The sequence below is a fragment of the Squalius cephalus genome (assembly GCF_949319135.1).
Source record: "Squalius cephalus genome assembly, chromosome: 20".
Lineage (NCBI taxonomy): Eukaryota > Metazoa > Chordata > Actinopteri > Cypriniformes > Leuciscidae > Squalius > Squalius cephalus.
In genome coordinates, this window is record NC_137141.1 from 34,240,270 (window position 1) to 34,304,858 (window position 64,589).

A 64,589-nucleotide genomic window follows, 5' to 3' on the forward strand; every position below is an offset into this window, starting at 1 on the left:
ACATATTTATTATATTTTTACTTATATCATTAAATAAAGTTGTTATTATAATAAAAAACGCATTATATTTAATTTGAGTTATTTTTAACCTTAAATAATACTACCAGCTGACACGGCTCTCTGTATGTTTACAGCATTAGGTGAATTGTGTTTTTTTTTCTTGAGAAAAATTAATGCCTATCTTGAGTACCTAATATTTATCCAAATGAGTCAATATTAAATCAAATCACAATAATTGAATTGAATTGAAATAATAAAAAAGCGTAGCTTACCAGAAATTGTACCATGCACCATAACATTTACATATAATTTTACACTTATGCTATACTAAAGCCTGAAATGGGCACTTTTTGTGACAGCAACCCTATCATTTTTGATCAAAGATGTGGCTTAACTTCAGAATTTGAACTAAAATCAGTATTCTTATGATTGCTCTGAGCATTTCTGACTAAGGTCAACGAACATTAAATTACTTATTCATAAACTTGAAAAAATAATTAATAAAAATGTAGGTGTGACGGGGTTGAGATAGGGTAACAGGGTTGAAGAGACAAATACAGCTAAAAATATACATAGTTTTTTACTCAAATTGACTGTAAGATTTTCTATAAATGCAAGTTACAAATACCCTGGGGGCTAAGCCCCCCCTGTCTTCCAATCCTAGTGACGTCCCTGGTATCCGCGCCACTGATCGCAGCGGCAACGAGCACTTTGATCACTTGATTTCAAAAACAACACATTTCAGCGCTAGATCGCCTCTTACAAACGAACTAAATGAATGCTCTGCTAGTTAACTGGAGATGTTTTATTTATTTGTATTGGTACATTCGTGCCGCGAGATGTTTCAAAAATGGTGGGGACATGTCCCACCCGCAAATTACGCCTATGTATGTCATTCATCTCCATCTAATCATGGTTTTCAGCTTTCTCTTTCTGATAATTGTAGTTGTATCGTATCATGGTGTATAGCGATATGACCCAGCACCCAAAATACTATCAGAACACTCCAACGCAGCCTCCATTCTTCACGAAAGATGGATAAAAAAGCGCACAGGAAACAAAAACCTTGAAAAAATTATATACACCCTGTTAAATCACAGAGATGCTGATTCGCACGGGACTAATATTATCACAGGACCTCGGTGTTCGCCGAAATATGGTAGGTCATTTGCGGGGTAATTTTTACTTTACAAATTACAGACATGGCCGATTCGCACGGGATTAAGATCACAGACAACCTCCGCAATTATTACAAATTACTAGAGGTCGCCAGGTAATACTAATCCCGTGCGAATAGGGCTTTAGATGTGTTTTGTGTGTTTTACGCAGCATTCATGCTGAAAACCAATGCTGCCACTCAGTGTTTCTGCCACTCAGTGTGAGTTCTGCCACTCAGTGATCGACGGTGACGTCACGCGCATACACACTATTTATTTATATTCCATTCCCTCTCTTAGAAGTGATTAACAGCTTAGAGCTTAAAAAATATAGCATTCCTGTGAAATGAATGATAAAAATAAAAACAACAGTCTTTACCAACAGAAATTAATAGGGGTGTAACAATATATCGTGTCACAATATATCCCAGAACAAAAATGCAACAATATGTATCGTGGATTAGGGGTGTGACGGTTAGTATATAACCGTGAGACCGACGGTTATAGTTGAACACCGTCATTAGAACTCTATAACCGCCAAAACCGTGTTATTAAAATATTTTTACAAACATTTTTTATCATAGAGAATGTTTAAATACTAATTAAAAACAAATGTTAACAGTCTGTGTCATTAATGGTCTACGTCGTTTCCAACTGTATTTGATTCTTTGCCAAGCGACCCCTGACCGACCGCCAATCATTTGAGATAGAAATAAAAGCTATGATATAGTGATGTGTCATCATTATGAGATTTATTAAACATAAACATTAGCAATCGGGAGACATGGTTTTTACCACTTAATGAAGTTTTGTTTTGTAAATAGTCAGACATGATTTTTACCACTTCATTAAGTTTTGCTTTGTAGAAAGCCTTTCTTTAAAGCGAATTTCGTTTTGTACAAATTGTATCTTAATTTTAATAAATGTTTCATCAACCAATTGCATGTATTTAATAAATAAAAAGCATATAGGAGACAATATAATAACCGTGACATTGAGGCTCCGATGCGCCGCGCTCACTTGCATTGCATTGTGAAGTTGAACTAGAGACCGTCTCATGGTAAATGAATCATGGTAACAACATCTCATGGTAAATGAATGAAACTCAGCGTAGGCCTATGCCTCATACATTAGCATTAAATATCTTTGCTGCATCCTTTCTAGAACAGACAAGGGCTTTCTTGCGGCTCGCATCAGCAGAGCATTGCATCGTCCATAGACCGCACAACACTCAGCGGATGGCGGGCGGGTGCGGCTTTGAAATCTGGTCAAAAAACGTTGGTGCGGATGATGAGTTTTGTGATGCGGTTGCGGATGAAATAATACCCCATCCGCGTATCTCTATCGATAACAACATTGAACACTACACAAATATGAATTTTATTCAAAATAAGTTGTCCTATAACATACGAACGTCGCAAGTTTTCGTGTCAGTACTACATTAAACTATTATATATAATGTTGAATATAATGTATAATAATGCAATGGGGGAATGATAATGCCAGATGTCTGATGTTACCAGTAAAAAGTGGCCAATATTATTTTAATTATATCTAGTCAGTGAAAGAGTTCAAGCATATTCGTCTAAAATAATTCAGTATTTCAGCTTCAGAATCATGAATATTGTTATTCTGGTGTCTCTATTGTCCTGTGCTTTGGGTTTCAGCACCAAGTCCAATAATATTCATTTACACACACAGTGTAAAATCAAATCTAGCATTTTAATCAACAGTAAATGTTTAGTTAATATTTTACCATATGTCTCGCAATAATATCGTATCGTGAGTTCAGTATCGTCACATGAAGGTATCATTACACCCCTAGAAAGTAATCAAATGTAAAACAACACTGCATAATCTTCACTGTATAAATTAAATATAGATTAATCTAATACATCTACTAAACAGCAGTGAGTGATTTTCTCTTTGTCTTTTGTTGTTTGATTATCATTAAAGGGATATTTCACCGCTGGAAAGATGAATGTGTCTTTAAATTGGGTCATTTATGTAGTAGAAATGTGAAATTATTTTAGAAGTTGGTGCCTTCTAGACTGAGAAAAGCCAGAAAATGTATTTTTGGCTCATGTGGATGAAAGACAACAACTCCCAGAATGCACTTGCTTCGCTGCCCTACGAGGACACGCCCAAGCCACGCCTCCCGGTTACAGAGGGCAGTGTCGGGAGAAATGATACAGCTAGGCTACTAGTCGACTCGAAACTGAAGAGACGGTGTTTTATGGTGAGATCCCCCTATGGGCGGGTTGAGCACATGCGGGACGAGCTCCTCCTACTGGCTGTAGTCTCTCGCCTCCGGACAAAAGAGCCTCAGATGAGCTAAATTATGATTTTTGCGTCATCAGAGGGTTTTTTCCAGACACACAATACAGAAATCTCTCGTCTCAGGGGGACATGAGGGAGGGAAGCACATCACTCAAAAATACCACCGGGTTTCTACTGATACAAAGCTTAATGCTAATCGGTGAAGTATCCCTTTAATGACGGCCGCAGGTTTATTAGGCTGCTGTCACTTTAAGACCGAATGCACGGATCTAATATACTGATACACACGCAACTTATCTCCCAATTGCTTATGTTTACTTAAGACATAACCAATGTTGTTTAAGCAAATACTTCCCAAGCCGTGCATTTTGACATATCGTGAGCCCGAAGCTCAAAGCTCACGTTGCTATTCCCCACGGACAAAATCAAGCCCCGCCCCACATTTGTTAACTATAATAACAAGTTTCCAGTTTCAGTCCGACTCTTACATTGAGTTGTTCTGTGGGAAAGGCTCCTATCCCGACTCTAGTGGTGTAGGCCTTTGATACTCCATACACATCTCCGATGTTTGCGGGGGGAATGCCGAGGCCGGTGCACACGCCACCCACGGTGCAGTTGGACGATGTCACGAATGGGTACGTTCCTGGAAGGAAGGCAAACAACCGTTTAAAGAGGAACTATTTTGCTTTTCTCTCCATGTTCATCTCTCTTTAGTGTGCAATGTTGCAGTCTGATCATGAAAAAGCTCCAGTTCTTCTCTATATCAGTGTCAGTGTTTCTGAACTCCTGAAACGCCTCCATTGTAGGGAACGAACACGTCACAATATTCCTCATTATAATAATTCATGCGCAGAATAAAGGGGCGGGGCCTGGTTGAGTTAGTTAGCAGTAGGGCTGCACGATTATGACAAAAATTATAATTGCTGATTATTCCCTTGAAATTGCAATTGCGATTATTAATTACAATTATCACAATTTACACTGAATATATACAGTACTGTGCAAAAGAGACGCTTGAAGAAACCTTCCTGCAAAGCTCCCTGAGAAACTATGTGCAAGTGTACCTGGACAAAAGCCGTTTTAAACGCAAAGGGTCGTTACACCATATATTGATTTGAATTAGTTAATAGAAGTTAAATCATAAATAAATTCAATTTGTGATTTTATTTTTGAAAGCATTCTCACTTTACAGCATTTTAACACAAGTGCCAGTGCTTTTCCCAGTAGCTTTGCAGGAAGGTTTCTTCAAGCGTCTCGGAGACGTTCCCGCAGTTCTTCTGGATTTAGTCTATCTCCGTTTCTTCTGTTTCTTCATGTAATCACAGACGGACTCGATGATGGTGAGATCAGATCACACCGGCTGGTGTCAGACTCCTTGTGCATACACAAATCTCACTGGATTATTACAATTAATGGCAAAAAGAATGTTTGGAAATGTAAACTGATATTTCCTACAGACACACTACAGCAAAAGATATAAATAACTGACTTACAATCATTTTTTTTGGGGGGGGGGGGGGGGGGGGGGAATTAACATGCCTAAGACTTTTGCACAGTACTGTATATATAGCTAAAGCTATTAAATAGCAGTCCCAAACTTTGTGTTAATACAATGTGGTATGAGCCACCCCAGTCATTTAAAAATATAAAAAAATGACACAAAATGAAAATAAAGTGGCATTTTGGGGTTAATATGGAAACGACACATGGTGAATACACAATACTAACAAGAACTGTTAATGAAACATGGAAACTTCTCCTGGTGAATAGAAGGAAAATCATCCCTGCATGCAAATACTTCTCAGCTAACACACGACATACCAGTAACGTGATTTATTGGTATTTTACTTTTATTTCGTGACAGGAAAGTCCGTTTTTCTGAGGTGAAAGACTTTTTATTTCAGCGTACACTTACGTCACTGCCTGGTAGTTCCTATTGTGCTGGGTTTTCTTAAGTAGTCGTGATTCGCCTCTCATAACATAACATGCTCTAAACACACGCACGCATAGTGGATTTTCTTTTGTAATCGCGGTTTTGAACGATTACGTAATCGTGGCATCCGTAATCGTAATTGCGATTAGAAATTCGATTAATTGTGCAGCCCTAGTTAGTAGTATGGGTTGCAGAGACTAGTCGACTTTAATGCTCTGCTATGACACTTTAAGCTTGACGGCGACTAGTTGCTGATCATGGCCTATAGAGGGCGTAACAGGATAAGAAATCTTTGAAGTCCACTTTTGATTATACCATCTGGATGCTCAAAATATATCGTGAAAATGCACGTTTTACACAGCTTATCGTACAGGTGATTGAATCGCCGTCCTAAACGCACACACATTGTAACGCACATCACACGCAGATCGCGCGCACACAGAAACTGAAAAGTTATATCATATATTTCTAAGTAACTAAAACCCACAGCTTTAATATAATTAGAGAGTCTCAGCTCGAAGATCAGGCTTATTTGTTATTTGTTGACCCATTAATGACGTCATCAGCGACTCGACTTAAATCGCATAAATGTCGACTTTAAAAAATCTGAAGTCGTTCGACCCCTAGTTAGTAGTGTGTTAAACTGGCGGTTATGGAAAGGGGCGGGACATTTCCCAAACACACTCGAAGCGCTCGACCAATCACAACACACTGATCCAGCCGACCAATCAGAGCACAGTGTGCTTTTCAGAAGGAGGGGCTTCATAGAGACAGGAAGTAAACAGAGCGTTACTGACAGACTGGGAAGAGAGGAGCCGCAACAATGGAGAATATGAGGAAAATAATCAACATTCAAGCAGGAAAACATGTTCTGGTAGAGAATAAAATCACAATTAAAGGAGAACTCCGGTCAATTTTAACATTGAGCTCATTTTTTTGTAAATTTGGAGTGCTGTCAATACAGAGAACAACGACAAAAATCGTTGTTGCCTACACCGTGTTATCCTCTTTTTAAAATTTGCACCCTGTTGACTTCAATGGGGCAAGTTTTAAACCTGCTTTTAGCCTCTTAACATCCTTGATGTGTCATTACAAGTGCACAGGTTTAGTTACCTATGATCACGCGCGTGAACTCGGCAATCGGCTACTTTGTACTTCAACCGAAAACTGGAAGTAAATACAGGTATGTGCGCTGGCTTAAATAACATCATTTTTATACATATCTTTCACATCTACTGCAGTCAGATTCACTTGCGTTCACTCTGAAGGAATCACTCACATGACCTGTGCACTTGTAATGACACATCAAGGATGTTAAGAGGCTAAAAGCAGGTTTAAAACTTGCCCCATTGAAGTCAACAGGGTGCAAATTTTAAAAAGAGGATAACACGGTGTAGGCAACACCGATTTTTGTCGTTGTTCTCTGTATTGACAGCACTCCAAATTGACAAAAAAATGAGCTCAATGTTAAAATTGACCGGAGTTCTCCTTTAAGACTCTGTAAATGGGGGTAATAGGTCCTCTTTATATCTGTCATCTTCTCAAGTCCCAAACACAAAGCGGCGCATGTTCTTACCAAAGTCAATGTCAAGGAGAGCAGCGTTCGCCCCCTCCACCAGGATTTTCTTCGGGGGTCCGTGAATTGCATCATACATGAAATAGACCCCGTCTCTGACCAGAGGTCGGATCCTCTCGGCGTAGTCCTGCAAGAGAGAGAGCGGATCAGAGACGCCGGCGTAACACACACCGCGAGCGTCTCCGGTTTAACTGACCTTTAGCTTCTTCAGCTCGCTCTCCACGTCCACTTTAAGGGTGGGATACATGGACTGGTACTGCAGCACGAGGTTCTTCACCCTTCAGGAGAACAGAGCAGTTCAGATGATCGCTGATCACTGATATCACCTGCATTAGGAAGATCATCTACCTCGTGGAGAACTCGCTGAAGTCTGCCATCAGGTCACAGATGCGAAGCCCGGTGCGAGAGGCTTTACAGGCGTACGTGGGTCCGATGCCTTTCTTAGTCGTTCCTATGCTGTGAACAAACATGAACTCGGTTACAATCAGCAGAAACACTATAGAACAACAACAACTATTCAAAACTATGTTTTTAGAGGTCAGAATGTTGATCAACCTCAAACCAAATTTTTTTTTGCATTTATTTATTGATGTTTGTTGCACTTAGTATAAGAAAGCTTCACTATAAATACAATGTATTATCATTACTATTATTAATTCAATACATTTGCAATATTTGCAACCCTGTATACCAAACCACAGTACTGAATACGCTGTGAATTTGTGCGATTTCGTTTTCTTCAAAAAATTAACAATAACTAAAGAAATTAAGTTAATCTAGAAAGTAAAGTTCGCTTGACAAAGACCAAAAAGTTAAAAGTTTTATAAACTTCCCTTCTATGTTTTATCATGTCGTTAGCATATCTTAGTATGTGTCTAGCATTTGTTAGCATATTTGTAGCATTTCATGTTGGCTTGACATAGACTTGAAAGTTTTATAAACTTCCCTAGCATGTTTTATCATGTCGTTAGCATGTGTCTAACATAATTTTACATTTGTTAGCATATTTGTAGCATGTTGCTAGTACGTTCAACACATTGTAAACATTAACTAGCATGCTGCTAGCTTGTTTTAGTACATAGCTAGCATTAATTAACATGCTAATTTGCATGCTAAATAATGCTAGCAATGTGATAAAACATGTTAGTAATGTTCTAATTCATGCAAGCATGTGTTAAAACATCTTAGCAAAATGTTAAATCATGCTATCTATGTACTAAAACATGCTAGCAGCATGCTAATTCATGCAAGCAATGTTAAAAATGCAATCAAAATGCTTAATCATGCTAATAACATGTTAAAACATGCTAGCAACATGATAAAATATGCTAACAACATGCTAATTCATGCTAGTGATAGATACTTGGTGGATGAAGCTTTACTCTATTAGAGTTATTGTATAAATGTTTTGAAGCCCTCGATGAAAGTCTATGGGATTTAACGTAGTTTTGATTTTCCAGCCTAGCCAACATAATAATAAAATGTGCATGAAGTTATTAAAGCATATGTTTGATCAAGAAGCTGAGGTGAGACGGGCCAAATTCACCATTTTTAAAGGGCACCTATTATGCAAAATTCACTTTTACATGGTGTTTGAACATAAATGTGTGTTGGCAGTGTGTGAGCAAAACCACCCTAGAATGATAAAAATCCACCCAGTGTTTTTTTTACAATCCCCATAAATCATAAGCACTGTCTCAGAATGAGCTGTTCTCAGATTCGGCGCAAGAGACGTAGAATTGCGCAGGCCCCGCCCACGACTGTTGAGTGACACTTCAGTTTGAGCCTAGACCCGCCCTGAGTGAGCTGGACACAGAGTCCGCCATTGTTCGACGCTTGAGCAGCTGTAGACAAGAATGTCTCCTAAGCGATTGAGGTGTGTTGTTGATGGATGTAAGAATGAACATAGCAGTCTTCATTTACTCCCGTTGTTACTAAAGGATGGATCTGTACTGTTTGTGATCAAGCTTACACTCTCCGGAGAAACAGGCCTAACGTGACTGGACACGGAAGAAATGACAGTGCGATCGCGCTCTTTATGACAGCTCTTCGAGTCATTTTACGGATATAAGGTTTACCAGTTTATTTAGCACCCACTGAAAAGGTGTGTATATATTTGTTTACTGTTAGTTGTAACGAGTGTTTTGTGTACTTCGCTGTGTATGTTGTTGATAATGAAAGGGAGAGAGAGAGAGAGTTTATGGATAAGACTTTAATGCGCACTTCTTATACTATGTTTATTCAGCTCTTACAGAGAATCTCTGGAGTAAAACTAACGCTCATCTTTTGTGTGATGTACAATAAACTTCACTGAACTCGTCAGTATATTTTGGTCATCATTCGGACGGGTTTTGCTACAGCAGGCTTGTATTAGTGGATAAAAGCAGATGACAAATAAGTTATAACCATAATTAAACTAAACTATACCTGTTCTATGTCCATACAGCATATATTCTCTGGCTCTGTGGGCATTATTGTCCGACTCCGAGTCGAAATGAACACTGCAACTGAGAGTTTCTGTTCTGATATTATCAGATTGTCCTGACTCTGAGCGCGAGCTCGTGAGGCTCCGCCCCCTGGGCCGTGCAGCAGCAGCTCATTTGCATTTAAAGGGCACACACTAAAACAGCGCGTTTTTCTGAGCCCCAAAAAATTACAATTTAAACATGCTGTAAAAAATGATCTGTGGGGTATTTTGAGCTAAAACTTCACATACACACTCTGGGGACATCAGGGCCCGTATCCCTAAAGATTCTGAGAATCCTCTCAGAGAGCTCCTAACTTAACCTAAAAATTCCTTGCCAGGAGTTTTAGCTTAGAAGTGATTCCAGAACATTTTCAGTGAACTCTGAGCAAGGAATGGATGGAAAATCCTATCTTAGTGAGGAGGTGTGGTTGACCCCGTTGCTAGGTATGAGTCATCATTTCAAAAGCCGTGATTGGTTGATCCTACAAGTTTGATGAAAATGAACTTTTGGTGATAATGAGCAAAGGATGTACCCTTAAATCAATAAACATAATTATTCACTCTAATCTTATGCAGACTGTAATTGTAAATAATATTTCACATTCAAGAAAATATCTGGAAAATGAATAGTAAGCTGTAGGGGTTATAGCCTAACATTAGAATCTAAAATATGTGAAAACTTAAGCTCATTACACCCTGTTCAAATAATGATTCGTGTCTTATTTGCTCATATTAATATCCTAGCTGGCATATTTTGTACTTTCACTCCGATATGGACCCCATTGAAAACAAGATGGCCTATCTCAAGGGGCTGTCCTTAATGAAGTAGAAATTGCAACGTTACAACTCAGTGTGGCCTTAACGAGGGTAACACGGCTCAGCTTTTATCAATGTCTGTGATTGCTGGCTGGTCTATTTATGAAGGCTTGTTAACAAATATCCTACAAACACAGAAAATGGAGAAAAATCCTCTGTTGGCCATTTTGTGCAGCTGCTTAGGGGAACTCCTAAGCCACTAAAAGTCCTCTTCCCTGCTCTTAGCAGATCTCGCCTTAGGAGCCCTTTTTAGCGCTAGGAATCTTGAGGAATAGCTTTTATATTAACTGGGATTTTCGTGTCACTTTTAGGGGAAATTCTAAGAAAACGTCATGACTCTGAGAATTTTCTTAGAATTTGGCCGCTAGGAGCCACTTTTTGCACAAAAATTCTTTAGGGATACGGGCCCAGAGACTTATTTTACATCTTGTGAAAAGAGTCATAATAGGTGCCCTTTAAGGGAGGATTCAGACATTTGATTGATCTAAAATGACTTAATTTTGATACTAGGTTAATTTTATGATGGATAATAGTTTATTTTATATCACTACAAAAAAGTCTATTTATGGAAAGTGCCTTGAACAGAATGGTTGTTGGTCCACCAGCGAGTTCAGCACAAAACCATCAGCACAACTTACTTTTTTCCTTCCTGAGCTTGTCTCTGAACCTCCTGAAGTCCGTCCACGGCCTGATGAAAGTCAAATACTGACAGAAATACATGGAATCAGAAGATCCTTTTCCATTATATGTATTTTCCACCATCACAGTATTCAATATATCTAAAAAAACATTATTATTTATAGTAATAAATGATATTACCAATGTGAGCCCGATCTGAGATGACCAGTCTTTTTTCCCATCCTTTCAGCCCTTATCATGTAAGAAAAAAACAAATTATTCCTGTGTGTGAATAGAATAAAGCCATGAATAATGAATGGAACTGATCTAGTAAACAGGCTTTGTGTAAGTCTGGTCTGTTAACATGTTAACTGTCATTGTCTTGTAGCGGGACACGTTGCTAACATGAATTAGCACACATTACTAGCATGTTTTTACACAGTGCTAGTATGATTTAACATGTTGCTAGCATTTTTTATAATGTTGCTAGCATGAATTAGCACATTACTAGCATGAATTAGCATACTATTAGCATGTCTTAGCATATTAGTAGCATGAATTAGCATGTTGCTAACATGAATTAGCACATTGCTAGCATTATGAAGCACTTTTTGCCATTTTTCCCGGATCATATTTTTAATAACAACATAATAACCATCATAATAACAGTCAAAATTCACCCTATGAAAACCGCTTTAAAATGTAATATTGTGTTTAAATATTCTTTCTTTAAAATTACTTTTAAAATTTGTTACTTTAAAGCTTTCTCTTTTGGTCGTCTTCAAATTGGGAACATAACTTGGTTAGACAAATGGTTTTGATTTTCTAGCAATTTTAGAGTCTATTTTATATAAAATATTTTTTTTAATTTAGTACATTGCTAGAATGAATTAGCATGATTAAGCATATTGCTGGCATGTTTTAGCATTTTGTTAGCATTAATTAACCTGTTGCTTGCATGAATTAACACATTGATATCATGAATTAGCATGCTGCTAACATGTTTTAGCAGGTTGCAAGCATGAATTAGCAAATATTGTTAGCATGTTTTTACACATTGCAAGTATAATTTAACATGTTGCTAGCATGAATTAGCAAATATCGTTAGCATGTTTTTACACATTGCAAGTATGATTTAACATGTTTAGCATTGCTAGCATGATTTAACATTTTGCTACCATGTCTCATCACATTGCTAGCATGAATTAGCATGTTGTTAACATGAATTAGCATACATCGCTAGCATGTTTTTACACATTGCTAGTATTATTTAACATTTTGCTAGCATGAATTAGCATGCTGCTAACATGTTTTTACACATTGCTAGTATGATTTAACATTTTTGCTTGCATGTCTTAGCACATTGCTAGCATGAATTAGCATGTTGCTAGCATGTTTTAGTAGCGGGACACTTTTTTATTGCCATTTTTCCCCGATCACATTTTTTAGCAATCATAATAAATTAGGTAAATCGAAAGCTTAAACACTCAAAATTCACCCTGTTAAAACAGCTTTGAAATCGGACATTGCGTTTCCATGGAAACGGTACTTTAAATTTTTTTTTGTGATATCGACTTCAAATTTGGAACATAACTTGGTCAGACAAATAGCTTTGATTTTTTAGCAATTTTAGAGTATTTTTTTATCAAATAAAAAATGTAGTACTGTCAAAACGATTAATCGCAATTAATCGTATCTAACATAAAGTACTATATATATATATGTGTGTGTGTGTGTGTGTGTGTATACAGTAGTCAACATTTGAAGTGGATCAAAAAAGTTCAAGAACGGCAATTGTTCAAAATTCATGTATAACTTTGATGAAAGGTTTTGATCCACTTCAAATGTTCACTATTGTATATATATACACACACACACACACACACACAAACACGCACAAGTATATTTACAAACTTTTATGTTCGATGCGATTAATCGCTATGACAAAAAATGTTTAGTTCAGAATATTTTCTTTAAAGTATAAAACGTCTATAACTTGAAGCTGCTTTCACTTCCGCAATAATCCGTGTCTCTCTCTCCTTTACCTTTCTTCTCATTCTTGTCAATCTCTTCGAATAATCCCGGAAGATGAATGACCACGCCGTTCCCTGCAGATGAACACACACGCGTCAGCTTTACAGAAACTACACAGCTTACACTTCATCATCTCGGAAAATATCATCTTATATGAGACCCTGGACCACAAAACCAGTCACAAAGGTCAGTTTTTTTTAAATTGAGAGTTATACATAATATGAAAGCTGAATAAATAATCTTTCCATTGATGTGTGGTTTGTTAGGATAGGACAATATTTGGCTGAGACTTCACGATTGTGCTGCATTCACTCACAAAAATACATGTTTTATATATTTACGGTAGGAAATTTACTAAATATCTTCATGGAACATGATCTTCACTTAAAATATCCGAATGATTTTTGGCATAAAAGAAAAATCGATAATTTTGACTCATACAATGTATTGTTGGATATTGCCACAAATAAACCCGTGCGACTCGTGACTGGTTTTATGATCCAGGGTCACACATGGTTCAAGAGCAACACGATATTCTCGTTCTCACCGATGAATGATATGCATTTGGTGCTGATTATTCCACTGGGGAGAAGATGGAAATCATATTCTTTCTCATCCACGACCACCGTGTGCCCAGCGTTATTCCCTCCCTGCGGAGCGACAGGAAAACAGGAAAACCGCACTGGGATTAAAGTCTGCTGTGATCTTTTAACACATAAACATCATCACACAGAGCGAGAGAAGAGATCAAAGTTATTTAGCTTTTACACAAGCTGAGAGAAATATATAGAAGGTGCACGGAAAAAAATTCACAATTCTCGATTTCAATGTCGATACAACAGCTAAAGCTACTAGCCTAACTACGGTAACATTACTAAAGACGAGTACACAGTCAGTAATAAAATAAGTACAAATAATCCAATTGCAAGCAAAAGCACAAATAAATACAATATAACAAAAATACAAATTAAATAAACTTATTTACAAAAATAAATACATTTTATTTATTTGATTAAATAAAGTGCTTTTCAGGTCTAATAGTAGTTTTCAGTAGGGGTGTGATGGTTAGTATATAACCGTGAGACCGACGGTTATAGCTGAACACCGTCATTAGAACTCTATAACCGCCAAAACCGTGTTATTAAAATATTTTTACAAATATTTTTTATCATAGAGAATGTTTAAATACTAATTAAAAACAAATGTTAACAGTCTGTGTTATTAATGGTCTACGTCGTTTCCAACTGTATTTGATTCTTTGCCAAGTACCCCCTGACCGACCGCCAATCATTTGAGATAGAAATAAAAGCTATGATATAGTGATGTGCCATCATTATGAGATTTATTAAACAAATGAAAAACATTTGCAATAATAAACATTAGCAATGAACATTGCAATCGGGAGACATGGTTTTTACCACTTAATGAAGTTTTGTTTTGTAAATCGTCAGACATGATTTTTACCACTTCATTAAGTTTTGCTTTGTAGAAAGCCTTTCTTTAAAGCGAATTTCGTTTTGTACAAATTGTATCTTAATTTTAATAAATGTTTCATCAACCAATTGCATGTATTTAATAAATAACAATATAATAACCGTGACATGGAGGCGCCGATGCGCCGCGCTCACTTGCATTGCATTGTGAAGTTGAACTAGCGCATCTCATCGTAAATGAATGAAACTCAGCGTAGGCCTATGCCTCATACATTAGCATTAAATATCTTTGCTGCATCCTTTCTAGAACAGACAAGGGCTTTCTTGCGGCTCGCATCAGCAGAGCATTGCATCGTCCATAGGCCGCAAAACAATCGGCGGATGGTGGGAGGGTGCGGCTTTGAAATCTGGTCAAAAAACGTTGGTGCGGATGATGATGAGTTTTGTGATGCGGTTGCAGATGAACTAATACCCCATCCGCGTATCTCTATCGATAACAACATTGAATACTACACAAATATTAATTTTATTTAAAATAAGTTGTCCTATAACAGACGAACGTCGCAACCCCCCCCCCCCCCCCCCCGGACGACGGTTATGTTACGAACCGTCACATTTGACTCACGTCATAACCGTCATCACCAATTCTGAAACCGGCACAACCCTAGTTTTCAGGTACAGAAATGTAATAAAGTAAGCAAATGTAAAATAACACTGCATAGTCTTCACTGTATAAATTAAACATCCTTATTAATTAATCCTTATTAAATTTTAAAAAGTGATTGTCTCTGTCGTTTGATTAACGTTAATCGCAGACAGCTGCAGGAATATTAGGCTGCTGTCCCTTTAAGAGCGAATGCACTGATCTAATATCCTGATACACACGTTTACTTTCTCAACCGTTTACGTTCACTTAAGACATAACCGACTGTGTTTATTAGGATACTCGTTATTTTTTACATAATATTGTGTGAATTTGTCCGCTCATGTGCAAGAAGACGTGAAAGAGAGCTCAGTTTAGTGTTCGCACGCTGTCTGAGACGCGGCGTTCATGCTAATTTAGCATTTTTATTCGCATTTATAAGCTATTACAGCTTTTCAGTGTATATACAGTAGTGGCAAAAGTGATGTCCAACTTAGGAAAACTGACATATTTACCATATCAAATGTTATTATAAATTTCATAAGGATTTTGTCAGCATATTGCGTAGTTGTCAATAGCTTTATTTGTGATAATAATGCCAAATTGCCAACATCATTTTGTCTGTCATAAAAAGAAATTATGATGAAAACAAGAGAGAAGCGACCAAATGTTAAGTTGGTTTGTTTTTCTGCATAAAGTCCAATAAATTTTGTCAGATAAATACCTTAACCAAGTTTAGAGTTTTTGTCTTCGCTCATATTTACAATATTTAAAAAAATATTAAATATTTCCTCATATTTCGATGGCTTAATCGAACTTGCATCGTCATTAAAAACAACACTTTTAGCCATATTGTATTAAAGGGACTTTTAATATAAAAATAAAAAACTCTAAACTTGGTTAAGGTATTTATCTGACAAAATGATTTGGTTAAAGGCAATCACAGGTTTTATTGGACTATATGCAGAAAAACAAACGCCATACATCGACTACAACTTAACATTTGGTCGCTTCTCTCTTGTCTTTGCATGAGTTCATCATAATGTCTTTGTATGACAGACAACATAATGTTGGCAGTTCGTCATGCACTGCATTATTATCTGTCGCAGTAAACAGAAACTTAACCTCATCAACAACTTAAAGGTTCTAGATCCAGATTTACAATCGCGAGACCTGGAAATGCGACTCCAGAGCTTCCAGACGGCCGGCTTGGCCTTTACTCAGACACACCGAGTCCAATGCAGGACACACGCCTCGGGTCTGATCCTCTATCCGGAGTCGTGCCCTTCTCACATGTCCAGGAACGCCGGGAATGTGACCAGAGAGGAATTCTGGGACTGACATTCAGTGACTACAGACTCACAGCGGCATGAAAGAAAGACTGGCCTGAACAGCCACGGATTGTGCACAATACTTCATACTATATAATGCAATGTAATGTGATTAATAATGATAATGAGTCTGAGATTCTGACACTTCCACTCATGTTCAGATCAGATTTAGATGATTAGGGTTTGTAATTCTCTCTGAATATGCAGAAAACATCCATGAACTCAAATGCATGATCCAAACTAAAGCCAAAACACTGTCAAAACATAAAGTCTTAACATTTTCAAAGTAAAGACACAAACACAAACAAGATATATGCATCACATCTCATGTTTATGAAAATATAACTGAACTGAGCATGTATAAAAATAAGAAATATATCTATTGGACAATATATATACATCATTTTGTCAGATAAATACCTTAACGAAGTATAAAGTTTTTTATTTTGTATTTTTAACTGTAAAAATCATACAGTAAAAAGTCCCTTGAATACAATATGGCTAAAAGTGATGTTGTTTTAACATTTATTTCTGTCCAATAAACATATTTCTTATTTGTATACATGCTCAGTTCAGTTGTAGGCTATTTATATGAACTTGAGATATGACATATTCAGCATATATTAAATTTAACTAAAAAGCACGACAGTTTGCTATAATTATATTCTATATGAATTCATAATATTCCTGATAACTATATTAATTAGTTAATTAGGCTACATATTAAAGTATTTTTAGCATCGTTATATGTAGTGGTACCTATTAAATTTGTTATTGTTAATAACGACTTAAAATATTATTCAAAACCATATTGATTATATGTAATACATTTAGTAAAACCAATTTTATGTATAATTACATTAATAAGCGTTATATATTTCATACAAAAAGTTACGATAAAGTTGCGTGTGATTGATGATTTAGTTTTTCTTGTATTACCTGACACCTGCACACGACGTCGGACTCGGTGGCCAGTAGATCCACCACTTTGCCTTTGCCTTCATCTCCCCATTGCGCGCCCAGAACCACCGAGACTTTGTTCCCAGACTCGTTTCTCGCCCGTTTCAAGGCGCCCGTCGGCGGGTTCGAGTAGCTCTTGTGGTCGTTCCCGGACCAGCCCTGAGACATGATGTCGAGTCCTGAGGAACCAGTGTAATGACAGCTGTCGTCCGCGCGCTCAGCCGCTCATAGACGAGGAGCTGTTCGAATCAGGGTTCGGTGGAGTCGACTCCGATTCACGACTCTTAATGTTGGAGTCGACTCCGATTCCCCGACTCCTAATGTTGGAGTCTCGACTCTGTTTACTTTTTCAGCTTTTTAGCGCAATTTTCCACCGGACAAATTGCGATTGTTAACTCATGATTTCTGTTCTGTGCGTCTGTGCGCACCAATCTTGCACTTCTATCTACTCCTCAACCAGAAGACCTAGAGGTTTTCGGCATTATGTTAAAGGAGAACTCCGGTCAATTTTAACATTGAGCTCATTTTTTTGTACATTTGGAGTGCTGTCAATACAGAGAACAACGACAAAAATCGGTTTTGCCTACACCGAGTTATTCTATTTTTAAAATTTGCACCCTGTTGACTTCAATGGGGCAAGTTTTAAACCTGCTTTTAGCCTCTTAACATCCTTGATGTGTCATTACAAGTGCACAGCCATGTGAGTGATTCCTTCAGAGTGAACACGAGTGAATCTGACTGCAGTAGATGTGAAAGATATGTATAAAAATGATGTTATTTAAGCCAGCGCAAATACCTGTATTTACGTCCTGTTTTTCGGTTGAAGTCCAAAGTAGCCGATTGCCGAGTTCACGCGCGTGATCATAGGCATAGATATATACATCTGTATATATCAGGTGTATATATCTATGGATCATAGGTAACTAAACCTATGCGCGTGAACTCGGCAATCGGCTACTTTGGACTTCAACCGAAAAATTGCACTTGTAATGACACATCAAGGATGTTAAGAGCCTAAAAGCAGGTTTAAAACTTGCCCCATTGAAGTCAACAGGGTGCAAATTTTAAAAATAGAATAACTCGGTGTAGGCAAAACCGATTTTTGTCGTTGTTCTCTGTATTGACAGCACTCCAAATGTACAAAAAAATGAGCTCAATGTTAAAATTGACCGGATCTCGGGAACGCACAAAAAAAATCCAGGAAAAGATTTACTATCTCTTAGTGTTGTGATCCCATGAGGTGAGAAAATTGCGCTAAAACACTCACTGAGTTTTTATTACTTGTTTTCTCAACTGCTTACACACATTTTCAAAACTTTTCCTCTTTTTTTCCCCCAAAAGTTTACACACAAATCCAAGAATTGCACACATAAAATGCAAAACGCCTCACATCTCTTGCTAAATGAAGCACTGCATTCAAAATATCACAAGCATCTCAAAAGCAAACATTTGTCTTACGTTGTAAACACCTTTGCCATAATATTATATTTTGGATATATCATATACACAGCTGTTCAAAACCTAAAGCTCTTCTTTCTTGAGCTTCTATACATTTCTGTACAAGATTGAAAGTAAAGTGATTGAAAAATTCACGGTAAACACGAAAGCAAGATTGAAACCAAACTATTTTTTGTACTGTGAGCATTTGTGGTTGTGAATACAGTATTACACAGTTCGAACAACCTATAACTCCACCTTTGGTCTATTTAGGCCTATTCTAAAGTCACGATTGGTTGGTGTTCAGTAAAGCAATGTGTGTGTGCACATGTGAGGAGTGTGTGTGAGGCTGTGGTGTTTTGATAGGTTGTGTTTGAAAAAGGAAATCAAGATACTCCCTGTTAGAGTTTTGTGTGTCACATTTAAGTTTGGCCAAGTAACGGCTCTTTTCTTCTATTGGTAGTCCCAAATAATACTGGCTAGACATACTTGCTAGCTAATGTAATTTGCTTGTTACTTTCTACAGATGAACTCTGTTGTTATTGATTCTACCGGAAGTTAAGTTTGGGCCACAAAAGCGCGCATGCGCAGTAACGTTTGTTTATGTTGTTGCCGTTGAAACCGTCTAATAAAAAACGTCTTTCATACTCCAGTGCTGGATGGAATATTCTGATCGACAAATCTGTTTTGTTTTTAAATAACGCTCTTTTCATGTAGTCGCGATGATATATTGTGTAATGTTTAACAAAATAAAACTAATAAAAAAAACGTAGACCCCAGATCACTGATAGTATAGACTTAGTTGAACTTTATTATTGTACAAACAGACGCAGTATATAAAGCATTTAATGAAAATGTCTCTGAAAAGTCTGTGTATTTGACAAATATTGCATTTATTTGACTCGATTCAGCTGTGGTAAAGCATGCAAACACTACGGGAAGCAGAAACTGTCCGATGTCCAACCATAGACTGTAAAAAAATAACACAATAACTTTTTTTTATGATACTTTTAGTCGATTCATGTCCTCGAGTCGATTCTTACACTAGGGCTATTGAGAGTCGAGGAATCGACTCTTTTGGAGTCGACTCCCCAACATCGCGCGGGTTGAAGAGACAGAGCTCGATGCTTCAGATCCGGGCGGGACGAAACGGCTTGGAACTTGTTAGGTAGCAATAATACTTCTCACATGTTGTTCTCACATTCACTGCTGATGTTCAGTTCAACATCTAGTAAAGTTTTCCTGCCTCAGAACTCGGTGTAAACGGTCCAGGGCGCTGCAGAGAGTCGGCTCCCGTCATGTGACACATGTTACTTTCCTCACCGCTGGTTAGAATAAACCAATCTCTATGGCTCTGGAATAAACCAATCGCATTCGATGATGATTTACTGGACAGAGATCAGATGCTGCGTCCCAATTCGCATACTATCCGTCCTAAATAGTATTGGAAATTATAATCAATATCCCAATTCGTAGTATGTTGAATTGAGTATTCCAAAGATGGTCTATTTTTTTCCGGTTAGAATACGAAGTGCTGTTAACGGTTAGAGGAGATTCAATTAGAACTACAAACACGAATAAAAAGTGTTAAAAACTACAAACATGGCGGATGCGCGACTCCGGCAGATAGAGATTGCTAAAGCAGATTTTTTTGTATGCTTGGAGTTCATAGATTTAATTATACAAATTAAATTATTATACAATGTAAGCATGAACATGTCTCTAATAAGATATTTAAAAGAAACCCAAAGAGGATTCGCGTATCTGATCCACAGAGCCCAAAGACAGCGCATGCGCAGTCTACGTGCTTTTATTGCATTACGAAGCCACTACAATGAACTATTGATGGGTTTCTTTTAAGTTTAGCTTGAGCATGTGATAGGACATCAGCTGATAATGCTGGTTTCATGCAAGCAACCACATCATGTGCTGACAGATATCACTGAAATTGATATTTACATGATGATGAAAATCTGTTTGTTTTGGTGTTTCATCGTGAGACAATGACGATCACGTGTTTGGTGAGTGGGCGGGGAAGTAGGCGGAGCTTCACTGCGATATGACATTTCTGGGATATGATAAAACTTTTGTAAACTAATGAAAATTCTATATGTAGTAATTCTGTAAACAGAAAGAGAAGAGTTGAGAGAGCGCCATCTGACTTTCAATTGTTTTGTGCGTTCTTACCTGCTGAGTTTTGATTGGCTGACATGTCTTTGGGGGCGGGGCTTTTAAAGCGTGTGATCAAGGGCGAAATAACATCTTTAATTTAAATTTGAATGCATTTCAAATGGCAACAAATGTGAGCTTGAGTGTCAAATCAATAAACAAACCTCAAACAACGATTTTACATTTTTATTTATAATTTAGATATTTTCTCCTTATACATGAAAATACATCCTGACATCAATATGAAAATCACACTCAAAAGATACTAAATAGTCCAGCTCAACCACTGCAAGCGCAAAATACAATCTTATCACTTCTGCGGAGATATATTAGCCTATTACAGAAATACTTTAGAATTGATATAAGAATGAACTAATACTTTATGCCAAACATATTCATTACATATAAAGGTTATACATTCAGAGCAATATTTAGTGAACAGCAATTCATCTTAAAGGTTTCAGAAACACTGGGTTCATTTTTTTTCTCTCTCCTCCAAATGATCTGGTGTGTAAACAAAGTTTTTTGGGAGTATCATAAATGCATCTTAGTGAGCAAATATTTAAAATAGTTTGGTCAAATCTAAAGATTTAGCATTTAAAAACACTTCAGGCCTTTAAAGTACGCCGTTCCCCGGAGCCAGCCGATCCGACGGGAGAACGGGATCACGGCGGGAGCACGCTCAATTCTTCCTTCTCCCTCTTGTTCTCCTTTTCCTGGAGCTTCCTGAAATGTGTGGAGGAAATAAAAACAAGTTTAAATGCAGAGAAAATCAGCATTAAATCAATGTATCAGCAAAAGACACTTTAATAGCATCAAGGTCTCTTAAGAAAAGGATTGAGTGATTATGGTCCATTTACTGAAGGGGTTAATACAGAAATACAAATGGAAACCAAAAATAAATGAGTTTGTTTTAGTAAAACTCCAAAAACAGTTTTCATATACATGTCACTTGTGTGATATTCAGCAAAACAACGTCCAAGCTCTTCTTAAACACTCAATATCACATCTCTATTTTACACACTATTTGATGATCTTTTGCACATCTGGACTCATTTCTAAACTATTTGCTCTGCTTATCCTTCCCACTTCACAGATTAAAACCCCAGTTTAGTCTCGATTAGAGGAATTTAGGAAACCCTAAAACACGTCGGGTTAAAGGTCACAGATAAACTGAGCAGAACGGTCAATCTTCACACTCTGTCAATCATTTACTGTTAGTCAAACAATTTCGCTGTGATTTACACTCGAACACTGCTATATTTAACCAATCACATATACACTGAGATAATTAAGAGATGCATCAAATTGATCAAAAGTGACATTTATAATGTTACAAAAGATTCTATTTCAAATAAATCCTGTTCTTTTAGACTTTATATTTATCAAAGAATCCTGAAAAACAAAATGTGTGACGGTTTCCACAAAAATACTGTTTTCAACATTGAAAATTATAAATGTTTCTTTATCATCAAATCATCATATTAGAGTGATTTCTGGAGGATCATGTGACACTGAAGACTGGAGTAATGATGCTGAACATTCAGCTTTGATCACAGGAATAAAATACACTACTATATATATTCACATAGAAAACAGAAGTTTTACATTACAATATTTCACTGTTTTTACTGTATTTTTGATCAAATAAACGCCGCCTTGTTGAGCAGAAGAGACTCTTTCAGGAATATTACATTTTACAGACTCCAAATTTTTGAACGCAAATATCTATAAAAAAATAAAGTGCTGCTGCAGTTCCCTGAACGGCCACCGGTGGCACTAAAAACAAGGGTTTCTGGATTCTACATAGAGCCACTTTAATAGAGATCTTAGTTAACACAAAGGAATGGATTCAGTTATGAGACAAAAAAACTGATTTATACAAGACAAACAAATGATTCTGTCCAGGACAAACCAGAGAAAGTTTATTTGAGGGGCGAAAGACGAGCCCTGAGAACACAGAGACCCCACGAGACAGATGTTAATGACAGCTGGAGGACGGGTCGGTAGAGAGGTCTGGTTAGAGGTCGACTCGGCGGGTTCGAGCAGAAGTCCTGCTCAGTTCTCCTACCTTACTGCAACACACAAGCCTTTTTAGAGCGTCCATTGCCTCTGTTACCCTCGACTTCAGAGAGTCAAAGAGAAAGAGACACGCTGAAGAAATGATTGACATTCACTTCGAGGCTCTACAGCACTAATGCCAGATACACACATCTGACTATATAAAGCAGAACACACACATTCAGCCAGAACGAGCGGTAATGAAACTCGTTTCAGGAATTGTCATTGGTTGTCTTGTTTTTATGACAATTCAAAAACATGATGTCCAGAGTCGTTTCAGCCGAAAATCAAAAGCGTTTTTAGAACAATGATTAAGTTTTTCCATTGTGACATTATGCAATGACAATTTAGGTGAGAGGATCTTTATTTAATTTTTTTAAATTTCTAAAATGTATTAAATTTATATATATTTTTCGCTTTTTTAAAATTTGGTCTATTTACATATATATTTATAATATATAAAATGTATTACGTTAAATAAAAATATTGACAATTTAAAGTGAACAAAAATAAAAATTACACAATTCTACAAATATATAATACATTATATATAGCAAATATGAATAATTTTTTTTTATTAATATTTAAATGTATTTTGAAATATTTCAATATAGTATGCTATTTTGTAGTGCTTTATGCTGATTGTAAATAATTAAAATATGCATAAAAATTTTTATTTTTGAAAATAGCCATTTTCTTTTGATCTTGGGCTGAAATGTGACCTGAACATGTTTTCATGACATTCAAATAATTAGTAAAATATCTGGGATTGTGAACGGCAGGAAAATTTCAGAATTTTCCAGAAATATCCCAGCAGCTTGAAGTTAAACATTAAAATATTATTAGTGCTGGGCAACGATTAATCGCATACAAAATAAAATTGTGTTTACATAATACATGTACTGTGTATAATTATTTTGTATATATAAATACACACACGCATATATTTAAGAAATATTTCCGTGTGTGTGTGTGTAACAAATTACATATACAAAAAAAATACATATAATTTATATTTTCTAAATATAATAAATATTTATTTATAAATAACAAATGTTTTAAAATGTATACATGCGTGTGTACTTATATATACAAAATAATTATACACAGTACACACACATATTATGTAAACACAAACTTTTATTTTGGAAGCGATTAATCGTTGCCCAGCACTAAATATTATAAATAGTAACCGTAAATATTTACTTTATGAATAAAATATTTACAGTGTTTGCACACCAAATGTTTTAAAAACACATTGGACACTGATCTTCAAGCAGCAGTGCTGAAACACACGAGCTTTATTACACACATAAATAGATTACCTTCATTACTGCTTTTTTTGTTTCTTTGGAAGAAATGTTTCTTATTTTCAGGTTTCTGGTGGGCGGGGCCTACAGGAGGAGTGGGCGGGGCTTGTGGTGTCCCATCTACATCATCATGAGTCTCGACACCGTTTCCCGACGACTCGTTACTCGACTGAAGCGGGTCGCCCACACATGTGTCTTTATTCTCATCGCATTCGCTGCTTCCTCTCGGGTCAGGATGAGCGTTTAAAGGGTCAGTTGCATTTACTGGTGCAGAATCATCATCATCCATACACCTGATGCTATTGGCATTATGGTTCAGAAGTTGTGGATGTGTAAGGCTGGGTGAAGCGTCAGGCTGATGTACTGGGGTTTGTTCGTGAGCTGGTGTGTCCTCAGTTCTGGTGCTCTCACACAGGCTCAGTGGTGAATCAGGGACAGTGGAGTTGATCGCAGTGATGCTCTCGGGTGACTGAAGCTCCTTCACGTCTGAAGGAAGGCGGATCAGTGGTGAATCAGGGACAGTGGAGTTGATCGCAGTGATGCTCTCGGGTGACTGAAGCTCCTTCACGTCTGAAGGAAGGCGGTTCAGTGGTGAATCAGGGACTGTGGAGTTGATCGCAGTGATGCTCTCGGGTGACTGAAGCTCCTTCACGTCTGAAGGAAGGCGCTCTGGTTCACCGTCACCCAGCGGAGAGGCTTCATCTCTGGGTTTGGTGCCGCCACTTTTTCCCGGATCTTCTGGAGCCGAGTCCAGGGTTTTGACCACAGACGATCCAGCTTCTTCTTCGACAGACCTGACACTTGCTGCTTCGGGAGAAGAAGAGATGGGTTTGTTCAAGAGTGTGTGGACTAGAGCATGGAGACGTCAGCATGAAGCACAGCAGTGTTCGGTCGGCTTACAAAAACATACAAAACTGTTTCTGCAGAGTATAACTTCGTTCACATGCAGCGTACAGCTTGTGTTTGGGTAGTTGACATCAGTGTCCTGCGGTGGGACGTACTCAGTTTTTAAAAAAATAATTATTGCACATACAGTTTTGTGAATATAAATCGAGCGACTACATGGAATAGTAGAACGTCCACAGATGTGTCTCACTGCAGGACTGGTGATGCACTAGTGAAGGTGAAAGGGCAGGGCTGCATGATTTGGGTAAATAAAATATATCTAATCACGATTTTTGTAAAAATTGTGATTTAAAATGCAATAAAAAAAAAAAAAAGCACCAGGCTTGCGGAACTTGTTTGTGATTAGCAATATGACAAATAATAATAATAATAATAATAATAATAATAATAATAATAGTAAATAAAAATACAAAATAAATAAAACTAATATTTGGCTGTAAAAATCAAGTATTTAAGAAAAAAAAACCGTATGAATGATATGAATAATGCTTAAATGTAAAATTCCAATACAAATATTTGTCAATTTCTCCATTTTTAAACTTATTTTGAGGGTTTTAAAGGAGCCATATTGCGATTTTGTTCTATTTTGATTAATCATGCAGCCCTATGAAAAAAAAAAAAAAAAAAAAAAAAAAAAAAAGGAATAACCTAAAAGAAATTACATTAATACTTCTTTTTGATTTTGCTTTAAAATGTTTGTGATTATGTATCAATATTACTGTAAAAAAATAATAAGAAATACAAAATATGAAATATTACAATTGTAATATTTCACACACAAAAAACAAGACAACAAAAATGAATAATTCAGAAAAAAAAACATGTTTTTAAAAGTACAACTGAATTTCTTTACTTTCAAATGTTACACCGAACTTATTTTTGATGGAAAAACCGCAGGGTTTTTAAGCACTTATTCATATTAGCGATGTCGTTAAAAAAAACTGATAAAAAAAAATAATATTGGTGAATTCATTTATAAATAAGATTTAAATATAATACTTTTCCTTAAACATGCACGTTGACCTAAACTTAATGTTGAAAAAACAAAACCAAACATGTCAACTACCCTTCTGCAGTTTACAGCTTGTATTTTACATTCATTTACATGCATGTTTGTTAACAATGAAGCATTTATTATCACTGGCATGTGATTGACAGCTGTAAACCACCAATCAGAAGCGAAGAGAAGCAGCAAAGCCGATTGGCCGACTGACGTGAGGAATCTGGCTCGAATCCCAAAAGTCTAAACGTTCTGCTCACGCACCGACTCTATAAGTGACTGGACAAGCAAACACGCTTCTACTTTAAAGGGGTCACATGATGTTGTAATCATGTCAGAAACTTTTATTAGTTTCAATTAAAACTCTTTTTGGACTGCGCTGAAGTTACAGTCTGTTTTCATCATTCAGTAAACTCAGAAGATCAAGTCTTCCCCTTTAATCCACTCACTATAGACAGCAGCGCACAAGCCAGAAGAGGAACGAACAGATGCGTTTGAGACTTTTGCATTGGAGCCGGTGGAGAGCCTGACGGGATCGTGTTCTTACCGGACGGTCCCGTATCCCTATGCATTTCACTAGAAGGGGCACTTTCCGTTTCGCACCTGGTCTTTCTCAGATGGAAACCCTTTCGAATGTCCGCCAGGAGATGATCGATGATGCAGCCGTCGTCCTGCGGCACCGGCCCTCTCCTGACTGCAGACAGAAACACGTTTGTTATGGTTGGGGGAACATATGGAAGCTTGTTTCCACCACAGAGCAAAAACAAAAGAAAAAAACACATAAAAAAGGAATTATGACTCAATTGACCGTTCGCGAAGCCCCGCCCCCTTTAGTTACTGTTGCTATGTCCGACAAGCCACGCCTCTCTCACACACACCATGTTCTCACGCAGTGAACAACACATCGCGGAGCAGAGAGGACACTGACAACACACTGAGACAGGACACACCAGGGTACTTTTAATATGAAACAGTCTCAAATTTGGTCATTTTTAAAAGAAATGTAAGCAATAAATAGCGTTCTGTGTCTCTTTAATGTGTCGTGACAGATCGCTCAGTTAAAGCCGCTCGTGAACCGATCATCTCATCCTTCTAGTTCATTAATAGCATCTAATAAAAATGAATGAACATCAGAAGGAATGTTGTTTTAACCGCGGAAAGACGTCAGTACACTCCGTTTCTCAAGTTCAAATCCTCCAACGTTAATCTACTAACGTTAACTCTCCTGACCGCTTTGTCGGACAAAAATGGCGGATGGATTATGATTGGTCAGATCGCCTGTCAATCAAACTCCCTGCGAAGGGTCAATTCAGACTTTTTTTTTTTCTTAGAATTGCAAGTTTACATCTCGCAATCCTGACCTTTTTTCCCCCTCTTGGAATTCTGAGTTTACATCTCGCAATTCATTTTTTTGTTTCCGTCACATAGTAAATTTTTGTAAAAAAAAAAAAAAAAAGGTAATTTTTATATCTCAAACTTCCGACTACTTTCTCACAGTGGATTTTTTGTCTTTCTCACAACTCTGAGAAAGTCACAAATAAATTACCTTTTTCTATTTTTTATTTCATGGTGGAAATATGTATCCACAAAAGCCAATTAATTATTAGCTTTTTGGGGGGTTGCAAAGACTAGAAGTGAATGTATAACATCTGGTCCCATTACCGGTTCCTGAACACCTGTATTCTTCCACCGCTGAGACTGAACACCACACTGAATCTACAGCGTCACAGCAGAGTAAATGATGTCTGGTCTGAACGCCACGACATAATACAAACACAATAAATGGACATGCTTTGGTTAATTACATTAACGACTCACTTATCTTCCCATCTTCCCCTTTCTGTCTCTTGGAGTCGTCCTCCGCCAGCTGCTGCTTTCTTTTCTCGGCTTTGGCAGCTTGTTCTTTACGGATCTTGTTTTCCTACAGGAAGGAACAGTTTAATTGGTGCTCAGGTAATTTCATGAACAAGCCACTGAAGCCACAGACCTTTAAGGCTTTGAGGAAGAGTTGGCGGAAGGTCTTGAGGGTGCTGAAGAGTTCATCCAGCGAGAGCTGAACCACGTCTTCACAGAGATACTGAGCCAGGTCACCTTTCCTGCTGTTGATGTTGGTAAAGCGCTCCTCCAGAGCTTTACACGCCGCCAGGTTCCTCTACAGAGACATCAGGAAAGAGCATGATGACAGACTCTGCACATTCATATAGTTAGAAACAATAGCAACTTATGATTTGTTGAATAGATTACATTTTAATCTATTAAAATATAAAGCAGTATATACAGTATTCACAATTTCATATTTTAATTTATTAAAGTCCCCCTGTGGTGAAAATCAAGTGTTTTTTAATGTTGTTTATATGTCTATAGTGTTTTTAATAAGACAAACCATGTGTAAGTTCATAAGTCGACAGCATTGCTGAGTATTTCCTCCTTAAAACTGCAGTGAACCAAAGACAGTCTCAAAAACACGCTTTGAAACCGCTGGTGTTTCTGACGTCACAAACATCTAGCCAATCCCGTCACTTGTGGGCGGGGCTTTTCTCCTTCGGGTTCTATGAATATGCAAATGAGCCCCGCCTCCACTCACTCACTCAGCTCAGAGATCCACTGGTTGACCATCACACGTTGATCTGATTGGTTACAAGGTAGTTTGTGACGTCAGAAACACCAGCGATTTCAAAGCGTGTTTTTGAGACTGTCTTTGGTTCACTGCAGTTTTAAAGGGGTGGTTCGGGATTTTTGACATCGGACCTCATTTTTAAGTCAGCCTGGTTGTTATTCATCAGTGGAGACATTTTAAAAAAAAAATTATCCAGTCCTTATATTTGGATAGTTAGCCGATGCTAGGCTAGCGCGAGTCAAATGGTATATGTTAGCCAGCCATTAAAAAACATTTTACCCACTCCACAGTGCACCAAACGCAAATCAATTATAACACTAGACTATTGATGTATATGTCCGTTGAGAGAATAATGTTAGAAATCAAACTTACCTTTCATCACATTGCATTAGTTATAATTTGTTCCCTGTAATCATAAGCCTTGTCTACAGCAGCAGCGGAGTGATATTGATTACCTAGGCAACCGAGTGAGCCGGTACACACATGACGCAAGTGTATTTACCTGCGCTTCTGTTCTGTGTTTACTTTTTGCCGCATTACTAACCGGAGCAAAGTAAAATTCCGCAGCTGCTGAGAAACTAGTTCCTTTGGGATCATTGAGATGAAAGGTAAGTTTGATTTCTAACATTATTCTCTCAACGGACATATACATCGATAGTCTAGTGTTATAATTGATCTGCGTTTGGTGCACTGTGGAGTGGGTAAAACGGTTTTTAATGGCTGGCTAACATATACCATTTGACTCGCGCTAGCCTAGCATCGGCTAACTATCCAAATATAAGGACTGGATAATTAAAAAAAAAAAAAAATGTCTCCACTGATGAACAACAACCAGGCTGACTTAAAAATGAGGTCTGATGTCAAAAATCCCAAACCACCCCTTTAAGGAGGAAATACTCAGCAATGCTGTCGACTTATGAATTTACACATGGTTTGTCTTAAAGTATATTAAAAACACCACATAGACATAAACAACATTAAAAGCTGGATTTTCACCACAGGGCGACTTTAAATGTGTCATTTTGATTACCAAAGATGAGTTTTAAGGGATAAAATGAACGGCAGTGGGACTATTTTATATATACTATTTTATTTAATATATTACATAAACTGTAATATGTAATATATATAAAATAAGTAAGTGTTTCTACCTCAATAACCCCTAAAAACTGCTCCTTGACGTCCTCAACTGATGAAGACACCTTTTTTCCTGCATCTTTTAGTCTTTTTAGAAGATTATTTGTTTCTGCTTGAATCGACTCCAGATTTACGCTGAAAGAACACACACACACACACACACACACACACACACAGCAGCAGTTGAGACTGAAATGACGGCGCTGATCTCGTGACACACACACACACTCTCAGAGAACAACGGTTGTGTTACCCGGCCGCTTTCTCACAGGCCTCGATGTCTTCTGGAAGGTTCAGCAGCTCTGGGTGGTTTAACTCGGCTTCCTGGAAATCACAAGACGCAGAGATTCACAACAAAGCCCAGTGTGAGCGGAGAAGCAGTAAAGGATGCCATTTAACAGGAATAATTCACCTCAAAATAAGGGTAATTTACTTTGCTCTCATGTCATTCCGACCTCATTAAAGAGTTCATACTGCCAAGCTCAAACAAGGACACACACAAAGATCAAATCACATGGAAAAAAAGATCTTGAGTCATAGGAACGGATTATGGTGATTTGTCTTTTTCGGAGCTTGACAGTACAATCATCCGGTCTCTTTCTACGGGCATACAGGCTTTGAACAGAAACTCAAACATTATTTTTGGGTGAACTTACACTAAAAATCACTAATATAAACCAATACCAAACTGAACATTATTACTGCGCTTGTGACAATCACTGTTATTTATATTACAGCTGTCAAGCCATTTTTTTTTATTTTATCTAATTACAAGATGTGCCATCAAATTTGGGTAAGAAATTACACCCCAAAAGATCATTTAAAGTCAGTGTTAAACAAGAAAAAAAAATAGACATTACAAAAAGTAGTTTTAGAAAGAAATGTTTTATTTGATTTATTACACATTAACTTTTAGGCTTCAACAGCCACGACGACAATTTTCATTTAAAACTATACCTTTAATGTTTTTTTTAATATGATTTTTTTTTATTTTATGAAATGATACTATAAATTATACTATAAACTAAAACTGCCAGTAGGTCACAGTAAATATTTAAATGAGTACGTCATTGAATCATTCATTCATTCAAACGGCTGATTCGCTTAGGAATTAAGTAAATGGGTCTTTTTGAATGAGTCATTGATTCACACGATTGATTCGCTCAAAACGAGGATTGATTCAGAAACATTGCTGTGCGCTGCTCTGGCTTTAAAGGTAATATTTTTCTAGACAAAATTAAGCAAAAACAGACAATATTGTGTCTAAAATAACACCATATTAAATTTATTGAACTGCTGTGTAAAATAAACATCACATTTGCACGAAAACAGCACTCGTGTGATACTCCGTAACTATAGGCTCTATCATATGATATAAATACCAGACTAATTTTTGCCCTGATATCTTAATTTATAAGTTCATTCTAACTGTATTCTATAGGCTTCAACTAATTAATTAAATTAACGTGTTAAATGGACAGACCTAATTTGTCTTATATCTGCTGTACCTCCAGGATGTGATGCAAGAGGGTGATGCGACTCTTGTTTGCTTTGGTTTCAGTGAGTTTCAACAGGGAACTAATCTTGAATCCCTCAGCGTTTCCTGTGTGACTTCCCTGGCAAAAAGGGAAAAAAAAAATAATTCACAAAAATGAGGAACTAAGACACTAAATACAGAAAACAGGGTGTGTCCAAGGTGACAAGGGCATTACAGCCACAGACTCTGCTGCTCGAAACACACAACATAGTCCAAGTTTACATTTCAATCAAAGGCTACAGAAGCAGGCAATCACTGATGCATGACCTTCAGATTTAATGTACAAATTTAAGATTAATTTAAACTGAGCAATAATAAATTCCATGAACATAAAACTCTGTAAAGTGCCCCATTATGCTATTTTTAAGACTCCCTAGTTTTGTTTTGGAGTCCCTACAACATGTTCTCAGTGTCTGAAACGCTTCCATCAAGGATTCAGTCTCTAAGCTCCGCCTCTCTCAGAGCTGCTCTGCTCTGATTGGTCAGAAACCAAACGCTCATTATCACATCTGAATCTCAGCTCTTGATCACAGTGATACGGACAGTAACGATGGCGTGGGTTTTACCGTATCAATCTCATCAGTGGACTTGCTTTAACAGCAGAAAACAGCGTCTTCTCGACATGAACAACACGAACCAAACTCTTAAAATCTCAGATAAACTACAGTGTTTGAGGGCGGGGCAAAGAGACGCTGCTCAGCCAATCAAGACCAGAGGCTGGCATTATGCTAATTAGATTCAGGCAGTTCAGAATCGATCTTTTTACGAGACAATAACTCAATATGCAGAGCTTTTACATTCACAAACAGCGCTATTACACACTACATGAAAAGATATTCAAAAAAGCACAAGGGCACTTTAATGGCGTTTTTCTTACATAGTTGAGGAAGTTTCCAACATCAAGGATGAGCTTGCAGAAACTAGGCAGCAGTGAACTTTTCCTGAGACCTGCGGGACGACACACACACACTTCACATTTTAACCCTGTGTGCGCTTAGAAATACTGTAAACATTGAACAATAATGTGACAAACTTATTAACAAATGCATTTGATGATTGCAGCATTTAATATGAACATCTCATGTGTAAATATGATGCATGACGATCTCACTGAATGTTTCAGATCTCGAGATGTTAATATAAACTGCACCTTGACTGTTGTATTAGACATTTAAAAAATTAGAAATAAATGTGGTGAATTGACAAACATTCATAAAGCGCTTTATAAAATACAGATTGTCAAAGCAGCTTCGCATTAATAAACGGGAAGATAACTGTTAATGTTGCAGATTTCATCAATTATGAAACGAGTTCAATTCCGCTGTAAAGCAGCTTTCATATGACAACACTCATTCAGATCAATTCAGTTTCTGCTCTCATCTGATCCAAAGATGCAATCAAATCAATAATATTACTGAATATTAATAGTCTTTTGAGCCTTAATTTACTTAAAGGAGAACTCCGGTCAATTTTAACATTGAGCTCATTTTTTTGTACATTTGGAGTGCTGTCAATACAGAGAACAACGACAAAAATTGGTGTTGCCTACACCGAGTTATTCTATTTTTAAAATTTGCACCCTGTTGACTTCAATGGGGCAAGTTTTAAACCTGCTTTTAGCCTCTTAACATCCTTGATGTGTCATTACAAGTGCACAGAAAATGTGAGTGATTCCTTCTGAGTGAACACGAGTGAATCTGACTGCAGTAGATGTGAAAGAAATGTATAAAAATTATGTTATTTAAGCCAGAGCAAATACCTGTGTTTACATCCTGTTTTCGGTTGAAGTCCAAAGTAGTCGATTGCCGAGTTCACGCGCGTGATCATAGGTAACTAAACCTATGCGCGTGAACTCGGCAATCGACTACTTTGGACTTCAACCGAAAACAGGATGTAAACACAGGTATTTGCGCTGGCTTAAATAACATCATTTTTTTAAACATATCTTTCACACACACACTCACTTTCACAGGCCGCCTCCACCAGCTCAACCTTCGGCTTCAGGATTTCGAGCACCGACAGCGTCTCCTCACACAGTAACATGCACTCAATCCTCAGCTGGTAACTGTGACGGTTACAAAAAGAAACTAAAGTTAGTCAGAAATAAACTTTTAAATTTGCTTGACAAAGCCTTGACTGAAAGTTTAAAAATGGTATAAGCTTCCTAGCATGTTTTAAACAATTTCTACACAGTTAGAAAAGAACTTCAGTTTGACGTGGTTGTGGCTTTAAAGCTCTGGGTCGGAGATACTGTTTAAATTCAGTCACAGAAGAAAAAGAAACCCTGTCTAAGCTTATTAATCAAGCCAACATAATAACAACTGCCTCATGCATAATACTGGAAGTGTGAATTTGAAACACTTCAGCATGTGGTGATTTTCATGCATCTTTACCAGGGTACAGCCAGCAATAAGAGGTAAAAGCAGTCCACATTGGCCAGTTTGTCTGGGTCTCCTTGAAAGGATTTTAAGTTGTCAATCTGGAGAAGTAGAAGAAATAAAAGTTAAAAATGCAAAACACTTAACTAACCATGACCAGAGTGGACTGCATATGTAAATTATGCAAATGAAGCTCAGAAGGACAGTTCAGGGGGGTTGTACTGTTAATTGATGATTAGATATATTAAAGTGCCTCTATTATGGTTTTTATGATATTACTATGGCTGTAGTCAACCAAAGAAATGCTTAATCGACCAAAGTCCTGTCCTGCGCAACGATTAGTCGACTAAAAAAAAGAAAAGAAAAAAAAAAGACGCAATGTTTTGCATTTTGATTGAACATTTATTAAACAATTGTCATAGAGTATTTATAAAACAACAACGAAAAAACATCAATAATACATAAAACTATAATAATAATACAATTCTTTGAAAATTAAGTGATTTTTTTTAACTGTAAAGTGAGGAGCTCTGTCATAGGTCTATAGTCACAATCGTGCACCTGACCACACCACACGCTACAAAAAAATATAACTGCTAAAACTGCCAAATAATGAAAAATCCTAACAAAAGCTCTCGTTTATACAGGCTGTATATTCTTCTTTACTTTCAAAAGCTATGGGTTAACTTTTGTCCAGCCGATCTAGGCGTTTTAAAACAAACACACAAAAAACCCAAATAGCCTTAAAAACAATCCTAATAATAATAGGCTGTATAGTAGGAAGGCCTATAGGTTTATTTTCGTTTTGTTACATTATTTAGGCTATTTTCAAACGCGTCGTGTACAAATAAAAACAAAAACATAAGAAAACACGATCTATTGAGTCAGCATAATAAAGCCGTTAAGGCTACTTATGGTGCGTTCACACCGGACGCGAATAGCGCTTCAGATGCGAGTGATTTCAATGTTAAGTCAATGCAAAGACGCGCGTAAAAAATTCCTGCGGCGCGAATGAGGCGTAGAGCGCGGCGCGGTAGATCTGCAGATCTGTAGGCCTAGTCCACCTTTTTTATGTTGTGGGCCAAAAACACTAACATGTCCACATTCTTGGGTAAAAGACAGCTCCTCGACTTGTTAACAATAGGCTAAATCCTGCTTTGGAAAATATGCGCTCTGCAGGAGTGGAGGTTGCAGGGATGCAGAGCACGCGTTTGGCTGCCCGAGCAAGTCGTGGATATCTCTCCTCATTATTTAGCTATCCTCATAGCTTGCACTCCACAGTCTTGTCGTCTTTTTTGGTAAAATGCAGCCAGACAAAAGATTTCGATTTCTTGGACATTTTGTCGACTAAAGCCAAGTAGCGTTCTAACTGAATGAATACAGCAAAACTACCTATATTCCTTACTGAGCGCGAAGCAGCAGTGCAGCCAGCCACAGGTGCGGTTCCCGAGTGTTCTACGTGGTGCGCTAAACTGTGGCTGTTACAAAATTTAAAGTTGCATTTAAAGTTGGGGATAAAACATAGGCTAATTATATTTAGAATACAGTAATATATAACTGCTTATAAAAGGAATAAATATCAAGGAGTAAAATCAATGAAAATTTATTTATTGGTTAAAAAAAAATAAAAAAAAATAAAAAATAAATAATATTTGCAACTGGTCGACCAATGAGAATGTCAGTCGACCAAGACGGCATCGACCGATTAGTCGACTAAACGACTAAATTTGACAGCCCTAGATATTACCTTCATGTAGTGTGGAAAAAAAGCTGTTTGTGAATGTAAATGGTCAAAGATAAATGGAGTTGTCTCCTATAAATAAGAAGCGTCTCTTAGCTCCGCCCTCAAACACTGCAGTGTATCTGAGACCGGAAGAGTTTGGTTTGTTGTTGTTCATGTCGAGAAGACGCTGTTTTCTGCTGACAAAGCAAGTCCAAAAACGGTAAAACCCACGCCATCGTTACTGTTCGTTTGACTGTGATCAAGAGCTGAGATTCAGATATGATAATGAGCGCTTGGTTTCTGACCAATCACAGTAGAGCAGCTCTCAGAGAGGCGGAGCTTAGAGACTGAATCCTTGATCGAAGCGTTTCCGACACTGAGAGAAAAGAGCTGATGCTGCAGTAGAGATTATGAAAATTAAATTGTTTTTGATCTTGGATGCATGTGAACCTGAGGGTCAGTTGCATAAACATAGCCATTATGTTAAGACAGTGTCTTAAGAACTAGTATGACCAACTAGCAGTTCGTTTGGGGTAATCAGTCTTACTGTTCGGTATCAGTGTACGCATTTATGTAACTAACTTAAAGTTATGAACAGTCTTGAAGAAAAAGATTTAATGACTAACTCGTAAGACAAGTCTTAGCGGTTCATGCAACTTGCACTATTGTAGGAGACTTTAAAACAAAACTAGGAGTCTTAAAAATAGCATAATAGGGGCACTTTAAACATTTCCAGTGGACAAAAAGACAGACATAGATTGTGAGCCTTGTTTTCATTCGCATCAAGGTCTATGAATGTGAAATACTTGTGAACTGTCATTTCGATTGTGCATTTTATTGGGAAGTACCTCATGCTTTTCCGGAAGCAGTTTCACGAGTTGTTTCAAAGACTCAACGTCAAATTTGGAACAATCTCCTTTCTGCAGCATCGCCACAAACTCTTCATAAGAGCTGTTTGGGAGGGAATCAAATATCTTAAACATCAGGCCACAATAACCTTAGAAACACACACCAATGATGAGTCAGAAAGTCCGATCTTACCACTTAAACTGCTTCAGAAATATATTCAGGTTCAGATTCTTCTTGGCGTCAATAAAGGAAATCTGAGAAACAGGAGAAGAAAAAAAAAAAAAAAAAAAAAAAAAAAAAAATCAATCAATGAATATTTTTCATGACATTAAAATTGACCCCTTTTGTTTAGTTCATGTTTCTGCTCTGATTGTGAATGAATCAGTGATGAAACGATCTAAAACTGGGATTCACAAACTTGTAAAGTGTAATTTATTCCTGTGATCAAAGCATCATTACTCCAGTCTTCAGTGTCACAAACGTGATGCACTACCATTCAAAAATTTAGGGAAAGAAAGAAAGTTAGAAATCCAATACTCTTCTTTATCAAGGACACATTAAATCAATCAAAAGTGACAATAAAGACATTTATAAATGTTACAAAAGATTCCATTTCAAATAAATGCTGTTCTTTTGATCTTTCTATTTATCAAAGAATCCTAAAAAATAAAATGTATCAGTTTAATTTTCACAAAAATCTGAACCGTTTTCAACACTGATAATCATAAATGTTTCTTGAGCATCAAATCATCATATTAGAATGATTTCTGGAGGATCATGTGACACTGAAGACTGGAGCAATGATGCTGAACATTCAGCTTTGATCACAGGAATAAATTACACTTTACTATATATTCACATAGAAAACATCTGATTTACATTATAATAATATTTCACTGTTTTAACTGTATTTTTGATCAAATAAACACAGCCTTGGTGAGCAGAAGAGACTTTCAAAAACATTTAAAAGATTTGACTGCCAGTGAATGCATTTGGCAGGTGTTTTTATCCAAAGTGACTTTTGAAATATTTCCCTCAGTTCATGCATTCCCTGAAATGAACTCATGACCTGCGCTCTACTATTGGGGCTTCAGTGGCGAGATGTATTTGTATTAAACTTCAAACCTCTTTTGGTTCCTTCTTGACAGGGCCGTTCGAGCTCTTGTCTTTGGGTTCAGCCACTGGCAGACAGAAGAGCTGCTCAATGCTGCTGTAGTTCGGCTCCAGGGGCGAGTCATTCGGGACGGACGCCCACATCGAAGGACCGTCTACTTGGAAAAACGAAAAACAAACACGCTCTCAGACGTGTAAACTAGCTTCAGATGTCCCGCATACCATAACCATCTATAAGCAGAAATGTAAACTCTGAAATAAAGAGTACTTTTGGACAGACAGAAATTGTAAATAAACTAATGCTGTGAAACAATTAATCGCGATTAATTGCATCCAAAATAAAAGTTTGTGTTATATATATATATATATATATATATATATATATATATATATATATATATATATATATGAAATATTTGCGCATATTATATATATGAAATATTTTATATATATTCTATATTTTATATATATATATATATATATACATATATATATATATATTTTATATATATATATATATATATATATATATATATATAAATAACATTTTCCTTAATGATACATGCATGTGTGTGTATTTATATAGGCCTATACAAAATAATTATACACAGAACACAAACGCATTATGTAAACACATATTTCTGCTAATTTCTTCCGTGTTGACTACGGTCACATCAATCTCCATTATTATTACTAACTCCTAAACTAATTCTGCTCCTAAAACGGCCTAGCCTAGAAATCTAGACGCACCCTAGCAGCAGCAAAATTTATTTTGCAGCCAGTGTAGTCTAGCAACTCTCCATTGACTTTTGTGCTGGAAAACGGTGACGGTTCTGTGTGTATTCCCTGCTACTTGAAAACAAAGAAGAGCTGCTGCTGCTGGCGAACAGCGGTCTTTCGAATCGGCTTTTGGCCGCGGAAGACTTGGAGTTAAGCTTTTCTTTGAGAGATGAACAAAGAACAGCACTTAAGTCATTCTTTAAAAAAGGAAGATGTGTTCGGAGTTTTGCCGACCAGATACGGCAAAAGTTTAATCTATCAACTAGGTGGGAAAACGCTCTGGTTGGTTGTAGCGCTATCCTATTGCGTGCAGAGGGAATCTGAAAGACAGCCGTATAACCCGCCCCTTGGATTGAGCCGTGCCAATAGTGAGTTGCCAGACCAAACATCTTGATGTAGGTCTGGCTTGCCAGGCTAAAAACAGCCCATTAAAAACCCATCAAACTGTGGTTAGTCACTTTACAGGTCTATTGATTCTTGTCTAAATATGCTGTTATTGGCCAAAATAAGCTGCAAACTGGATCTTTAAACTTTATACTGATAATCAAAAGTCTGGCTAGCTCATGCATTCCAGTCAAACCCAGACCTGTTGGGTTTTCTCCCAGACATGCTGGTGGAGTCTCACCTGTAAGCGCTCTGGAGTTGAGTTTCTGCCAGTTGAGTTTCTTCATCCTGAGGGAGGGGTGAGGGCCGCTCTTCACCGGTGCGCTGTAGTATTGACCAATCGGGTTAAACGTCTTCGCCACGATCACGTCGCTCATACCAGGAGGAGGAGGTGGAGGCGGCGGTGCACCCATTCCTGGCAGAGGAGGAGGCGGTGGTGGACCTGCAGAACCCATTCCTGGAAGAGGAGGCGGTGGAGGAGGCGCACCCATGCCAGGTAAAGGTGGAGGAGGTGGAGGACCAGCAGAACCCATTCCTGGAAGAGGAGGTGGTGGAGGCGGAAGCATCCGTGATCCTGGTAAAGGAGGTGGTGGTGGTGGAGGAGGTGGAGCTGGAAGCATCCCGAGTCCTGGTAAAGGTGGAGGTGGTGGAGGTCCAGCTCCTGTTTTGAGAGGCACTGCTGAGAGTGGAGGAGGTGATGGTGGAGGAGTAGATAAGGTCTTTGTGGGGGTGCGCTGTGGTTCTTGGTTGTTGGTTGATCTGCAAGAACATTCCGGTTTCTCGTTCTTCGCCTCAGTCTGAACGGCTTGATTCTTCCTCTTGTGACCATTAACTTCAGAAGAACCTTTGGGCGCTTCCTTCGCGAAGACGAGACGCTGCAGAATCTTCTCACACGAATCCATCTCAGCTGAACAGAGAGAACAAGAAAACCTCATCAGCACATCACTGGCCAATATCAAATCTCCAGACAAAACACAACAAAGACTTACAATAAATAAATAATGAATACATAAACGAGGAAATGAAGTAAACAAGTAAATAATCAACTAAATGTATATGTAAATATATAATATGGAAAATATATAATGTAAGTATAGATATACTAATCTATCTATAAATTACAGAAACGTCTGTCTGTCTGTCTGTCTGTCTGTCTGTCTGTCTGTGTGTGTGTCTGTTCCTCGCATATCTCTCGAACCGTTAGTCCGATTGATTTCAAACTCGACAGGTGTCTCGCCACGGGCACGAGTAAGTGCAGTGCCAAGTTTGACATTGTTTGGATGAGAAATGCAAAATATATCGTTAAATATATCATTTTTAGAAGGTTGTGGTTTAAAAATAAACATTCTGACATTAGAGAGTTGTATCGGTCAAAGAAGCCCCAAGAAGGTTGTGGTTTAAAAATAAACATTCTGACATAAACACTCAGTCAGCTACACTGTTTACTTCTGAATATTATAGTTTGGTTCCCGAACGTGATAAATCCATCTATCTATAAATTACAGAAACGTCCGTCTGTCTGTCTGTGTGTTATTCGCATATCTCTCGAATGTGAGATAACCACTAAATGTGTGAAAACCACTATTTTCTGTTTCAAACTTTCACATAGCATCTTTAGGTTATAACAACATTGAAAATCAAAATCTGGATTTGAATTTTTTAAGATTTATTATAAAAACGGATTATTTTTCCCCAAAAATGCAATAAATTCATGACTTTTTTTTTTTTTCAAAATGCAATTAATCCATTGAATCAATATAAAGTTATTTTTGATCATATTGCCATCGCAAGAAATATCTCCTGAACTTTTTTGACGGCGATCAGCTCACAAAAACTGATTTTGCACGGGCATTTTGCACTGCTCCCTGAATCGAGGTGCTTATTCATTTGTGGATGTTAACTGAATCTGTAAGTCAGCTATGCTGTTTACTTCTGAATATTATATTTCATTCTGGTGCGCTTAACGCTATCGCTACTGTGTAATAGTAGCCTATGCTATTCACCAACTAAACATATCCTATTCAATGCGTTCACAGTCTCTTTCACGGGCATCATTTGTAGTTGCCTATTCACAAACTGTTTGCTCAAGCATAGCGTTTTCTCGGAGTTCACTGTGTGCTTTTTACCATGCACAAATAAAAATGTCACTGAACTTTTGCTGTGTAATTGTAACAATGAGCACACACCAAACCAACAATTACTAAAACACACAGAAAAACTGATTTTGCACGGGCATTTTTTGCACTAGTAGATATTCAAATAAGTAAATCTATATGTAAAATAAGCACATGAACAAGTAAATAAGCAAGCAAGTAAATTAATATGTAAACAAGTAAATCTACGAATAAAATAAGTAAATAAGCAAATAAACAAGTATATGTAAATAAGTAAATAAATGTGCAAGTTAATATGTAAATAAATGATCAAGTAAATGTAAATAAGTAAACAAATAAGCAATTATTTAAATAATGTGTAAATAAACAAAGTTAATAAGTAAATTAATATGCAGATAAGTAAATCTATAAGTAAATAAAAACGCAAGTAAATAAGCAAATAATTTAATAAGTAAATAAGCAATTGAACAAGTAAATAAACAAGTTAAAACAATTAGCAAGTCAATATACCAGTAAAAAAATAAACAAGTGTATGTATAAGTAAATAAAATGAGCAAATAACTTCGTTTATATGTAAATAGGCAAGTAAATTAATATGTAAATAAGTAAATCTTTAAATAAATAAGCAAGAAAATAAGAAAGTTAATTATATTAAATGTAAATGGAGCAAGTAAATGTAAATAAATATATAATTAAAAATAAATAAAACAAGTAAATAAACAAGTAAATGTATATGTAAATAAGCAAGCAAGTTCCCCTTAGTTTAAAAAGCTGTGATGACGACAGCCCAAGACATCATTTGTACAGATAAATGACATTTCTGATCAAACCTAGAGACATGCCTCATATAAAGCTGTGCACACAATTCACAGGCCAAACTCAAAAAGAATAAGAAAAAGAATGAATAGGCGCATGAATATTTGGGTCTTTTTCGAAACTTTCCCCTAATGGGATTCCTCTGGGCTGTTTTTTCCTTACTCAGGACATATTGAGGATACAAAATCAGTTGAGTTTGCTTCTGTTGCAATTTGTTCAAGGTTGACCCCCATTTTGGCTTAAAATGACTGGACTAAATCAACAGGTCAGAGTTTCCTAACAGGATCATCATGTCATGGGACACTCACAGCTCTGAGCGATCAGTGTGGCTCGGTTCGCCAGCGACTCCAGCGCCTGCCAGATATCGACTCGCTCGGGACCCAGAAGCAGCAGCGCTTGTATTATAGACAACAGCTGAAGCGATGACGGGAAACTGCTCACCTGCGCACACACACACACACGTTATTGATCCAGGTGTAGCTTCCATAGAAACCAGTGAGAATCACCATAAAACGCAGTGCTCACCTTATTAAAGAGAGATGTGAAGACTTCTTGATGGTTGCTCATGTCGATTCCGCCATAAAGCCTCAGGAGCTCGTCCTCATCCTCAGCCATGGCCTCTTCAAACGCCTCGCACTGGATGATCAAGTCTTCATCGTCCTCTTCTCTAAAACATACACACACACCATGCACTGTGCTATAACAATCCCACATGAGTTTTATTTTATGTTTAATTTCCATTTAAATGAATTCAAATGAAACTCACCTGAGCTTTGTCAGAAGGTGAAGCAGTTGTAATCCTGGTGAACGAAAATAAATGTAGTATCCATAAATAATGCTCACAAACATCTAAAGCTGTGTGTTGGAAAGCTCAGGCCTGAGTTGTGTTAAAACACACAAAAAAGGAGGCGGAGCTAGTGTAATATACAGGTGAACACAATTAAGGCTTGATCACTTCTGTTTGCTACTGCATACTATTTTGCAGTATGCAATATGTATATCGTGCACAATAGGTAATATAATAAATGTAGCATACTACTGTCTGAATGCATGGATATTACATGCTGTTTCACATGCTATTTTTAAATAAATAACAGGCAGCATTCAGTGTACACTGTGCAGTAAGTAGTATGCTAGTATTCTATAATATTAGGGCTGTAGTATAGGGCTGTGTTCTAAAAAGCATTCTTCTATACTACTCATACTATTTTTGCAGTTTGCGTTATGTATACCGTGCACAATAACTTGCACACCCAAAATATGCAATATAATAAATGTAGCATACTACTGTCTGAATGCATGCATGCTGTTTCACATGCTATTTTTAAGACATTTAGGCAGCATTCAGTGTACACTGTGCAGTTAGTATGCTAGAAATTCTATAATATTAGGGTTATAGGGTGGGTTCTAAATAGCATTCTTCTATACTAATCATATAGTTTTGCAGTATGCAATAACATGCACAATAGGTTGCACACCCAAAATGTGCAATATGATTAATGTAGCATACTACTGTCTGAATGCATGCAAACTACAAACTGTTTCACATGCTATTTTTAATAAATAAGAGGCAGCATTCAGTACAATGCACTATTATATTAGGGTTATTGGGCTGTGTTATAAATAGCAATATTCTATACTACTCGTATTATATTTGCAGTATGCATTATGTATATCGTGCACAATAGGTTGCACACCAACACCTATTCAGTTGGTTGAAATGCACAATATACAATAAGCAACAACAATTTTAACACACTTTACTCGTTAAGTGATCCGACTGCAATTTAGATAAAAAAAAACAAAACATTTATTTAACTCTAAATTAACCTTAAATGAAATGTGACAATGTAGCATACTACTGTCTGAATGCATGCATGCACATTACATGCAGTTTCACAAGCTATTTTTTAATAAATATTCAGTACACTGCAGTAAGTAGTATGCTAGTATTCTGTAATATTAGGGTTAAAGGGCTGTGTCTAAATAGCATTCTCCTATACTACTCATACTTGTTCTGCAGTATGCAGTTATTAAAAGCCTCACAGTCTATTTTAAACATTTGTAGGGAACTGTAGAGAGTTTATACTGAATAGTCTGTAGTATTTAGTGTAATGTACCGATAAACTCCTTGCGCATCTTGTCTCTTAGCCGCAGGTCGTCGGTGCTGAAGATCAGGGCGTTTATGACGCTCAGAAGGGTCACCATGTAGGGCACGTTATCAGTGGCTTGTAGTTCATTCATAATCACACTGAATCGATACTGCTGCATCTTCACAGACTGTCAGAAAAACACAATGCTGTCTCACATCACCGCTAATGACATGCACACTTTATTTAGAGATCTTAACTTTAAACCTCTGCTAAAGCTAACATCAGATGACCATGTCTCCTGGTGTTGAGATCAGTCCAGTCCTCTGAAGGACAATAATAATAAATTATGCAACAAGGTGCAAAGACATATGTGCTTACTGAGAATATTTTTGTCTTGTTTTCCAGCACAAATATCTAAACATTCTTAAATTAAGATACATTTAGTTGAGAAGCAAAATGACAAGATAAATTATCAAAATATAGTGAGTTTGTGCTTAAAACAAGAAAAAATATCCTCCAATGCGGTCAGAAAAATATACTTAATCAGAATAAAAAACTAAATTACTTTTTTTCTGATCCCATTGGTAGATATTTTTTCTTGTTTTAAGTTTAAACTCACTTCATTTTAATAATTTTTTCATCATTTTGCTTCTCAAGTGAAAAACCCCACAAATATCTAAACATTCTTAAATCAAGATACATTTTTACTGGAGAAGCAAAATTACTTAACGAAAGTCTTGTTTTCTGAAGAAAAAAAAAAGTATAAAAAAATATTTATTTACCATCTTAAGAGTTCATGCATCTGCCAATGGGGTCAGAAAAATCAATAAGATTATGTTTCTGAGCCTGAAACGCTGGCAGATATTTTTTTCTTGTTTTATACATCAAGACTTCAGAAAACAAGACTCAAAAAATGACTTTTTTGCTAATTCTGAAGTGTATTTAAAGTCACATTGTACTGTTCCTCACACACTGATATATTAAGTAATGAAATCTCATCACAGAAGACACTTTTGAGCTGTATGTCATCGCTCTCAGCCGACCCGAGACGCATGTCAACACCAGACACAACAAAACAGGGCAATTCCACGCAAAGGTCATCCTTACCATGAAAAAATAAAGTTTTTACCTAAAGATCAAAACCCCTTTTAAGTTGTCCATTTAGGTCTGTAATATACTGTATTAATGTGCTGTATCAGAAATTTTAAGAAAATTGCCTTGTTTTTCCACCACATATGAGGTGAGCAACAATGCTAAAATTTTAATTTCAACCAGCCATATGTCATGCTTTCAAAAGAGGTATCAAAGACCCCCCTTTTAAAAACTTAATTTGAACATAAAGCATTTTGCTGAAAGATGGAGGCATGCCTGAGAAATAAATATACTAATTTGGTCATAACAGCACTGCCTGTTGAATTTATAAGGGCTTTAATAAAGAGGTCTCGACGCTTCAGTGCTCCGTCACGTCCGTAACGTTTTAAAGATTAAGTTTATATAATATAACAATTATAAATGCAGATAACTTGAAACTTTATATGCAAAGCTAAACTATGTTTATGCTTACTAGGATCGACATTTCATTCCACTACTTTGCTCTGAACAACCATAATAATAATTACGGACGCTTCACGTCAAATCATATGCACTTGTGATCGGTTTCAGGCTTACCATATATTCAATGCATATCCAATAATCGCAATAATATTTGTGCTTTGTTAGTTTTAATATGAAAAAAATGTCTCAACTTTCAAATTCAGTCTATTTTATAACAAAATGTAAACAATAGAGACCGCTCTTTAATACGGCGTGGTATATTTCTGTATATAGCGCCTCAGTGCGCCGGCGGATAAAGCATGAACGGATCTTCTCTTCCTCTGCCAGTTACAGGACGAAATATGAATATCAGAAGGTAGTATATGATACAGTACAACTTAAAGAAGAGCATATGTCTTATTGCCATAGGATAGGACACTTCCTTCTGGATGTCGCGTTTTTCCCTCTTGGTTAAAACATGAATATTCATCATAATCCCGCGATCAAACTGACAAAATAACAGTGATATTGCAATCATTTTGACTCACGACTTAAAAGTAGTTTAAAAGTAGACATTTCAGACGTCCTATAGATATATTTCTCAGGTATGTGAGGCAAGTAGCCTACATTATACGCGGAGTTTCGGTTCATTTATGAGGCGCGCTCCACTTCACGCGACGGCGCCTCCGTGTCCTGATTATATTGTCTGCTATAGCCTATTTGCTTCTTATTTAAAAAAATCCAGGCAATTGGTTTATGAAACATTGATTAAAATTAAGATACAATTTATACAAAACGAAATTCACATTAAAGAAAGGCTTTCTACAAAAAAACTAAAAAAAACTAAAGAATTGGTCAAAATCATGTCTGCCCACTGATATACCGTATCCGATATATTTGCATCTTATGATCTTACTCATGCTGTTATCCTTTCATATAATCAACATATGAAATAAAAAATACAATTATTTTATTTAAACATTAATATGAGACTAAATGCCTACTCAAATGTAATGTTGGAGCGGGATTTGAGTGAACGCCGTCTTACCGGTGAGCATGTTGGGGGAGAGGTACGATTTTCGAACAAACATCGAATATTATTTTTGCTTATAATGCCAATCCTTAATATTTGGTGTTTTAAATGCCTGTTTGAGGTCTCTGTGAACGTTTTAAAGCAGTATTTTAGTGCCGCTTTCAGAGCGGTCACGTCCGTAACGGAGAACTGTCACGTCCGTAACATTGTTTTTTCCTCATTTATGCGAAAACGAAAAATGACATAAAATGAATATTTTATGTTCTGTGGAGAGCCAACCCTTCTTCATTCGGTGGGTACTATTACTTTTGGTTTTCGCAGTGTAATTCACAGAATTACAAAAAAATATTTTGGCAACAAAAAGTTAGAGATTTTTTTTGTCACGTCCATAACGCATGTGTATTTCCCTCATATTAAATATAAAACGCATGCGTAGACTGATATTTTTCTAATGTCTGGACTCCTTTATTAAGGGAGTATGGATATATAAACAGACGTTTACAATATATTGGTATTAAATGCATTTTCTGAGAATTTATATTTCAAGTTTTGACTGCAAATGTCACGTCCATAACGCTGGAATTGCCCAACACTCTTTCTGACCTGAGGGCCAGTTGCATAAACATAGCCATTATGTTAAGTACTAGCATGACCAATTAACATTTAGTCAAGGGGCGACCAGTCTTACTTTTCAGTATCAAATTAGACCAAACTACGTTTATATGTACCTGACTTAAAACTGAATGAATGAAGACTAACGTTTAAGACTAGTCTTAGCAGTTTCTGCATCCGGCCCCTGATATCAAGCCTCAGTCTCACAGAAGATCATAATCCAGAGATGAACTTGCCTTGTAATGGTCCAGAGCGTCTAAAGCGAGCCGGTGTCCCTCGGGGGAGAACATGCTGAGGGCCGCCAGCAGCTCGAACACCTGCTTCTTCACCATGGTGTTGGACGTGTCTAAAGCTGCAGGGAAGGGGAAAGGAGACACTGAGTTTGTAGCTTCCTCCACCTCCACCATCATTTTCTCCACGTTTGGGAAGTGTTAGCTGCTTATTTTTGGGGGATGTAACGTGAACTTTGCACTTCTGATGGATAAAAAAGCTGAAGCATGTGATGGGTGTGAATGTTGAGCAACGCAGATACTGCTGTGTAGGAATGCATGTTTTCTGAATTGATCTTGACGGCTGGAGAGATTTAAAGGGATAGTTCACCCCAAAATGAAAACTCTGTCAGTAATTACTCGCCCTCATGTTGTTCCAACCCCGTCAGACTTTCGTTCATCTTCAACACAAATTAAGATATTTTTGATTAAATCTGAGAGCTGTCTCACTCCTCCATAGGCTTCTAGGTAATCGATATCTGCCATCCCAGAAAAGTTAGTAAAGACATCATTAAAATAGTCCAAGTGACTACAGCGGCTCAACCTTAAGTTCATCAAGTGACGAGAATACTTTTAGTGCGCAAAAAACAAACAAAAAAAAACGACTTTATTCAACTCTTCATTTTCTTCTGTGTTTCTCTGAGTGAGTTCACATAGTGCATCAGCGCAGCGCTTCTGGGTTGTACGTCAGAACGGAGGCTCACTATTGGCCGACGCTGGTCATGTGTGTGAGGCTGGCCAATAGTGAGCCTCCGTTCTGACATATGTTGATCATTTAGATATTCATGTATCAAATATAATCCAGTGGGTTTCTAAGGTTACAGTGAGAGTGGCTCTATATACTCTGAGACAGCGCACGTATCCCTCAGTGCATTAATAATGTTAACAAATAAAACCTTTGATTTTAATAACGTATTAGCAAATGTTGAAATTAATATTAACTAAGATGAATAAATGCTATATAAATAAAAGAAGTATTGTTCATTCTTAGTTCATGTAAACTAAATGAACCTTACTAACTTTTATGATCGATAGATGCACTTTTATGATGGATAAGATAGTTAACTAATGAACCTTATTGTAAAGTGTATTCATGTATTAAATCTGATCCAGTGGGTTTCTAAGGTTAAGACAGTGAGAGCGGCTCTATATACCCTGAGACAGCTTGCGCACGTATCCCTCATTATCCACGATGAAGTGAATCCCAGCGGACGAGTTCATGACGGCCTTCACACAGCTGACACACGTGAGCTGCAGAAGAGCGTCTGCGATCCGAGAGCATCCGCGACCCGACAGCCGGTCCAGCGCCTCCAGAAGCAGGTCCAGGCCCGAGAGCTCCAGGAACTGACCCATCCAGGCCTGGTCACTCTTCTCCAGACGCTTCTTCAGGCCGGAGTAGTTGACCACGCTGGGAACCTGCAGGAGACGAATGCACAGCTCGGCCTCTGCGTTCTCCAGGTTCGCCTCCTGAGGGCCGTCCGAGTCCTGAGACGAGCCCAGTCGACCTCTCACGGCCCACCACTTCTTCTGCACGCCGTCAGACTTCCCAGACATGATGAAGATGATGATAGAGGAAGGTGCTGAGAAGACAAAAAGCAGAAAACAATTAGACAGACAATAACAAGAATACTTTCATCTAGACGCACACAGAAACTCAAAGCTCTTCATTACAGACCACCAAAATAAAAGATCAGCTTAACTATTATAAATTATGACGGAAATATTGTATAGCGAAAAGTACATCTAATAATAATACAATTTATTTAAACATTACATTTATTTATTTACTATTATTATTAAATAAGGTGATGAGCAACAGAACTTGCATAATGTAGGCTATGTATTAAAATGGATAAAAAAAATCTTGGTTTTATGATATTCCGTATAATAATAATTGATTAAAATGTTAATAATAATAATAATAATACATTAAAACATTACATTAATAATAATAATGATAATATAATTTATTAAAACATTACATTTATTTATTATTATTATTATTATTATTATTATTAAATAAGGTGCTGAGCAACAAAACTTGCATAATACACTACCAGTCAAAAGTTTTGGATCGGTATGATTTTTAATGTTTTTAAATGAAGTATCTTCTGCTCACCAACGCTGCATTTATTTGATAAAACAAAAACAAAACAAAAAAACAGTAATATTGTTAAATAGTTAATTGGTGAATTACGATGGAGCTCCGGTTCAGGTGTAACTACTGCAGGTGACAGTTCGCTGGGCAGAGTCGAACCCAGAATCTCAAAGATCCATACAATAAGTTACCGAGAGACAATTTCTTCAACAGAGCGTCTGGCAATTTGTCTGAGGTGGGTGATTATTGAAATAAAATGTGGAAAAATAACATACTTTTTTTCATAGGCCGAAAAACATAAGTTTTTCGCTCATCAATGTCAGTTCCAAATAGTGGACCAATCAGAAGAGCCCGGGGGCGGGGCAAGCATTGCGAGACTTGTTTACAGCGTTTACAGTAGCGTGGCGCTTTAAGAGCGCGTCTCGAGACCCTCGTGTTCTGCGCTGCGCTTTTACATATAAAAGTCATAAAAGCCATAAATACATTTAAACCTTTCCTGAGCGGCGCGTCTCGCGTTTTTAGACGCAAAGATGCGTTCTGTGTGAACGGCCCAGTTTAACGTTAATACCTGAGAAAGACGAGAGTTAGCGGCTGCTTAAAAGATCCTCTTTGTTGTCTTAATTAATAAACATTGTGCTTCCGAGACCAGTCACTGAGACACCTTGAATCACAATATTCATAAATACGTTGAAATAAATTTAATATATACAGACACTTAGATCAAATCACAACGAGTAAATAAATAAATCAAGACTGAACTCAGGTAACCTTAAGTGTAAGTTAGGCCTACACGAATGTACTTCTCTGACAGAAGCATCTTAAAATGATTAATAAAAATAATTGAAACAAATTAATTGGACATTAAAACATGTAAATTACAGTTTGATATAAATTTAATGAATGTAACAAACCTTAGCAGTAAATAAGAGAGAAGAGTTAGCGGTTATATCCTCTGTGTTATCTGAGGATGAGCGGCAGTCGTCATGGTAACTCTACTCTACCAACCGCCACTCAGAGTTCAGAAAATGCAGCTGGAAACTCATTATAATACATTTAAGTCATTTACATAAACGTTATATTACATGTAAACGGAAATAGTCATATGTAGGTTAAAAAAAATAGGAATATATACAAATAATTTAATATTTATGTGACCGACTATATGTAGGGTGGTCACAACATTAATAAATCAATGTCATGTTTTAATCAATTAGGCTATTATTTTTATTATTAATGTGATAGTTTAATAAATTATTATTATTATTATAAGGAATATCATAAAACCAAGATATTTTTTTCATCCATTTTAATGTAAATAATGTGTGAGTTCTGTTGCTCAGCACCTTGTTTCATTATAATAATAAATAAATTATAAAACCATGATATTTCTTCTTTTGTTTTCATTTATACAGTATGGAAGTTCTGTTGTGCAGAACTCTTTTTTGACAAAAACTAAAAATGCAATGTTTTACTGTAAATTATTTGTTATTTTTCATGTGATTACAATGTAAAAAATTTATTCAATTGTTAACGTTTTATGAATTCATTTCTTTAGACCCCATTTTTGATGATACTTTTGTGTTGAAACACACAGCATACAGAAAAACAAAGAATTTTGTAATAAAATAATAAAATAAAACGGGATTGTTTATATTTATTCTCAAGGTCAATGCAATGCATTTTCTTCCCCATTATTGTATGAAATGAATATTGCGATGAAGACAGATTTCGAATTATATTTCGAAAAATACTGAAATAAATATTTTACAAACAGCATATTCTATGCTAGAAAAGAGTCATTACTCCACATTTGGTGCTGGTTGAACATATAAAGCAACTTCTAGTAAGCATCAAGACACATGATAAATAAAGAGGACCTATTATGCTCTTTTATAGAGTTTTTATGTTGTTTTTTTGTCTACTAGAACAGGTTTTCCTGCTTGAATGTTGATTATTCTCCTCATATTCTCCATTGTTGCGGCTCCTCTCTTCCCAGTCTGTCAGTAACGCTCTGTTTACTTCCTGTCTCTATGAAGCCCCTCCTTCTGAAAAGCACACTGTGCTCTGATTGGTCGGCTGGAGCAGTGTGTTGTGATTGGTCGAGCGCTTCGAGTGTGTTTGGGAAATGTCCCGCCCCTTTCCATAACCGCCAGTTTAACACACTACTAACTAACTCAACCAGGCCCCGCCCCTTTATTCTGCGCATTAATTATTATAATGAGGAATATTGTGACGTGTTCGTTCCCGGAAGAAACTCAAGATACAATGGAGGCGTTTCAGGAGTTCAGAAACACTGACACTGATATAGAGAAGAACTGGAGCTTTTTCATGATCAAACTGCAACATTACACACTAAAGAGAGATGAACATAATATCTTTAAGAAATAATTCTCCACTTAAAACACTCATACTGAGCAAGACATCAAAACCAGTCTTAAGGACGCAGGAAGATCTATCAGAAATGCCCATATTTAGAGGGAATTAAAGCAGGAAGGAAGAATAAAACTACGGCTCAACATATTCTTGAATCCAGAGTGATGGATGATCAGTTCAGACTCGCACAAGTCAGCACAACATGAGCTCTTCTCATCTTTCTTCATGCGAGTTTAGACGAGTCTCCTCCTGATTCATGATCTGAGCCGCACTGACTCACTGTTTCTTCAGTAAGTGTTTTACAGTGTAATGCTAAACATTAAAGCCTCTTCTTAATAATAATAATAATTATGATGCCAGTTGAAGCATATTCGGTAAATATGTGCTGAAAGCATTGCAAGAACACACCCATAACCTCAACACTGAGATACTTCAATCATCTCGCAGACAGACCTCAGTGTGGACATTGCTTTAACTCATCAAACTAATTTAAGCAATTTCAACCTTTTTATACGTTTATTTAAATTTTAAAACCAAAGACAGTCTCAAAAACACGCTTTGAAATCGCTGGTGTTTCTGACGTCACAAACTACCTTGTAACCAATCAGATCAACGTGTGATCGTCAACCAGTGGATCTCTGAGCTGAGTGAGTGAGTGAGTGGAGGCGGGGCTCTTTATCTGTGACAAATAAAACATTTCAATTGAACTTTATGTTCACTATACTGTTCAAAAGTTTGTGGTCAGGAGGATTTTTAATAGAAAAGCAAGGACACATTAAACTGATCAAAAGTGACAGTAAAGGCATTTATAATGTTCTATTTTAGAACAATAGAACATCTATTTTGAAGATTCTATTTCTTAATGCTGTTGTTTTAGAACTTTCTATTCATCAAAGAATCCTGAACAATACAAATGTATCAGTTTCCACAAAAATATGAACTGTTTTCAATACACAAATAAATGTTTCTTGAGCATCAAATCATCATATTAGAATGTCACATGATCCTTCAGAAATCACTCTAATATGATGATTTGATGCTCAAGAAACATTTATGATTATTATCAATGATGAAGACAGCTTCATATTTTAGTGGAAAGGACACTGTCATACATTTTATTCTTCAGGATTCTTTGATGAATAAAAAGTTTTAAAAGAACAGCGTTTATTTGAAATAGAATCTTTTTTTAACATTATAAATGCCTTTACTGTCACTTTTGATACATTTAATGCGTCCTTAATGAATAAAACTATTAATTTCAACAACAAAAATTAAGATCTTACTTTTTTTGTATCATAAATAATCGTAATGTATCATAAAATCTGAAGCAGCATAACCCTTTTTTAACATTGATGCTCAAGAAACATTCATTATTATAATCAAATCATCATATTAGAGTGATTTGTGAAGGATCATGTGACACTGAAGACTGGAGTAATGATGCTGAAAATTCAGCTTTGATCACAGGAATAAATTACACTTTACTATATATTCACATTCACATTTACATTATAATAATATTTCACTGTTTTACTGTATCTTTGATCTAATAAATGCAGCAGAAGAGACTTTTTCATAAACACATTGGATGATTGCTACTACAAACAACTTAATTTTCCAAATCAGCAGCTCAAAAGAGAAAAGCAAGAGTATTTCAGAATGACTTCTTAACATAAACACGTGTTTGTTACAGGATGAAGTCTATTGTCCACCCAGCCGTATCTAAACTGCTGATTCAACACGATCTTTACTTCAGACTCCATATCTGATTATCTCACACAATCCAGCGCTGGAATCCGTCCCGCCAGGGATCGACTGCGGACAAAAGAGCGTTTATGACACAACCCAGCCAAACAAAAGTGCCAGACCATCTTTGGCACTGGATTCACTTTTCCTTTTTCCAGCCCAGTTCGTTTTGGCCGAGGGAAAGTACGACTTCTAGCTTCAAAGCTGTTTCAGATTGAGAAGTGTTTTCACATTCCACACATTCCAGACATTCCCACTTAGGAAATGTTACAAAATGTTACAATGTGTCTGTACCTTGAGTCAAGAAACTCCTAAAGTTTTTGATTCTTCATATTCTGTGCGGTTCAGTTCACAGCAGTGACAGAAATCATCTTTTCCAATGAGTTTAAAGGGGTGGTTGATCATGATTTGACTTCTCTAACTTTAGTTAGTGTGTAATGTTGCTGTTTGAGCATAAACAACATCTGCAAAGTTACGACGCTCAAAGTTCAAAGCAATGGGAGATATTTGCTTTTACAGAAATCGATTTTTAAGGACTACAACAAACGGCTGGTAGAGACTACACCACATTCCTCCCGGGTTAGTGCCATCACCAACCCTAGAATTTACATAAACCCCGCCCCCTGAACACGATTTATATTATCATGACAGAATATGCTAATCAGTGACTAGAAGATAACTACACATCAGCTTCATAAATTCATCAACTAACCATTCAGAAATGTCCTGTTGCTTCTACATGTTGTCACTTCTTCTTGAGTCTCTCCATCATTGTCCGACTCCGGTTTGAACATAAAAGGCTAAAAGTTTTTGAAATTTTCAGTGCATGTGTGTGTGAGTGCAAGCCGTTGAAGCTCCGCCCCCTGTGCCGGAAGCAGCAGCTCATTTGCATTTACAGGAACAGACACAGAACGGTGCGTTTTTGCTCACCCTCAAAAATTGACAACTTTAACATGCTATATAAAATATCTGTGGGGTATTTTGAGATTAAACTTCACACACACACTCTGGGGACATCAGAGACTTATTTTAATCTTGTGAAAAGCGCATTATACCACTCTTTTATTTTTACCTTTTATGAGCATTTTTACCTTTATAAAGCCATTTTGTCTAACCCAATTACATGTATGCATCATCTTTTTGTGTCAAATTCTTACATTTAATCAATAAATTCAATTAGAATAATAAGACACTATCAAACACAGAAGCTGCATCTGAAGTTTAGATATATTTACACAGACTCTTTAATGAAGCTCAGAGAGACATGAATGTGTTTAACCTGCAGCTACACATGCAGAAATAAAAAATAACATAAAATGTTGAATATTGATATTTGAAAGGATTTAAAATATGAAAAGACACTATAAATGTGAAATTAAGTCACTGTTAATGAACGAGTCATTAAACCGATTCATTTAAACGACTGATTCTTAATGAGTGAGTCATTGAATCATTCATTCAATCGATTCGTTCATTCAGTAATGAAACACCAGTGTGTGTCACTCACAGACGCAAAACAGTCCTGTGGTTTTGTTTGAAACCATTTTCATTGGCGAAATAGAGCAAAAACAGCCTTAATATATTACTACTTAATATTAACTTCTTAGTTATTGAACTGTTTTATAAAATCAACATCACATTGATATTTGGAGAAAAAACAGCACTCTTCGAACTGTGTTATACTGATTAACTATATAGATATATAATAATGATATAATAAAAGACATACAGAGGTGTGTTTGCCCCTTTGACGGCATTATACATGGATGCATTTTAATAGAGTAAATCGTGCAGTAAATGACACACTGGACTGAGAATGCGTGCGCTATCTAGGTGTGTTTCTGTGAGAGACATAACATCAGATCACACATCTCTAAAAACCACAACCACGATATTATCGTATTCGTGGACGAAATATATCTCACTCACACCTCTATTCGGCCCTCATCCTCACAGCACCTGGAGCGATAGAAATCACACACAATCTGATGAAATGCCAATCAAACTGTTGTGTAAGAGCCCTCACATCGGCTGAGATAAACCACAAAACACTCCCTTTCTGTGGGCGAATTGCGTAAACATTCATGGAAGAATCTCAGTGTGTGTGTGTGTGTGTGTGACTGGAATGTGCTTCACGTAGACGCTCTATAATGCCAAAAGACTTCAGCCCTCGGTCACACACTTCCAGTCAGGAAGGAAAGACTTCCACATGAAGGGAAACTCACAGAACAATGAGAAACACGTCTTCTGCTGAGCAAATGCCAAAATCATAAAGGTCATATTTCTACCCAACATTAAACAGATTAAATTATGTAATTATAGGATACTGAAGCATATTTTTCAGGAGGATTAATACACTTATTTTCATGATATTTCCCTTTTTTATATATATTTCCCTTTGATAATAATTTTTAAACCTTACAAATCCCATTGCATTGCTTTTTTTTTTGTGGGTGGAAGTGTCAAGAAAATAATGCCACAAAAACACATTTTCATTTAATATTCATTTTAACTTTAAAAAAACAAATTTAATTGGTTTTTTTTTTTACGCCGTGGATGCTGTGAGATATAAAAAATCAACATTTTAACTTTAAAAACCAAATTGCATTGTTATTTGTTAGGGATAGAAGTGTCAAGGAAAATAATGCTACAAAAACACATTTTCCTAATCATTTTAACATTTTAACTTTTAAAACCCAATTGCATTGCCATTTTTGGGGGGTGGATTGTCAAGAAAATAATGCCACAAAAAAACAAATGCCACAAAATCATAAAAACAGGTCATATTTCCACCCAACATTAAACAATGTTGTTGAAAATAAGTAATTATACGTTGCTGAAGCATATTTTTCAGGATGATTAATATACTTATTTTCATGATATTTTCCTTTGATAATCATTTTTAAACCTTACAAATCCCATTGCATTGCTATTTTTTTGTGGGTGGAAGTGTCAAGAAAATAATGCCACAAAAAACACATTTTCATTTAATATTCATTTTAACTTTAAAAAAACAAATTGAATTGTTTTGTTATTTTTTTACGCTGTGAATGCTTGTTTCCGCCACTGAATAACAAATAAAAAGGCTTTTTTTTTTTAGCTCAAAAATACTTTTTTTTTTCTTTTTTACAGAATTGCGCGTTATAAAGATAGAATTGTTAGATACAAACTCACAATTATTGTCTTTTTTTTCCTCAAAATTAGACTTTAGAACTTTAGTAACAAGATTTAAAATTGCAATTCTGAAAAAGTCAGAATTGTGAGATAAAAACTCAACATTTTAACTTTAAAATACAAATTGCATTGTTCTTTGTTAGGGATGGAACTGTCAAGGAAAATAATGCCACAAAAACACATTTTCCTAATCATTTTAACATTTTAACTTTTAAAACCCAATTGCATTGCCATTTTTGGGGGGTGGATTGTCAAGAAAATAATGCAACAAAAAGCTTTTCTTCTTTTCAAAAAACCCTATATTGTTCAATATTGTAATTGGATATTTCTCTGGAGAAGTGCAGATACTAAAGCGTCGTCTTCTCTTTGCTGACCTTGATAAAGCCAGAGGTCAGAGAGTCTCATGGGCGATGATAACCTACATATGAACAACACAATCACGTGTGTTTGTGACAAACTTGCGAATATTGTGTGAAAAGTATTCATTTCCAGATGATGTGAAACGAGTTACATAATAGTGGAAAACCAGAGAGCCATATAAGTCCAGAAGAAGTCATTCCTCCGGAACCGATCACGCGTTCTCCTTTCCTGAGTGTCACTTACATGACACAATCTAATGGGAGCAACAGCAGCAGTTTCCTGTCAGACGCAAAGAGCCGTTTAATAAGCACACTTACATAAAACACCGCGGATCGTGCCAGAACGATAACAGCCTGTGGAGAGTTTTAATGACTGGATGATTTATTCAACCTCAATAAACTAAACACCCTCTCACTGTATCATTACTCATCATCAACAGGAGTCTAGAGAATTAGACATCACTCAGAACAATAAAAACAACACGACACATCGCCTCATAAACTAATATATGCACATAAGCCCATATCTGCCTTGAAATCAATAGTTACTGTAAAAAATGATCGTGATTTAAAGATCGTAAAAATGCGACAGTGAAAAACTGTTAACTGGTTAACAGAAAGTTTCCGTACTATATACGGTAAATAACTGTGATCTAACCGTACATTTAATGTTTACAGTTTTTGGAAGTGAAAAAGAACAAGTCATTGTATAATTTACAGTGAAAAAAATGTAAATTGACATTCCCACAATTCCATTGCATTTGATGTTTTTTGTTGTTGAAATTACTGTTTTATTCATAGTTTTTCTTAGTTTTCTCTAATCAGTTATGTGCATTAGGCTTTTATGTTACATTTAATGTTGTTAAATTGATGTTGTTAAACACCATGGCTATGATGGTGTTTATTGTTTGTGTGAATGACATTGTGCAGCTTTTAACTTTCTTATGATGAGCGTTGATTGATCATGTGACTCTCATCTGCACTGTGATTGGTGGTTGTCAGTGTATCACAATGGTACAAAACAGATATTAATACTTCAATAGGTCGGTAATTAAACATTATATCAGATAATGTAATACGTTTTTTTTTACTGTAAATTTAAGTTGAGTCTGTAAAACCTAAAATGTTGCTACTGTATTTTTTACGGTAGATTTCTGGCAACCACAGCTGCCGTTTTTTTACCGTAAATTTAACAGTTTTTTTTTTTTACAGTGTACGGTCAGAACTACAACAAATGACCAGCTACTGACAAAACACTACAATTACTGGTTAAAATTTAACAATGTTTCCATTGCACAAAAATGTAAATGTTCTTCAAAGAAATGGTTCTTTTAAGAACGGATCACTGAAAGGTTGAGGAACCAAAAATGGATCTTTTATTGCATTGATACAAAAAAAAAATCCCCATTTGGAATTTTTTTAGTTTAAGATTGTAGATTAAAGACTTGATTTTGTCCCTCCATCCATGATGAAAGAGGGTTATTATCCAGAGCAAATACATCTGATATAATTCAGCTTCATTTCAGCACAACATCTGCTTCACATTAAGACTTAGGGGTGGGCGGATCCATCCTGAAATACTGATGCTTTCAAGACTGATGTTATATCGAAATATCGATTCGAAGGGATTGACGTCAGTAAGATATTTTTAAAGGAAATTAATACTATTATTCATCAAGGACACATTAAATTGATCAAAAGTGACAGTAAAGACATTTATAATGTTCTAATATATCAAATAAATGCTGTTCTTTTGCACTTTCTATTCATCAAAGAATCCTGAAAAATAAAATGTATCTTTTTCTACAAAAATATGAAACTGTTTTCAACACAAATAATAATCATAAATGTTTCTTGAGCATCAAATCATCATATTAGAGTGATTTCTGAAGGATCATGTGACACTGAAGACTGGAGTAATGATGCTGAACATTCAGCTTTGATCACAGGAATAAATTACACTTTATATCCACATAGAAAACAGATGATTTACATTGTAATAATATTGCACTATTTTTACTGTATTTTTGAAGAGACACTTTCAAAAACATTAAAAATCGTACAGACCTCAAACTTTTAAAACAATAGTGTACATGTAACATTTGTCATGTTAGGCTAGTTTTGATAATTAAATAATAATAAAAAAAATTCAAGTGGATTGTGTTTTGTTCTGAGATTGTTGTTAAAAATAAACAAATAAATATTATTTCATGAGTTTGACTAATTGCGTCAACAAATCACAAAATCTTTTATGGTCATGAAAATGAATTCAGATTTAGCATATTAATATTAATGCATTCACTTTCATGATACTGCTTTCCCCTTCAGGAAAGTACATGCAAGTTAAAGTGCATGCTTTTAAAAGTAAAAGGTATCGGTATCGGTATCAATATCGGCGATGCTGTTCCTGGATTTACTTGATAATCGGATCGATACCAAATTCTGCAGTATCGCAAACCCCTAATTAAGACTTTTCTCAAGTCCAACAGAAGAGGTGAGAGGAGTGAGGCTTCTCCTACACATTTCTCCACACACACACATCTCTCTCTCTCTCTCCCACACTGATGCATCACACCCACACAGTCCAGTCAGTCCCAGACTCAGACTGGGACAACAACACTCAAGGCTTCAAATGTCTGCCACGGTGGCAATTATAGGAAATCATCTTTACAGAGCAGATGCAGTAACTTTTCTTCGATGAAAAGAAGCTGTTAGCCCTCTGAGTGATACAAACACATCATGACACATGATTTCAGCGGGTTGGCTTCATATTAACGCGACTGATCTGACTGTGTCCGTGCTCTGATGTTCATATCAACACAAGCCATCGACAGGGAGTCTTCATCTCCTAAACATGGCGATTCCTCCTCCACAGCGCCATATGCATGATGCATAACCACAGATTTAGGACACTACTAAAGTAATACCGCAGATTATTTAAACGAATTCTCAACTCTGATGTGTTTGCATGGTGAAAAGCAATCATAAAGACGTGAAGTATTGGCTTGTCCTACCTGGTTCAGTGAATGTCCTTTATGGTGTGATGCAGAGGAGCGCTGATGTGAGGAGGAGACACATGCGGGTGTTTCTCCAGAGAGTTTGAAACACTCCGGGTGGATGAGATTGTTGAACTGACTCACTCATGCTTGTGCGCTGCTGCTGCTGACACATGTGCTGACCACGCCCCCCGATACTAACGGGGCGTGGCTTAACTCGCGCCTCCGCCAATCAAAACACACCGGCTGTGTGGAATACTGGAGTCCTGCATACTATAGACTACACACTGCACAGTGTGTCAGTGTATCCTTCGCTGTGGAAGCTTGAATATTCAGACACTCAATAAAAGATAAAAAGTTTTTTAGCTCACAATTCTGTCTTTTTTTCTCTCTTTCTCCGAATTGCGTGTTATAAAGTTAGAATTGTTAGATAGAAACTCACAATTTTTGTCTTTTCCCCCCTCAAAATTGGACTTTAGAACTCGCAATTGTGTATTATAAAGTCAGAAACTTGCAAATGAAAAAAAGTTAGAATGGGGAGATATAAACTTGCAATTGCTAAAAAAAAGTCAGTATTGTGAGATATAAACTCACAATTGCGAAAAAAAAGTCATAATTGCGAGATATAAACTCGCAATTGTAAGAAAAAAAGTCCGAAAAAACTTTCAATTGCGGAAAAAGTCAGAATTGCAAGATATAAACTTGCAATTGCGAAAAAAGAATTGTGAGAAAAAAACTTGCAATTGCAAAAAAAGCATATGTAAAAAGTGAACAGTTGGATCAACTTAGAAAAATTACTTCAATTGGTAACACCTAAAGAAATGAAGTTTTCTCAACTTAAATTATTACATTTTATCGTGAAAAACGTGATAATTTAAGTTGAGAAAACTTAATTTCTTTAGGTGTTACCAATTGAAGTAATTTTTTTAAGTTGATCCAACTGTTCACTTTTTACAGTGCATAAAAAAGTCAGAATTGCGAGAAATAAACTCACCATTGCGAAAAAAGGCAAAATTGTGAGATAAACTCGCAATTTGCGAAAAAAGTTTGTTTCCTCAGTATTTAAATCATAATTAAAATTTTTTTTAATTTGATATTTTTAATTTTGAGAAAAAAAGTATTTATCCACTATTTTATCTCCTCTACTCTAAAACTCTAAAGTTTGATTGAATTAAATGTTATTGAAAAATTTTGTTATGTATATTTAATTACATTAAAATTATAATAAAAAAATACACACATATATGTATAAACTTCTTTTTAAATTTGTTGTTATGTGTATATATATATATATATATATATATATATATATATTATATGTGATTATATGAAATAAAAATTATATTATAAACTTTTTATTTAAAAAAGTATGAATATATTACATTAAAAATGATATATATATAATGAAAAATATAATATATAAATATAATAAATTGTTTTGTTTTGAGGTGAATTGTGTATATAATAAGGCCAAGATATGTCATACTTATAATTTTATTAGTAAATATATATATATATATATAGTATATATATCAATATATATATCAAAAGTATATATATATCAACTTTTTATTTATTAAATGTATATATAAATATATTACATAAAATATAATATGTTAATAAAATATATAAATAAAACATAAAATAAAAAATATATAATGCAAAATATAATAATATATAAATATAATCAAATTTAAATATTAAAAAAAGTTTTGTGGTGAATGATGAGATGAGCATCTGAAGAACACACACGCTCCTTTATAATGACTTCTGACGCAACGATCCAGATTCTGCACTGAGTGTTTGTGGTTTAATGTTATCTGACATATTTGAGAGATTAAGAATGTCATGCATATCTAAGAGTTTCAGTCTGTCCGGTGTAAGAGTCTCTGTGTTTCTCCAGACAAACAAACAAACGCTGATGGAACACAAGCTATAGGCTGTAGTGTCAGCGGACACAAAGTGTATTTGTACAGTATATGTTGGATTATTGGCATGTTTATTATTTGTATGTGACTGGCATTCAATAATAATAATAAAAAAATAAAAATAAAAACATTAAATCTCCTGTGTCCTCTTCACCTGTATGGCATTGTCTGTTTACCCCTGATTTAACTCAATTGCACTGTCGGGAATAACATTGTATTTGTATATTGTTTTAAAATGCTTCTACTGTCTGTCATTCAATATAGACCTTTTGATAGTGTGCCTGAAACTGCTATGTGCTTCTTATTTATTATGCATTATAAGTGCAGTTTTTATTAAATATAAGCATACATTTATTAAGTATAAATATTTAAAAAACAAAGTCCATATGTAAATGAGATTCGCCCGCACTCGTCCATCCCGCGCTGCAGGGGGCGCTGCGCTCCTCTCACACTCACACACCGGCAGACTGACAGTCACGCAGAAGAAGTCTTCAAACTACCGCTGAGGAGCTCGAGGATATTAATTTTACGCGTTTATTGTTTTATTTATTGAAATTAAATCATGGCGTCAACAAAAGAGCTTTTAGAGATGGATCTTTACGCTTTATTGGGGATTGAATCGACAGCAACAGAGAAACAGGTGCGTTAGTCTGAGGGCTGCATTCATTAGCATCGCTGCACACATCAATAAATAATACATAAATCAGATATTAATTATGATGAATGAAGATATATACAATAACAATCAAACAACAGTATAACAGTATCGTCTCTATCACATGTGGAGCTTATAGAGGGAATGTTTGGTGTCCAGAAACTGAAGTGTTTACATGTCAAATTACTCACGGATTATTCATTATTTAGTTTAGGTCATGTTCAATATTTTATATTTCTTCTAGGTCATGTTTAGTATTTTATTTTTCGTCTACAACAAGTTTATAATGGCATACTTTTGAGTATTTTATATAATCATTTTAAAAATAGTTGTAGACCTCATATAGAATCATATCGCCTGTTTTGATGATTGATTTCAGCAAGAAAACACAGATATTAAAGGCAGGACAGAAGTTTTGATGTATAATATTGTCCAAAGTGAAGTTGTTTTGAGTTATTGATGTTTTCGAGGACCGTGTGTGTGTGTGTGTGTGTGTGTGTGTGTGTGCTGGTGATCGGCAGGTGGCGCTGCAGTCCAGCGAACGAGGCCCAGTCGATCTGTGTGTGTGGAGAATATCATGAGGAAATGTCCTCCTCATGACGACAGAAACTAGATTCTGTAGTTATAAACACGAAGCATATTCTAGGCCTTATTCTAGATATTATATATATATTTATATGTATAATACAATTTTAGTTATGTATATGTAAATATATTACATTAAAAATTATATTAAATACAAAATTATATACATATATAAACTTATTATTTAAATGTTTTATGTATATATAAATATATTACATAAAATGTATATTACATAAAAAAATATATGTATAAACTTATTTCATTTATTATGTATATATATGTATATTACATTGAAAATTATATTAAATACAAAATTATATTTATATATAAAATTATTGAAATTTTTTATGTATATATACATATATTGCATGAAAATTATATTAAATAAAATATGTATATATAAACTTATTATTTAAAATGTTTATGTAAATAAATATCTGTTCCATTAAAAATTATTTATATATATATATATCATTTTTATCATTTTACTAATATATATATTATATTACAATAATATATAAATATAATAAATTGTTTGGTTTTGAGGTCAATTATGACGTGTCTTGGCCTTATTATACATATTTATTATTTTATTAGTAAAATTATACATTTTTATTATAATTATTTAAATATATAAAAAAAAATATTATACATATATTGCATAAAAATTACATGAATATGTAAATAGAATATATAAATAAAACATTAAATAAAAATATATAATGCCAAATATAATAATATATAATAACATGTAAATATTAAAATAAGTTATCCTTCTTTTGGTTTTGAGGTGAATGATGAGAATGTTGCGCTTCTCACAATCCAGATTCTGCACTGAGAGCGTGTGGTTCAGTGGTTCAGTGGTTCAGTGGTTCAGTGGTTCAGTGATTCAGTGGTTCAGTGGTTCAGTGGTTCAGTGGTTCAGTGGTTCAGTGGTTCAGTGATTCAGTGATTCAGTGGTTCAGTGATTCAGTGATTCAGTGGTTCAGTGATTCAGTGATTCAGTGATTCAGTGGTTCAGTGATTCAGTGGTTCAGTGGTTCAGTGGTTCAGGATCTTCTAACTCAAGGTTTGCGGGTTCAATCCCAGTTCAGAGGCTTTATGGAGTTTCCATTCCCCCAGTTATGGCTTTGAATGAATGCTATGAATAGACTGGATAAAGACACCGTCTGACTTCTGTCATAATGTTGATGAATAATCTACCAGCCGATTGGATCGATACGATTTTTAATGTTTTTAAAAGAAGTTTCTTCTACTCACCAGAAACATTTATTTGATTAAAAATACAAAAAATAACAGTAATATTGTGAAATATTATTATAATGTAAATCAGCTGTTCTCTATGTGAATATAGAGTAAATTGTCATTTATTCCTGTGATCAAAGCTGAATGTTCAGCATCATTACTCCAGTCTTCAGTGTCACATGATCCTTCAGAAATCACTCTAATATGAGGATTTGATGATCAAGAAACATTTATGATTATTATCAGTGTTGAACAGTATTGTAAACATTTTTTTTGAACAGCATTTATTTTAAATAGAATATTTTGTACAT

At 36.0% G+C, this 64,589-nt stretch overlaps 3 protein-coding genes across 9 annotated transcripts in view; 1 reads left to right on the forward strand and 2 right to left on the reverse strand.

The window, feature by feature from the left end:
- Positions 1 to 17,968, reverse strand: part of adss1 (adenylosuccinate synthase 1) — a 24,415-nt gene extending 6,447 nt beyond the window's left edge. Inside the window, exons 1-9 of the mRNA XM_079852562.1 lie at positions 17,228 to 17,968; positions 13,429 to 13,531; positions 12,893 to 12,955; positions 11,049 to 11,099; positions 10,868 to 10,934; positions 7,295 to 7,402; positions 7,143 to 7,224; positions 6,947 to 7,073; positions 3,926 to 4,080 (exon numbers count right to left, since the gene is read on the reverse strand). Of these exons, the coding sequence (XP_079708688.1) occupies positions 3,926 to 4,080; positions 6,947 to 7,073; positions 7,143 to 7,224; positions 7,295 to 7,402; positions 10,868 to 10,934; positions 11,049 to 11,099; positions 12,893 to 12,955; positions 13,429 to 13,531; positions 17,228 to 17,416 (945 nt within the window). The 5' untranslated portion in view covers positions 17,417 to 17,968. The remainder of the gene's footprint in view (positions 1 to 3,925; positions 4,081 to 6,946; positions 7,074 to 7,142; positions 7,225 to 7,294; positions 7,403 to 10,867; positions 10,935 to 11,048; positions 11,100 to 12,892; positions 12,956 to 13,428; positions 13,532 to 17,227) is intronic.
- A 3,057-nt stretch (positions 17,969 to 21,025) lies between these two features.
- Positions 21,026 to 60,017, reverse strand: LOC307147631 (inverted formin-2). Of its 7 annotated transcripts, none has more exons than XM_079852518.1 (23): positions 59,884 to 60,017; positions 48,274 to 48,699; positions 47,087 to 47,202; positions 43,700 to 43,859; positions 42,346 to 42,379; positions 42,105 to 42,246; positions 41,888 to 42,020; positions 38,891 to 39,556; positions 37,498 to 37,640; positions 36,565 to 36,626; positions 36,372 to 36,474; positions 33,816 to 33,901; positions 33,387 to 33,487; positions 32,300 to 32,370; positions 31,394 to 31,501; positions 30,139 to 30,209; positions 29,900 to 30,020; positions 28,119 to 28,283; positions 27,950 to 28,052; positions 26,679 to 26,825; positions 24,241 to 25,029; positions 22,926 to 22,979; positions 21,026 to 21,580 (listed from the first exon to the last, which is right to left on the reverse strand). In XM_079852518.1, the coding sequence occupies exons 2-22, from the start codon at positions 48,671 to 48,673 to the stop codon at positions 22,927 to 22,929; spliced, it is 3,774 nt and encodes a 1,257-aa protein (XP_079708644.1). In that variant the 5' UTR covers positions 48,674 to 48,699; positions 59,884 to 60,017; the 3' UTR covers positions 21,026 to 21,580; position 22,926. The 7 variants fall into 7 exon arrangements, with proteins under 7 accessions (XP_079708644.1, XP_079708643.1, XP_079708642.1 ...); XM_079852517.1 differs by having other exon boundaries at positions 24,241 to 25,032; XM_079852516.1 differs by having other exon boundaries at positions 37,498 to 37,643.
- A 2,209-nt stretch (positions 60,018 to 62,226) lies between these two features.
- Positions 62,227 to 64,589, forward strand: part of dnajc17 (DnaJ (Hsp40) homolog, subfamily C, member 17) — a gene marked incomplete at its 3' end in the record, with an annotated part of 61,670 nt that continues 59,307 nt past the window's right edge. The window contains exon 1 of the mRNA XM_079852579.1: positions 62,227 to 62,433. Within this exon, the coding sequence (XP_079708705.1) occupies positions 62,356 to 62,433 (78 nt within the window). The 5' untranslated portion in view covers positions 62,227 to 62,355. The remainder of the gene's footprint in view (positions 62,434 to 64,589) is intronic.

Coding starts and splice junctions, on each gene's coding strand:
- LOC307147631 (XM_079852514.1), bottom strand. CDS start 48,673: ATGTCTGGGAAGTCTGACGGCGTGCAGAAGAAGTGGTGGGCCGTGAGA. Junction 31,502..32,299: donor TTGGAAACTTCCTCAACTAT/GTAAGAAAAACG, acceptor CCTTTTTGCCAG/GGAAGTCACACAGGAAACGC. Junction 28,284..29,899: donor AGTTTTTAGGGGTTATTGAG/GTAGAAACACTT, acceptor ATGTCTCTGTAG/AGGAACCTGGCGGCGTGTAA.